General features: G+C 54.1%; 6 protein-coding genes and 1 pseudogene across 21 annotated transcripts; 2 read left to right on the top strand and 5 right to left on the bottom strand.

The window, feature by feature from the left end:
* Positions 1–3,020: 3,020 nt before the first annotated feature.
* Positions 3,021–5,718, bottom strand: S100A2 (S100 calcium binding protein A2). The gene is made up of 3 exons (XM_044266358.1): positions 5,591–5,718; positions 4,487–4,654; positions 3,021–3,487 (listed from the first exon to the last, which is right to left on the bottom strand). The coding sequence occupies exons 1-3, from the start codon at positions 5,684–5,686 to the stop codon at positions 3,335–3,337; spliced, it is 417 nt and encodes a 138-aa protein (XP_044122293.1). The 5' UTR covers positions 5,687–5,718; the 3' UTR covers positions 3,021–3,334.
* Positions 5,719–20,620: 14,902 nt separating this feature from the next.
* Positions 20,621–25,768, bottom strand: S100A16 (S100 calcium binding protein A16). Of its 3 annotated transcripts, XM_044266360.1 has the most exons (4): positions 25,628–25,768; positions 23,644–23,810; positions 21,248–21,431; positions 20,621–20,956 (listed from the first exon to the last, which is right to left on the bottom strand). In XM_044266360.1, the coding sequence occupies exons 3-4, from the start codon at positions 21,398–21,400 to the stop codon at positions 20,771–20,773; spliced, it is 339 nt and encodes a 112-aa protein (XP_044122295.1). In that variant the 5' UTR covers positions 21,401–21,431; positions 23,644–23,810; positions 25,628–25,768; the 3' UTR covers positions 20,621–20,770. The 3 variants fall into 3 exon arrangements, with proteins under 3 accessions (XP_044122295.1, XP_044122294.1, XP_044122296.1); XM_044266359.1 differs by lacking the exon at positions 23,644–23,810 and having other exon boundaries at positions 25,628–25,767; XM_044266361.1 differs by lacking the exons at positions 23,644–23,810; positions 25,628–25,768 and adding an exon at positions 22,152–22,241.
* Positions 25,769–27,344: 1,576 nt separating this feature from the next.
* On the bottom strand, positions 27,345–28,937 carry S100A14 (S100 calcium binding protein A14). 2 transcript variants are annotated; one of them, XM_044266167.1, is made up of 4 exons: positions 28,872–28,937; positions 28,356–28,464; positions 27,773–27,919; positions 27,345–27,551 (listed from the first exon to the last, which is right to left on the bottom strand). In XM_044266167.1, the coding sequence occupies exons 2-4, from the start codon at positions 28,383–28,385 to the stop codon at positions 27,414–27,416; spliced, it is 315 nt and encodes a 104-aa protein (XP_044122102.1). In that variant the 5' UTR covers positions 28,386–28,464; positions 28,872–28,937; the 3' UTR covers positions 27,345–27,413. The 2 variants fall into 2 exon arrangements, with proteins under 2 accessions (XP_044122102.1, XP_044122101.1); XM_044266166.1 differs by lacking the exon at positions 28,872–28,937 and having other exon boundaries at positions 28,356–28,495.
* A 2,213-nt stretch (positions 28,938–31,150) lies between these two features.
* On the bottom strand, positions 31,151–40,334 carry S100A13 (S100 calcium binding protein A13). Of its 6 annotated transcripts, none has more exons than XM_044266364.1 (3): positions 40,310–40,334; positions 37,433–37,592; positions 31,151–31,527 (listed from the first exon to the last, which is right to left on the bottom strand). In XM_044266364.1, exons 2-3 carry the CDS (start codon positions 37,583–37,585, stop codon positions 31,384–31,386), a joined length of 297 nt encoding a protein of 98 aa, XP_044122299.1. In that variant the 5' UTR covers positions 37,586–37,592; positions 40,310–40,334; the 3' UTR covers positions 31,151–31,383. The 6 variants fall into 6 exon arrangements, with proteins under 6 accessions (XP_044122299.1, XP_044122302.1, XP_044122300.1 ...); XM_044266367.1 differs by lacking the exon at positions 40,310–40,334 and adding an exon at positions 38,708–38,725; XM_044266365.1 differs by lacking the exon at positions 40,310–40,334 and adding an exon at positions 38,699–38,716.
* S100A1 (S100 calcium binding protein A1) lies at positions 38,877–42,725 on the top strand. The gene is made up of 3 exons (XM_044266369.1): positions 38,877–39,009; positions 40,983–41,130; positions 42,422–42,725. Exons 2-3 carry the CDS (start codon positions 40,990–40,992, stop codon positions 42,563–42,565), a joined length of 285 nt encoding a protein of 94 aa, XP_044122304.1. The 5' UTR covers positions 38,877–39,009; positions 40,983–40,989; the 3' UTR covers positions 42,566–42,725.
* Positions 42,726–43,810: 1,085 nt separating this feature from the next.
* Positions 43,811–52,230, top strand: LOC122918209 (chromatin target of PRMT1). Of its 8 annotated transcripts, none has more exons than XM_044266370.1 (6): positions 43,811–44,068; positions 44,414–44,495; positions 45,744–45,897; positions 48,498–48,684; positions 49,477–49,614; positions 51,463–52,230. In XM_044266370.1, exons 2-6 carry the CDS (start codon positions 44,431–44,433, stop codon positions 51,666–51,668), a joined length of 750 nt encoding a protein of 249 aa, XP_044122305.1. In that variant the 5' UTR covers positions 43,811–44,068; positions 44,414–44,430; the 3' UTR covers positions 51,669–52,230. The 8 variants fall into 8 exon arrangements, with proteins under 8 accessions (XP_044122305.1, XP_044122306.1, XP_044122312.1 ...); XM_044266371.1 differs by having other exon boundaries at positions 48,501–48,684; XM_044266377.1 differs by having other exon boundaries at positions 49,419–49,614; positions 51,463–51,549.
* Positions 52,231–55,885: 3,655 nt separating this feature from the next.
* Positions 55,886–56,378, bottom strand: LOC122918014 (annotated as a pseudogene).
* Positions 56,379–60,948: the final 4,570 nt, after the last annotated feature.

Below are 60,948 nucleotides of genomic sequence, written 5' to 3' on the forward strand. Positions count from 1 at the left end.
TATTTATTTATTTGTTTGTTTGTCAGAGAGAGAGGGAGAGAGAGTGAGCACAGGCAGACAGAGAGGCAGGCAGAGAGGCAGGCAGAGGCAGAGGGAGAAGCAGGCTCCCTGCCGAGCAAGGAGCCCGATGTGGGACTCGATCCCAAGACGCTGGGATCATGACCTGAGCCGAAGGCAGCTGCCTAACCAACTGAGCCACCCAGGCGTCCCTAGATTTCTTTTTGAAGATTTTATTTATTTATTAGAGAGAGACAGAGAGAGAGACTGAGAAGGAGAGAGAGCCCTCAATATTTTGAAAGGAATTACATAATCCGGATAGAGACAGTTCAAAGAAGCTTTGGGTTGTCATTTCCTTTGGGCAGGGGGCAGCTACAAACACAAACATTTCTTATGGAAAATAAAAGAGTTAAAGAGAATGAAACCAACTGCCCAGAGTCTGGACCCAAGAAGAACCACACACCCGGAGCAGAACTGGGCCCTCGTCAGGAATCTGGCGGCATATGTCTGACTCCGTTTCAGAGTTGCTGCGGATCAAGGACACGTCTGTGACCAGGAATGTTGGTCCCCTGTTGTCTCACCTCCATGCACCAAATGTGGTGTTCGTGGGTCTTCAGAGCAAGGGAGTTGTTCTTGAGGGGCTGTAGTCACGGTCACCCAGGTTGGGGGTGGCAGACATAACAAGACAAGACCCTGGATCTCACGCTGAGGCCTTGACGGGGTGAGACATGGCGGGTCTCGGGAAGGAGGTAACTACGTTCTGCACGTGGTTGCTGGAAGTCGGACGATGGTACACAGCCTCTAAGATGGCCTCTGTCGATTTTGTGCTATTGCCCTCACGTGCAAAGTTGGAGCCTAACTCCCTTCCCCTTTGAAGGACCCCAGGTCAGAACTATAGTACAGCCTGTAAGTTTAACACGTTCTTCTTATAACCAGCTTTTGCTAACTAAGGAACTGTGGCCAGCTGGCCATAGATAAGGGAGTCAACAAGCAGCACAACAGGATAACAAAGGAAAAATGTAAAAAAGCAGAATTCTGTGTTTAACCCAGCTGTTTCTGGCTTCTGTATAAAAATGCTTTGCTAAAGAAATGAAAAATTGCTTAAACCCCCGCTATGTAATCAAATAATGCTCCACCTGGAAGGCTGCTTGGAGGACCTCCACCCCCTCTCCAGGCCCAGGGTTAGGATGAAGGACAACAGCCCGCGTCCTGCTATCCAAGCCTTGCAGCTGGCCAGCATCAGGGCCTTGAGAAAAGTAACAGATAAGGGTCGTTTTCTCATACCGAGGGCCGGAGAAGTGCAATTCCACACGTACACTCTACTGTACACCACCTGAACGGTGACTGGCCAAAATGTATGGTTTGTCTTAAAGGATTCGCTGCCTGCATGCAGACCTTGCTGTAATGCTTTAAAATTACTGGCCAGAAAAGCGCGGGCTCTGATGTAACGGACTGTAAGACTCTATATTAAGTCACTCCCGAAACAGATCGGGGCTCTCAGACACTGACCCATCCCTCGCGGATTTCGTGGTCAAGTGTCCCTGGGAGTCCGAGCATGCCCGAATAAAATCCTCTTGCTTATTGCATCCAGTGGTCTGTGAGTGCGTCCTTGGGTGCGGGTCCTCTAGGGTCTTTCACCTTAAATCTGGGCCAGCCATGGGGCGCCTGGGTGGCTCAGTGGGTTAAAGCCTCTGCCTTCGGCTCAGGTCATGATCCCAGGGTCCTGGGATCGAGCCCCGCATCGGGCTCTCTGCTCAGCAGGTAGCCTGCTTCCTCTCTCTCTGCCTGCCTCTCTGCCTACTTGTGATCTCTGTTTGTCAAATAAATAAATAAAATCTTTAAAAAAAAAAAAAAAAATCTGGGCCGGCCTAACGACCTGATCGATAGAATGCAGCCTAAGTGACATTCTTGGATTTCTGAAATGAATCTTAAGATGCCCCACAGCCCCCCCTGGAATACCTTGGGCTGCTCCCTTGGGGGCCATTCCCTGTCAGAGCCTAGCTGCCAGGCTCTGAGAAGCCCAAGCGACACCGAGGGGTCGTGGAAGGCGCTCCAAACGGCTGCCGCAGAGCTCCCGGCTCCCAGCTAACCACCGGCGCCGGCTGCCGGGCCCATTGAATAAGGTGCCTTGGAAGCTGAGTGCACTTGAGCTTTCAGATGACGTCGGCTCCAACATCTGTCTGCAGCTGCTTGAAAAGTCCTAAATGAGAACCCCATTGACCGAATGCCGTCTCCTTATAGGCCCTTGACAGATAATAAATCTGTTTTAATTTACCAAGTACAGGGTGATTTGTAATGCAACGATAGGTCACCAGAACAGCGTCTCTACGTCACTGAACCAAACCTCAATTGTGTAGCTCACACTTCTTTTATAAGGCATTTAAATCCTAATTTATTTATGCCATTCTTAGTCGGGTTACCTGCGCCTTACAACTGAGTACGTTCCTAACTGGTAGAGAATTTGGTAACTAGAAGTGGGATCCATTAAAAAGCGAGGAAGAGAGAATCTAACATGGGTAATTAATTGAGGAGAAGAAAGACTAAAATACAAGGATCTCACCTTTGGCGGCTGGAAAGTCAGTGACCTTCTTAGGAAGTGGCAAAGCGTTTGGTCAGGCTGTCCCCTGCTGGACCACACAGTGCAGAACAGATGGCAACCGCTACAGGTGTAGGGAAAATGGTGGAAAAAAATCAGGATGCTGACATGAACTAGCGCCTGGTAGCTTCAGCAGAGACCCACAAGAGAAGAATGAGCTCAAACTGGAACCCATCTGAAAGCAGGTATCGAAAGAAATCCAACTTTGCTAAAACAGGGCCACTGCCTGTGGCCTGCAACCTGATAAGAAGTCTTCAGTGAGGAGGTCTGCTGGGTTGTTTAGATGCCTTCTGCCTCTTGAACAGATCTCAGCAGCACGGATGGCTCACAGTATGGAACGGCAAGGTCTGTCCTTTGTTCTGAGCATACCCTTCCTTCTTTGTTAGCATTTTCTATTTTTATGAAATGACAGCGATGGTGGATGGTATTTGCCTTTTTTAATAACTTTATTTGGAAAAAAAAAATTAGCAAACTATCTCAGATTTTTACCGGTATTTGAAATGCCAAACTCTGGGACTTGAGGTGCAGCTCTGGCCTTGCGGAGATTTCCAGAAGAGTCAGAGCCCAGAGGGGTGGGATCTAAGGATGCTCTTATTGTCCAGCAACCCAACTCAGCCAGCCAGGGGATGGGGCATCACTGAGCAATTAAAATATGATCAACAGAAACGTTTATTGGGTACAAAAGGTGTAGCTCGAGTCCTCGTGGGTCCAGGAGGGCCGTGGCCAAGCAGGAGCCCCGCTTCACAGCCGGTCTGGGGCATCCTGGAAGAACTCGTTGCACATGATAGTGACCAGGGCCAGAAAAACAGCGTATTCCTGGAAGTCCACCTGCTGGTCACTGTTTTCGTCCAGGTCACCCATCAGCTTCTTCAGGCCCTCCTCATCCACCTTCTCCTGAAAGTGACACAGAACGGCTCAGAGGCTGCTCCCCACCCCACACCCCTGCGGGTCAGAGCCCAGCCCTCCCTTGGCACTGGGCTGTGGGTGAGCGGTAGGCAGGGCGCCCCCTGGGAGCTACAAAGAGGCCCCGTGAGAGAGGACAGGTGGCGTTCACTGGGAAGGTCTCCAGCTGTCCCTGCTGGAAGCACCCAGGTCCTCCCTAAGCCAGCAAGGTGGGTGTCACTCTCCCACTTCGCTGATGAAGAAACCAAAAATGTTTGAATTCAGAAAAGGCAAATATTTTATTTATTTATTAAAAGATTTTATTTATTTATTTGACAGACAGAGATCACAAGTAGGCAGAGAGGCAGGCAGAGAGAGAGGAGGAAGCAGGCTCCCCACTGAGCAGAGAGCCCGATGCCCCGCAGGACCCTGGGATCAGATCATGACCTGAGCCGAAGGCAGAGGCTTTAAGCCACTGAGCCACCCAGGCGCCCCAGGGCAAACATTTTAATACCAGCTAAAATGAAACAAATTAGAAAAGCTTAACAACAACAACAACAAAAAGCATTAAAGAAATAAAGGGCATGCCCCACAAGTTTAAAGCCTGAGACCTGACTTTTTTAATTCTTCAGAAGTCAATACAGGGCAGGGGAGGGGCAAACTGAAAACTTACAGCATTTCTCTGCCACTGCCCCAGGGCACACACGTGTCTCCCAATGCAACTTCTTAGTTTGGCGTATAACAAGGAAAGTAAGAGCCAGAGAGCTGTGAGCTCTTGGACCAGTCACCTCCCCTCTCTGGGCTTTGGCTTGACCCAGGCAGGGTATTGGACAGATGGACAGCTGTCCATCCTCTGGAGAGCCACAGGGACAGCAGAGACAGGACACGCCCACAGGCCTGGGCCCCAGCCACCCACCCAGCCCCGCCCATGAGGTCACACCCTGTGTCTGCTTCACCAGGCACCCACACACACACACATCAGGACCCCCCAACCCAGCCAGCCCCACTCACCCCAACAAAGCTGGGCAGCTCCTTGTGCAGAAGTGCCTTCATCTCCCCCTTACTCAGCTTGAACTTGTCACCCTCTTGGCCAGAGTACTTGTGGAAGGTGGCGACCATCACAGCCAGCGCCTGCTCCAGGGGACTGGACATCTTGGATCTGGGGCCACAGGGGTGGATCTGGGTGGGAGGTGATGGGGACATTCAGCCCAGCCCACAGGACACTCTGCCCTTGTGCCCCAAAGTGCCTCTCCAAACCCCTCTCTGCCTCTCCCCTGAGACCATTCCCCCCTAAGGAGTCATCTCCCCCAGACAAGGGACCCCTAAGGCCAGAGGAAGTGTCTAAGTATGTTTCTTCCACTGGACCAAGGACCCTCAGAGGAGAGAGACGGACATTCCCACACACTGGAGACCTCTGAGCCGAGGGCGCTCTCTCCATCAGACAGTGCAGAGGTGAAGGCCCCTGAGCAACCCTCCCTACCAGGAAGGATCCTATGGGGATTGGTACTAAAGGAATGACATGTCCTGGGCCCTGGGAACGGCAGGACAGAACTCAGGCCATCCTTCCCATGGCTCTGCCTCTGAGAATGCTCTGAGCAGCCCCCAGGGGGCTTAGGGGGAGTGCTGGGGTGAGGCCCTGTACCCGGTGTGGGCGGTAAGTAACGTCCTGGGCCCACCCCGCTAGCTCTGCCTTCTCACTCGGGAAGAGAAAGTAAGGGGCAGAGGGCCGGGCACCATGCAGCTCCTCAGGGCGGGGACCCAGGCAGGCCCACACACTTGAGATCCCTGGCTCTTGTCCCTTAAGTCCTGATGGATTCCAGGACTTTGGAAAAACAACACCCAAGACTCTCGTTAAAGCACCACCTCCACACCTCCTCTTCCTGGGCCTAGGCCCCCAGAAGGGTCTCTAGACTGTGATGCCCAGACCGTGAGACCCAAGAGAAGGCCTCAGAGCAACCTGTAAACTGAGACCTCACAGAAGAGCCTCGAACAGCCCTCAGTTGGGCACATCACACAAGGTTCCCCAAAGGGAGAGACCCAGAATGAAAAACCTGCAGACAAAGACTGAGACCACGGGCACCCCCAACCAGCCCTTGGCAAGACAGAAGCACTCACCAGACCAGATGACAGAGAGGCTCTGGAAGGAAAGCAAAGGGCCAGGCGCCCACACTGGGGTTTATATGCCTCCCGCACAGGCCCCCAACCTGGCATCTGAAGGAAGTCAAACCTGCCCTAACCTGACCAGCCAAAGCCTGGCCTCCCGCCACCCCCAGCCGCTCCCTGCCGGCCCCGCCCTCCCAGAGACCTCCGGCTCCACCCGCTCCACCGATAGAGGAAGGCCGAGCTGGGAGGGGGTTGGGGGGGGGGGTCCCGGTGTCACAGGGAAGGGGTGGCCTGGGCCCAGGGTGAGTCGCCCCTGTTTGTGGGCCTCAAGTCTCAGGCTGGGCCTTGCTCGTATGACACATACTTGCGAGCCACAGCTCACTTGTGAGTCAGAGGCTCCAAGCCTCCAGGGACTTCCCAGGCCTGTGCGTGTCTGTGTGTGTGTCTGTGTGTGTGTGTGCGCGCACACCCGCGTGCAAGCTGTCTTCGAGGGCTCACTATGAGGAGCTTTGGCCGTGGGTGGGAAGGCGTCGGGAAGGAGCCAGGGAAGGGGGAGAGACGGCCGAGCTGTGCTCACCGCGCGGTCGGGGTGAGCCCGTCAGGGTGCGCTGTATGGACGCCCCTGGAGGGTCCAAACGGAGACGGGAAGGCTTGGGGGGCTGGCCAGTGCGCAGCGGCTGGACAGCTCCCGGAGCAGGAGGCCCGCGCGGGGCAGGCCGCGGTCACCGCCCTCCTCACCCCACCCCTGCAGGCCCCGCCCCGCACCAGGAGAAAGGCCTGCACTGCGGCCGGTCAGGACCTAGCCCAGGGGCGGGGTTTTTAGAGAAGACCCGGCTTCGGGCCGCCCCCTGCCAGGCGCCCCTGCCCGGCGCCCCGACACCGCCCTTTGTCTACCCCCACCAGTCTGGGCACCGCCCTTCCGGCCGACAGGCTCCCTTCCCCCTCCAGATGTCCCGCAGCTTCTTTCCCTCCCCCCAAGGCCCCAGGGCTAGGTGACTCACACCACCCCCACCCCCCCACCCCCGTCCCAGGCCCAGATGCCCAGGCAGTGACTCAGCTGGGCTCGCCTCCTCCCGAAGGCCCCAGCGGTGCTTGCACACACCAGCCCACCCTGGGAGGGAAGGGTGCTAGCATGGAGACCCTTCCTGGGCCCCCTCTGGGAGCTTGGCATCGGACACACAGAGGAGCTGGGCTGAGAACCGACAGGATCAGATGGATGCCAGGCTGCTCTCTCCTGGGGCCGCCTCGGGGCTCGGGCAGCCTGAACGTGCAGATGGGGTCGGCCCTTGGAGCCCCGGGGTCCCCAACTTTCTCAGGCACACCCCCCCACCCCGCCATGCTACTGCTTCTCCCTATCAAGCCCTATTTCTTGTAGAGCTTGAAACAAAAGTCCTTCACCCCGAGGGTAAAGCCCGGTGGGCGCCATTCGTGACCTTTTGCACTTCTTCCATTTCACCTCAGGACTTTGGTGAATGCCTGTGAGGCGCAGGCATCACAGTGGCCCCCATGGCTCCTCCCCAGGCCTGGAGGTGAGGTGCTTGGACTCTGGCGCCCACCAGCTTCCCAACCCCTCCACACACACCCTAGTCTGGGTCCCTGGGCCTTGAACACACCACACCTGCAGCTGGTGCTCTGAGACCCACTGCTTGGGCTGACCCCTGCTCCCCACCTCGCTGCCTGTTGAAATCCCAGCTGTCCTTCAAAGGCCCCGTAAATGCCACCTACTGGGTGGAGACTTCCCCAGGCCCAGCCAGACTCCATCTCTATCTGCTCCATCCCAAACAAGGACTCCTTTTGTCCTTGTGCACTAGCGCGTCTGCCCTGGGCAGAATCCTTCCAGTGCGAGTCTTCTCTTGCCCTCACCCCCACACGGTGAGCTCAGTGGGCAGGGACTGGGTCTTACTGGTCTCTGCACGAACAAAGTTCTCATGCATAGCCTGTGCCAACCACTGTTTATGATTACTGAGCACAGCGCGGGTGCTGGGGAAAGTATTCGAGACCCAAGGGACCTCCTCACCTCCCAAATCACAGCACGGGTTCGGTTACCAAATCGTAACTTCTCCAGATCCCAGGAGTGGCCCTTAGACTCTGGGCTGGAAAACAGCTTCCGGAAGCTGCAAACCCCTGAGGAAACACAGCTCCAGCCTGGGGCCTGAGGAGGGAGGGAGCTGAGCAAGGGCCCCAGCAGCAGGGATGGAGACAGTGGAAACTGGGAGAGAAGGAAGGACAGCCACAGAAACGGAAGGAAGTGAGAGAGTGGGGAGAGCCGCTGATTACCAGGGCAGCACTTGGAGTATCACCGTGCAATGATCCAGGGCCTTCCCAGGGCCGGCCACGGGGCTGAGATTGGGGCGCACCTGCTGTGTGCAGGAACGGAGGCCCAAATGGAGCCCATCAAGCGGCCCGATTCCTGGGATGGGTGCAAATCGCATTAATCTGCCACTAACTCACAGTGTGGGTTGAGTAACGCCTTTCCAGTCTGCAGAACAGAACGAGAGGGCTGGACAGAATGACCCCAGAATCCAATTCCGGTCCACATTCTCCAGGGAGCACAGCTGGGCCATGGGCACATCCCTAGCGGTGACTCTGCCAGTGCCCAGCTTGGATAGCTGGGTCAGGGCTCTCTGTCCACGCTCCTGCCTGGGCCAGAGGCCTGCCTCATGTCCCCGCCTGGCTCCTGCCCCCTGGTGGTTGAGACCTGCAGTTGCCGGTGGATCTCACCACCCCACCCCACCCCTGCCCCTCCTCCCTACCACCTGGTGGGCAGCCCTCCACCCGCTCTGCCCCTGACTCAGGAAGGAAGAGGCAGTGCTGACTCACCTCCAAGGGGCCTTCCCACACCCACAGCCTCACACCTGCCTGACACGTCAGCTGTTTCTGGACAGTCCCTGTTAAAAGCCTTAAGCACCGGGCGGGAGGAGCAAGGTGGCATAAGTGAGGGGCTGAACACTGCAAGCTCTGCCCACACACCCCCTTCTCTCCCCAGGACAGCACAGCAGAAAGAGAAACAGCCCCAGTGTTGGGGCCCCAGGCTGAAGCCCTGACGTTCCCTCGGGTTCACCAGGTGACCCTGGCCAGGTGCACCGCACCCCTGACCTTCCACCTTTCCACCACAAGGATCCCTTTTATTAGTCCTCTACCCCCAAAAAATGTATTTTTAAATATTTTCTTTTTTTTTTTTTTTTTTTTTACGATTTTATTTATTTATTAAGAGAGAGTGAGTGAGAGTGAGAGATGGCCCCTCCTGACGGTGCCCGGGAGAAGAATGAGACACACAGAGAGTGGGGGCAGGGGGCGACAGTCGTTCTCCTGTGGGCTGTCAGGAGGGTTAGGGTTGTCAGGAGGCGGCAGAGAGAGACCACAACTTGGAGGGGGAGTGGGCAGAGGGAGAGGGAAAAGCAGGAAGCCTGACTTGGGGCTGGATCCCAGGACTCCAGGATCATGAGCTGAGCAGAAGGCAGACACAACCCACTGAGCCACCCAGGAGCCCCGATTTTCTCTTAACAAACTGCATTAAAAAACGTCCCTAAGTATCCCTGATAGCATGATCAGCACAAGGAAACTTGGTAACCCCGTGCATTGATCGAGGGCGTTCCCAGGGCCGGCCAAGGGGCTGACATTGGGGCGCACCTGGTGTGTGCTCCATGATCTCTGTATACTATTGCATTTAATTTACACGACTATCCCAGGAAGTGGGTACGATCTCACCCACTTTACAGAAGAGGAAACTGAGGCTCAGGCAAGTTTGCCCAGGTTTACACAGTTAACGAGGCATAAGGAACATAGGCTGTCACAACAGAAAGCCTCCTCTGCAAGCCCGGATCCCTGGGAAGCCCTGGGAGCTCTAACCTTCCCACTCCAACAGGGCACACTGCCATTCTCCCCCCACACCCACACCTGGCCCCCTGGCCCCACTGCTCAACCTCCCCGGAGCCCGGGGAAGCATCTTCCAGCCCCGCCCCTCTCCTCTTGCCTCCGTGGAAAGCAGACGTGAGAGGGCCCTTGCTCAGGTCTTCCACCTCCCTCGGTAACCCTCTGTACCACAGATGCCACCACCGTCCTCCTGATGACCCAGACCGGAAACCTGGCTGTCCTCCTGCTTCCCTCCACTGCCCTCCACAGCCTGCTCAGCGCTGCTTGTCGCTGTCACACTGCTTGAGTGTGGTTGTAGACACAACCAGACCCTTCTCCTGCCCCGGCCTTGCCCCCCGCACCCACCCCTTCTCAGCTCTGCCACCAGAGTGATCTTCCTAAATCCACACGTGAGCGTGTCAGCGCTCAGGTGAAAGCCTCGTGATGTGTCATCACTCTGCGGAGGGGGCTGCCGAGCGTCACAAGCCCTCCCAGGCTCCAAGGTCACTGACGCCCAGACCACCCAAGCCCTCATTCTCTCCGAGAGCCCTTCCTCCCTTTGCCCCTGTCCGTCTCCCAGCCACCCTTTCAACTCAGCTCTGAGATCATCTCTGTGCCGCACCCCGAATCCTGGCCCTGGCCTCCCCATGTCCTAGGGCACACGCGTACACGTGCACATGTGCACACAATCACACACACGCACACTAGCGCATATGAACTCGCTCTCACACGCGCTCACACTCACACACGCGCAAGCACTCCCATGCACACGCACACATGAGCACTCACACATACACGCGCGCATTCTCATGCACACGCACGTGCGCGCTCACACTCACACGCGCGCTCCCATGCACACACGCTCACACTCACACATACATGCGCACACTCCCGTGCACACGCATACACACATGCACGCTCACACATATGCGCTTGCTCTCGCGTGCGCACACATACGCACCCACGCACCTGCGCACACTCACATGGGTAGCTGTTCCTCCCATGGACCCCACTAGCCCCCTGCCCTGTAACAGGGACTTCGATAACACTTTCTTTAAGTGTCTCCCCCTCTAGACTGGGCTGCTGATAAACAGGGCTTGACACAGAGCAGGTGCTTGGCACATGGCCAGTGCTGCCCCTCTTTGCCTCCATCCTCCCAGCTCCCATCAACAGCGCATTTCCAGACCAGGCTCTGCCCCCACCCCAGACCCTTCTAGAAGCCGACTTGCTGCCTTTGCAACCACCCCGCTCTCTCCCCTGTCACCAGATGCTTCCTTCTTGCCCAGGCCAGTGCTTTGTGGAGGAGGCAATTTAACACCCACTCCCCAGAGGGGCTTCTAGGGGGGCAGAGCCTTCCCACTCCTCTCTCTGTCCACAAGGAAAGGGTGAGAGTCTGCGCATTGGTTTTTTGTCAGCCAGCTGGCTGCATCCTCCTCACCTCCCCGTGAGCCCACACCCCAGAGGCAGTTGGAAAAGGCAGGGAGATCAGTCTGGGAAGCCACAGGAGAGGAACACACCATTAACTAGACTCATGTCTCAGGGGATATGGTCAGGGACAAACCACTCCTTGTGCCCCCGATCTCCAGTCACCCTGCCAACACCTGTGTCCTTGCGAGGAAAGCAGACTGTCCCCTGGCACTGCTGGACCTCAGTTAGGGGACTTGCTTCCCCACTCACAAGCCCCGACGGAGCCCTATAGGTCTGAGACCTGCTGTCTGACTCAGAAGCCACCCACCCCCGCCTGCAGGTTCCTCGCTCAGCCTGGAGCCCAGCCTCCATTCCAGCAAGCACCCAGGCCTGGGCAGCAGGTTTCTACGTTTGTCAGAAGGAAGGTTCCAAGGATGGAAGATGTCATTTGGTAAAACCAGTGCCAAGCAGGAAGAATAACCACTTTCCCAGAAACACCCAACACAAGAGAGGATTCTCATGTGTTCTGATAAACCCAGGGAGCGTCCCAAATCTCAGAGACGGACTAAGGGCTGCTTCAAAAAAAGGAAGTTGACTCAGGAAGGTGAGCAGTGGTCTTAAAAATTATAGGGTGTTAAAAAAAAAAATTATAGGGTGTTGCTCATGAGGAAGTGGTTTAAAGAGTGATGTTTGAAGAGATCAATGTGTAATACTAGGAAGTGGTGAGACATCAGAGAAGACGGATTCTGGATTTTAACGTTGGCCTCACCATGTTCTCCTTCTACCAGCCAGCATCTCCCAGGGGCAGGAAGCCCATGCGAGCTTGCCGGAGCAGCAAAGCGGATGTGCTAGGTCGCAGAACTGCTGATCCCATGGAGGTGATTCAAGGCCCGGTTCCCGGGTGCCCCAACACCACACCGTTCGAACTCTTCAGTGTGGCCCTCAAGGACCCGACTCTCCACTTCAGTCTTCATGCATACCCTCAGCAAATATGTATTCGGTAGCGACACCGCACCAGGCCCTGGGAACACACTAGTGACCAAGACACACAGAGCCCTCGCGCAGGCAGAGCACATAATCAAATGGGGAAGATGGGCCCTGCATGTAACGTACGGATCATGGTAAGGGCGATGAACAAAAACGGCCAGGCATGATGACAGACTCATGCCATGGGCAGGTGGGTGGGGAGGGACTCACGGAGGAGGAGGCCCGAAGGATGAGGAGTCGCCCACACAGGGAGGGGAGGGTGTGTTCCAGGCTTGGCCCTGGGATGGGAGGGAGTTCGGAGTATGAAGGGAGAAAAGAGCGATGTGGGCAGACCATGGATGGTGAGGGCAGAAGGGCACGAGACGGAATTAGAAAGGTCAGGAGGGGTCGAATCACACAGGGCCTTGTAAGGCCATGGTCAAGAGTGTCGATTGTATTCTAAGTACAGCAGGAAGCCATTGGAAGGGGGTGGAAGGCTCCTGCTGGGTCAGTCAGAAGAGTGTGCAACTCTTAATCTCGGGGTCATGAGTTCAAGCCCACGCTGGGCATGGAGCCTACTTAATAATTACGATCATTATTTCTCAGGGGCGCCTCACTGGTGCAGTCGGTTGAGCGTCCAACTCTTGATTTTGACGCAGGTCAAGCCCCATGTCGGGCTCCACACTCAGGGGGTGTCCGCTTGTCCGTCTCCCTCCCCTTCTGCTACTCCATCCCCCATGCCCACGCTCTCTCTAATAAGTAAATTAAAAAGTAAATAAAATCTTTTAAAATAATAACTTTTTTTAAAAAGATGATTCTTTAAAAAGATGATTTTTTAAAATTTTTAAAAAATTTTCGGGGCGCCTGGGTGGCTCAGTGGGTTAAGCCTCTGCCTTTGGCTCAGGTCATGGTCTCAGAGTCCTGGGATGGAGCTCCGAATTGGGCTCTCTGCTCGGCGGGGGGCCTGCTTCCCCCTCTCTCTCTGCCTGCCTCTCTGCCTACTTGTGATCTCTCTCTGTCAAATAAATAAATAAAATCTTTAAAAAACAATAAAAAGGTGATTCTGGGGACTTCTCCATGGAAGATGACAAAGTAAAGATATTTTTGTATCTCTACTTCAGAGCCTCACTAAGAATAAGCAAACACAACAACATGTAAAGACAAGAAAAGACCATGTTCAATGAAACTTGTCTGACTCCAAGCCACAAATCATGAAGGACACCCGTCAAATGTAGTTGTGGTGGATCTAAGCAAGGGCATTACGTGAAAGCAGAAACATGCTGCCCTAACCTTTGGGTGGGACATACCCTTCAAGGGTACCCAGTGTCCCTTTGACTGAAGCAGGAATACCGCAGTTGAGAACAGGCTGAGGAGAGGTTTCCCCTGGAGACCTAGTTTGACACCTCAGGACAGCAGGGAAGGAAGCTTAAGAAGAAACCACAGGATGACGCTCTTATTGCTTTGTGTCGTGGCCTCCCAGTCAAGGATGAACCCAGCTGGAACAGGACAAGACACAGAGAATGGGGGCGCCTGGGTGGCTCAGTGGGTTAAGCTGCTGCCTTCGGCTCAGGTCATGATCCCAGCGTCCTGGGATCGAGTCCCGCATCGGGCTCTCTGCTTGGCAGGGAGCCTGCTTCCTCCTCTCTCTCTCTGCCTGCCTCTCTGCCTACTTGTGGTCTCTCTCTGCCAAATAAATAAATAAAATCTAAAAAAAAAAAAAAAAAAAAAAAAGACACAAAGAATGTCAGAGTGTGTGCTGTCAGGTTTTACTGTGACACGACCCCATCTCCCAAGTGCCAAGCCCTGAGAGGAGCTGTGCCCTTCCACACACCCGCGGTACCATCTGAAGCCACTACACTCTCGCCCCATTCTACAGCTCCACCCCTCAGGTGATAACTAGCTCATGCAAAGTAAATAATAATCAGAAAGGATCATCTCAGGACACCTGGGTGGCTCAGAGGGTTAAGCCTCTGCCTTCGGCTCAGGTCATGATCTCAGGGTCCTGGGTTCGAACCCCGCATCGGGCTCTCTGCTCCGTGGGGAGCCTGCTTCCCCCTCTCTCTCTCTCTGCCTGCCTATCTACTTGTGATCTCTGTCTGTCAAATTAAATAAATAAAATCTTTAAAAAAAATAATAAAAAAAAAAAAACGTTCCTCCTCCCTGATCTCCTCGCATCCGCTCTGCCCTTCTGCTCTCAGTCTTTTCATATTGCAACTGAGATTATTCATATTACATTTGGAGATTATTTGGAGTCTTTTCATATTGCCACTGAGATTATTCCAAATGCAGCTCTGCTCCGGCCTCAGGCTCAAGTGCACAGACCTGTGCGCTCCCATTGCTGGAGAAAAACATCCAAGAGTACCTGGGTGGCTCGGTAGGTTACGTGTCTGCCTCTTGACTTCGGCTGGGCTGGGTTGGTGACCTCAGGGTCGTGAGATCAAGCCCTACATCCATCTCTCTGCACCACATGGAGTCTACTTGGAATTCTCTCCCTCTCCTGTTCCTCTCACCTCTAAACACAACAACAACAACAAACAGTGGTTACCGACCCCGCAGTCCTGTCCCCATCTCCAGCCTGGCCTCTTATCTCTGTCCATTTTGCTCTTGAGCTCCAGCCCCACCGAGTTTCCCTTAGAAACTCTGGCTCACCATGCTCTCTCCTGCCTCAGGGCCTTTGCACCTGAAGGTCCCTGTGTCTGGGAAGCCCTTCTCCCCTCAGCTCTGCCCTTGGCCTGTGCTGCCCCTCTTGCACATCTCAGCTCCAGCATGGTTCCCACCAAGGTGCTCCCCAATCCCAGAAGAGGTCACACTTCTTTGTCAAAAATTACCACAGAAGTGGGCCCCTGAGTGGCTCAGCCAGTTAAGCATGGGCCTTCTGCTCAGGTCATGACCTTGGGGTCCTGGGATCGAGCCACGCATCTGGCTCCCTGGTCAATGGGAAACCTGCTTCTCCCTCTCCCTCTGCCTGCGGCTCCCCTGCTTGTGCTCGCTCTGTAAAATAAATCAATAAAATATTTAAAGCAAAAAAGCCACCACAAATGTGACCCTTCAGAAGTTACCCCCATTTGTTGGTGTGATCACATGGTTATGAGCCTTCCTCCCGTCTAAACTGGAGGTCCTGTGATGTCAGGAAGCACAGCTCTTCCCGCTGTTGCTGGGCGCCTGCCTTGCGGGTGGTACAGAAGCACTAGATTCTGAATGAATGAATGAATGAATGAATGGGTCTTCCACAGAAGCAACCACAGCCAACACCCAGGGTCCATAAGGGGGCAGTCTTAGCCCATCGTAGTTCCTGGGGCAAACCCGCTGCCTGGGCAGCCGGCCCAGAGTTAGTGGAAGACGTCTGGGCTGAGGGGACACTGGTGACCAGCCGTGTGTCCTTCGCTAAGTCCTGTCACCTCCACGAGCCTCCGGGTCTTCATCTGCAGAACGTGGATGGGGACTTCTCCATCACAGGCTGTCAGGAGGACCAAGTGAGCCTTGGATTAGATTGTGGTTTCTTTTCTTTTCTTTTTTTGTTTTTTTAAGATTTTATTTATTTATTTGACAGACAGAGATCACAAGTAGGCAGAGAGACAGGCAGAGAGAGGGGAGGAAGCAGGCTCCCTGCAGAGCAGAGAGCCCGATGCGGGGCTCAATCCCAGAACCCTGGGATCATGACCTGAGCCGAAGGCAGAGGCTTTAACCCACTGAGCCACCCAGGCGCCCCTAGATTGTGGTTTCTTAAACATTTTTTCTTTTTAAGATTTTATTTATTTATTTCTCAGAAAGAGAGAAAAAGAGAGCACAAGCAGGGGGAGCAGCAGGCAGAGGGAGAACCAGGCTCCCTGCTGAGCAGGGAGTCCAACAGGGCACTAGATCCCAAGACCCTGAGATCATGACCCAAGCTAAAGGCAGAGGCTTCACTGACTGAGCCACCCAGGTGAACCAACGTTGTAACATTTTTAAATGAAACCATTAAGACTGTTTTTTCTTTTTAAGGTTTATTTATTTGAGAGAGAGAAGTGGGGAGAGAGAGAGAGAGACAGCACTTTGGGGATGGGGGAGTGAGAGATCAGCAAGCAGGGGGAGGGACAGAGGGAGAGGGAAATGCTGAATATGGAGCCTGACTTGGAAGGTCGATCCCACAACCCCAACATCATGACCCAGGCCCGATGCTCAACAGACTGAGCCTCCCAGGCTCCCCCATTAAGACCGTTTTAAGCATGTGTTCAGTGAAACCTAAACCTCACAATGGTTTGATACCATCCATTTCCCTCCACACACAGAAGATCCGTAAGGACACAGACACTGCGACAACACCATACCCCTAGGGACCCACCAGACACACACACAGACTACTCCACACAACAGCCACTGAGTACACATTCTTCTCAAGTACACATAGAACATTCTTCAGGACAAATCACATTTAGGGCACAAAACAAGTCAACAAAATTAAGAAGATTGGAATCCAACCAAATGTTTTTCTAATCACCGTGGAGTGAGACTAGAAATCAATAGCAATAGGAAATCTAGAAAATTCAAATATATGTAGAAATTGAACCACCGGGAGACCAAAGAAGAAATCACAAGGGAAGTTAGAAAATATCTCAAGACAAATAAAATAAAAACACAGGGATGTCTGGCAGGCTCAGTCAGTAGAACATGCAACTCTTGATCTTGGAATGGTGAGTTCAAGCCCCATGTTGGGCATATGGATTACTTTAAAAAAAAATTTTTTTTTTAAGATTTTATTTATTTATTTGACAGATAGAGGTCACAAGTAGGTAGAGAGGCAGGCTGAGACAGAGAGGGGAAGCAGACTCCCTGCTGAGCAGAGTGCCAGATGCGGGGGCTCGATCCCAGCACCCCGGGATCATGACCTGAGCCGAAGGCAGAGGCTTTAACCCACTGAGCCACCCAGGCGCCCCAAAAACAAAATTTTTAATAAAAATAAAAAATGAAGGGCCACCTGGGTGGCTCAGTTGGTGAAGTGTTTGACTCTTGGTCTTGGCTTGGGTCTTGATCTCAGGGTCATGAGTCCAAGTCAGGCACTGAGCTCCACACTGGGCATGGAGCCTACTTTAGTAATAATAACAATAATAAAGTAAAAATGAAAGCACCGCATGCCAAAACATGGGATGCAGCAAAATCAGTGCCAAAAGGAAAGATTATAGCAGAAAACATCTACAGTAAAAAAGATGGAAGAGATGGGGCTCCTGGGTGGCTCAGTGGGTTAAAGCCTCTGCCCTCAGCTCAGGTCATGATCTCAGGGTCCTGGGATCGAGCCCCATATCGGGCTCTCTGCTCCGAGGGGAGCCTGCTTCCTCCTCTCTCTCTCTCTGCCTGCTTCTCTGCTTATTTGTGATCTCTGTCCATTAAATAAATTAATTAAATCTTAAAAAAAAAAAAAACAGAAGAGGATTTGTAGGGAAGTGAAAATATTCTGCCTCATATTATACTGATAGATACATGTCCTTCCACATTTGTCCAAACCCAGCGATGGTACACCACCAGCAGTGAACCTGATGCAAACTCGGACTTTCATGGCTGTGACAGATCAGTGGAGGTTTATCAGCTGGAACAAAGGCACAGCTCTGGTCCAGGATGTCACGAATGCAGAAAACTGTGCACACGTGGGTTTAATTTTGCTGAATATAGAAGTGCTCTAAAAAAAAAAAATCAAATTTTAATAAAAAGAAAACATGAAAGAAAAATAAACAAGGGGCGCCCAGGGGGCTCAGTCTGTTTGGCGTCTGCCTTCGGCTTGGGTCATGATTTCAGGGTCCTGGGATCAAGCCCCCCATTGAGCTCCCTTGCTCAGTGGGGAGCCTGCTTCTCCCTCTCCCTCTGCCTATGGTTCCCCCTGCTTGTGTGCTCTCTGTGTCAAATAAATAAATAAAATATTTTTATTAAAGCAATAGACATAACACACCACGTTAACAGAATAAAAGAGAAAAAACACACGCTCATCACGACTGATGTAGAAAAAACATTTGACAAAATTCAATACCCTGTCATGATACACTCAACAAACTAGGAAAAGAAGGACCATACCTCAACATCGTAAAGCCACATATGAAAACCCACCAGTACCATCATACTCAACAGTGAAAAAGAGAGCTTCTTCTCTAAGATGAGGAACAGAGCAAGCACACCTCCTCTTACCACTCCCTTCAACAAAGGTGGCTGAAAGTCCTAGCCACCACAAATAGGCAATGAAAAGAAATAAAAGACATCCAAATGGGAAAGAAAGAAGTAAAGTTATTTCTGCTTTCAGGCGACAAGGCAAGGAACTAATACATTCAGCAAAGTTGCAGGCACAGAATCAACTCAAAAATCAGTTGTGTTGGGCTCCTGGGTGGCTTAGTTGTTGAGCGTCTGCCTTCGGCTCAGGTCATGATCCCAGGGTCCTGGGATCGAGCCCCACATCGGGCTCTCTGCTCAGCGGGGAGCCTGCTTCTCCCTCTCCCAGTTCCCTGGCTCATTTTCCCTCTCTCTCTGTCAAATACGTAATAAAATCTGAAAAAAAAAAAAAAGTTTTAAAATTTAAGCAATAACATTTAAAAAATAAAATATTTTTAAAAATAATACATAAAGAACTGCTACAATTCAATATTAACAGCTACAACAAGACACAAATCACACAGTTTATAAATGAGCAAGTAACAGTGCCTGAATGGCTCAGCTGGTTAAGGGTCTGTCTGACTCTTCACCTTGGCCCGGGGCATGATCTCAGATTGTGAGTTCAAGCCCCATGTTGGGCTCCACACCCAGCATGACACCTACTCAAAAAAAAAAAAATAAATAAAAAGAATACATGGACACCGAGTAGACCTTTATCCAAAGCAGATATGCAAACAGTCCACAGGGAAACGCAAGTCAAAACCACTGGACATCACCTCACACCCGTTAGGACAGCCACCGTCGGAAAATCAGAACACGGCAAGTGCTGGCGAGAATGTGCGAAGTCAGGGCCCTCGAGCGCTGTGGGCGGGGAGGCAGACTGGTGCCGTTCCTCAACTATGTAAAATAGACCTACCAGCAATCCCGCTTCTGGGTGTTTCTCAGAAGCGTCGAAAATAGAATCTTGAAGGGCTGTTCGTGCCCCAAGAAGTAGAAGAAGTTACATGTCCGCCGTCGGGTGATGATGAAGGAAATGTGGATACACAGAACGGACCCGAATCAGCCTTAAAGAGAAGGGACTGGTGTACGCTACAACTCGGATGAACCCAGAGGTCCCTCTGCTACGTGAGATAAGCCAACCCTCAGGCAAATGCGGCGTGATTCCACTTATCTGAGGTGTCTCGAGTCATCACACTCATAGGAACACCCAGTGGAGAGCTGGTTGCCAGGGGCCGAGGGATCTGCTGTTCGGTGGGTACAGGGTCTCCGTCATGTAAGATGAAAACGTTTTCGAGATCTGGGGTACGGCAAAGTGCCTGTACTTAACACTGTACACCGAGAAGTTGTTGAGGGAAGGGCACCTGGCAGCTCAGTCGGTTGGGTGACTGCCTTTGGCTCAGGTCACGATCCCGGGTGCTGGGATGGAGACCTGCGTCGGGCTCCCCACTCAGCGGGGAGCCTGCTTCTCCCCCTTCCTCTCCCTCTACCCCAACCCTGCTCATTCTCTCTCTCTCAAATAAATAAAATCTTGAAAGAAAAAAATAACTGAGGGTAAAATTATGTTATATGTTTTTTATCACAATTAGATAGAGAGAGAGACCCCCCCCCACCCAAGACATGTGAAAAAGTTCTTCCCCACCGAGGGCAGCACCCTCAGGACAGGCAACAGTAGCTGGGGAAGGGTCCCTGGGGAGGGGGTTGAGGAAGGAGACCACTCGCCATCGTGACTACAGGCCTGTCCTGAGCAGAAGATCTTAGAGCTGGAGGATGGTACACCTACACCATCCCAGGTTGAAAACCCCTGACCGAGCCTGCCCCCTGAGTCTCCTGCCTCCCTGCTGCCTTCCAGAAGGGCTGCGTTCCCTCTCCACAGCAGAGGCTCCCTCAAGGCAGGAGCAGAGAAAAGCCAACAGTGTCCCCCCCTGGCTGGTCGGCTCCCGCAGCCCTCTTCTTCACCCCCTTTCCCATCCCACAAACCACGCTGGGTGCCTGAAGACTCTGAGGGCCAGGGAGCCAGGTGGAGGGTTGGGGCTGCTCTCATGGGACCGGAAAGAGGCCTAATGGGACACACTGTGTGCCCGGAAGTAGAACAGGAGTCTTCGTGGGGGCTCCAAGGGCCCAGGGATGGTGACCCATGGCTCTCGGTCCCTTATGGAGCCAGCAGGGGTTGCTGCTGGCCCCCCGGCTAACAGCGCACCACAGGGCCCCAGTCATACAGGCCCTCAGGTGAGATTCCCCCTTGCCTCAGGCCCCAGGGCAAAGACCACCAAGGAATGAGGTTCCAGGGAGTGGAAAGGCTTTAATGAGCATCACAAGGGGACTGGGGGAGGGGTACAGACTCCAAACCTAGCCTCCCCGCCGCCTTCGTTTCAGCTGGGGGAGGGAGCAGCCCTGCTCAGCCCCCAAGGCAGCCAGAGGGGAGTCCCGGGGAATCTTCTCCACCCACCAAAAGTGTTGAAAGGGGAGAGGTCTGCAGCTGCTGCTGCCAGGAGCAGGAAGACCTCCAGCAGCAAGCTGACCTCCAGAGATCAGGAGAGACCTAAAATCAGGCAGAACAGCAGCCATGGGGGGGGGGGTGTTCGGGGCTAAGCAGGCAAGGAAACTCGTGGGATCCCCAAACACTGAAAATTCAGAGGGGGCCTCAGAGCCTGCTGGCTCCAGGAACGAAGACCCGAGGGAGTCCCTCCCAGACCTAGACACCACGAAGACCCCGAGGGAGTCCCCCCCAGACTGAGACGCCAGCAGAAGGTCTGGGGGGAGAAGCAAGGATAGGAGCCTGGGTGGGTGGAAGAGGCTGCGAGGACCTGGGAAGGGCACCAGGGACCGTGCCCCGGACGGAGGGGTGGTGGGAGACATCCTCTAGCTGCTGTTCTGCTGGTCCTGCTGGCGGATGAGGCTCTGCCGGTCCTGCTGGCGGATGAGGCCGGCAATGGGGCCGGTGATGCCGCCTATCAAGGTCCAGTACTCGTCGAAGCTGATGCGTCCATCGTGGTTGGCGTCCAGGCTCTGGATGAGCTTGTCAGCGGCCTTTCGGTTTCCCGTGTCCTGGAGAGTTAGGGGGGTCAGCAGGGCTGGGCAGCGGCCCCACAGAGCCCCAGGCAGGACTCCTGGGGCTCGGGCCTGAGCACCAGCTGCCCTGGGAGGAGGCAAACGGAGCCCACCCCAACCCCGGGTCAGGCCTGCGTACCCTGAGAGGACAGGGCTCTGGAAGTGCGGGGGAGACCCCGGTTTGGGGGGGTCACTCTGAAAAGACGGAAGCCACAGGGAGGAAGGGAACCACATGAGGATGAGGGCTTGGGGGGCCGGGGGGGGGGGCAGGTTGGGTGGGGGCCTCACCGTCAGCATGTGGTTGAGCTCTTTCTGAAGCATCTTCCGGAAGCTGCCCTTGCTGATCTTGTTCTTGACCAGGCTGTGTTTCGACACGTATTTGTAGAAGTTTTCCACCAGGACCACAACCGCCTTCTCCAGCTCCGTGTAACCGTCCGCCATCTCGCAGCCTCACGGCTCGGTGGGGGGGGGCCTGGGCGCCATGAACAGGGCAGGTGAGGAGACCCCATAGTCCAGACCCCCTCCGAGCCCTGCCCTCATCCTCCCCCTGGGTCCCCAGGCTGGCAGGTCCTGGGCAGGAGGGATGAGGCGGGGAAAGGGGGGGGCACTAGGGTGGGCCTGGACCTTGTGGTTGCTGTAATCCAGCCGCTCCCCAGCCCAACCGCCCCAGCAGGTTCCCCTGGCAGGCTCCCCAGCCCTGCCCCAGCCCCAGGCCCTGGGCCTGTCAGAGCTCCCTGCATAGAGGGTTAGGGTAAGTGCCCATCCCCGTGCCCTCCGCACAGCTGCCCCGCCCAGGACCCCTGCCCTGTGAGCAGGCACAGCTAGAAACTGCTAGGATGAGCCAGAGGGGCTGGGAGACCAGAAGCCAATGTGTCCCCAGGGGCAGGACTGGCAGAGACCCAGGCCCAGGCCACAGAGCAAGGGGCCGGGACTTACGCCCTGTCCAGTGTCCTCAGCCAGGCGGCAGGACAGGCACCGGGGGAGCCCAGGGAAGGTAGCCCCTCTCCGGGAAAGGACGATGTTCCCCGCCCCCCACTAAGTCAGACCTTCTGCAGACCCCCAGCCACGCCCTGCTGGGCCGCCCTCCCTCGCCGCCCTCCCTCGCACCCACCCCAAACTACTAGGAGCCAGGCCAGTCCGCCCCAGCTGGAGACAGAGCTGTGGCCTTCACCCCAGGACAAAAGGCACTTACTGTCCAAGCGGATACGGCCTCTGCATAACAGGATATGAGGGGAACAGGCGGCTCTATTCTGTGAGTCGCTGCCGCCCCGGCCCAGAGCTCCCCAAAGTAAGCCCCAGCCCAGAGCTTCCCTTCCCACCCCCAAGCCCAGGAATGAGCCACAGCCACCCTGCCCACGGGGTTCTGGCAAGGGAAAGTAGACACAGCCACTATCCCGTCCTGAGCCTCGCAGGGCCCCACTTGGGAGAGCGGTCTGCTTGGCCCAGCCTCACCCTGGCACTGGCCCCGGCCCAGCCCTGTGCACCCTGCCCCGCCCCCGCTCCCAGACTCTCAGGGCCCGCACTGGCCGGGGCCACGGGCTCTTCTGGGGTCCAGTCTCCCCAGATACCAGGCATCCCTGAGGCAAGGACAGAGTTTCATAGGCACAGCCGTTTCTTTTCTGAACCAAAGGGCGTGACTCATAGACTTTAGGACCATTTTTAAAAAACCCTAGGTACATAAGCACGCTGCTCTTAATCTCTGTGTCTCCCTCACCGGCACCGTCTGGCCCAACGGCTTGCTTGAGGTGCATGTTCTAGAAATACTGCACCTCCTTCCAGCCCTGCTCCAGGTATCCACAGCCCCTGACCACCCTTCTAAAACATTGCCCTCACGTAGCTCTTTATGAAGGGAGGATGTGACGAGGGACGAGGCCCTAACGGAGGAAGGAAGCGGGGGCAGAGACAGAGGAGCATCTCTGACCAGGACCCCTGCCTTCTGTCCCTGCCTCGTCCAGCTGCCCACTCTGGTCTGAAGAGGAGGACGGAGCTGGAGCTACAGGAAACCACACCCTCGCCCCACGCTCTTTGCTTATTAAGTGTGACTGGGGACGTCTGGGGGGCTCCGTCCGCTAAGCATCTGCCTTCGGCTCAGGTCATGATCTCAGGGTCCTGGGAGCGAGTCCCCCATCGGGCTCTCTGCTCAGCGGGGAGCCTGCTTCTCCCTCTCCCTCTGCACACCCCGCCCCGCTTGTGTGCCCCTGCCCTCTCTAATAAATAAATAAAGTATTTTTTTAAAAAAACAAAAAAAGGTGTGTGACTGTGAGGTCTAATGTAAAACTTTCAGGCTAACACCCTGACACTCACAAATGAGGAGGGAGAGAAGTTTTGATCCACACAGTGCTGCCCACTGCCCTTGAGTTGGGAGTGGCCAGGCCCACGGCCAGCATTCCTGGGGTCCCACAAGCTGTACCCACCACACCAAGGACTGTGCCAAGCCTACTCCCAGCCAAGCTTTGGGAGTAGAAAGACAGCTCAGAAAACCCCAAACCCTAACCATTCCAGACTTTGCTCCCTAAGTGAGGAGCCCTGTGGGAACTAGTCAGGGAGAGGGGAGAGATGGAAATCAGGTGTAGGGGCGCTACGCCTCTGCCCTCTCCCCCTGGCCCACCCACCCTCCTCCCCACTTTCTTAGGGTCTTATTTCTCTGACTCCTCCTGCCCTCGATACCACGTCCCAGCCCCTACCTGACGTCCGGCAGCCCCGCAGGCCAGACAGAGCTGAGCACTCGGGACAGTCAGCCGCTGGCCTCAAGAGTCCTGGGTTTCGGTCCCCAGTGGGCCACCCCCCATCTTCTAGTCAAATGGGAAGGCTGGAGATAACCGTCTGGGTAAGTGCTTCTCCGAAGCTTTTTCTGAAGGAAGGAGATCAGAGTGGGATAGTGGGGGTGTGTGGGGGGGGCCCTTACTCTCTCCCTCTCTCCCTCCCTCCTTCCCCTGGGGGCCAGGAGACAAGCTCTGCCACCCACCCACGCACAGGTACCTGCTCCTCCCACCTGCCCTCTTTAGCCACCAGCCACGGCGGAATGAGGCTGGATGGTTAGGCTGTCCCATCAGGCCGTCCTAGGAAGCCTTGGCAGGAGGTAGGTCCTGGCCTAAGAGCAGGGCGGGGTGGGGGGGGTGGACATGTACATTAGAGCCTTCCCCGAAATCAGGAACGAGAGGACCACTTGTCCTCCAAAGGGCCCTCACACCCAGAGCCCCCAGCCCTCTGCCCACGTTCTCCTCGGCCCGTCCTTGTTTGATTCATCCTTAAGCAACCGAAAGGCCCCACCCTCAGGCCTGCTCACCTCCGCCTAGCCTCCTGACTTCTCCCAAAGCCTGTGGGTGCTCTGACCCTTGACCCTGGGTCTGGGCCACAGCAGTCCTGCCTCCTACCCCCAAGTTCTAGGTCTCAGCCCTCCAAGTGCCTCCTAGCCACCCCCAGGCCCCTGCCGTCCGCCACACACCATCCAGCCTCTTTTCCCACCACACAAGCTCTTCTTAAGTCTCGAAGGGTCTCTAGGTACTGGGAGATGTCCCTGAAGTTCCATGCCTCCTGGCCACTGTCCCTCTCTAGAGCTTGGCCCACTCTCAAGCCTGAATTTGGCCTTTCCCGTGTCCCTTCCATCCTCAAAGTTGTTCACTCATTTCTCAATTATTTCCTTCTTCATTCATTCGTCTGCCCCAAGGGCCTTCAGCACATAGGGAAGGTGTGATCCGAAAGGGCTGGTGACTTGTCCCTCTATTTACAAGGCTGTTTCCAATTCAACATCTCCGCTCCGTGCTCCTCTTCGCACTCCTTTCCAGCTTCCGGAGGCCAATGTCTGGCAGAAGTGCCCCTGCCTCCCCGTCTCCACCCTCATGGGACCCTGCACCTGAGTCACACGGCCACACACAGAGGCCCCATCACCAGCCATCCAGGTCTCGGAAGAAGCCTGTTCCTCTGGAGCATTTTCCAGACGACTGGGGCTGGACTACGGCATGGACACTCACGCCCTCCACCCCTGGTCTCTCCAAGGACAGAGGACAGAGGAAGGCTGAGCCACTGCCCCCCCCACTCCCCCACCCCACCTCATCTCCGAGCACCCCTGCCCTCACCCCCAGCTGCCCAGCGGGGCCCAACCCTTCAGACGGCCAGTCGGCCAGACCTGCCTGGGTCCTGAGATGGAAACAAGCCACCTCAGTGCCTGCCTCCTCTCCCAGGCTCGCTGGCTCTCGCTGGGGCCTTCCTGGGGCCTTCCTGGTGCCTCCGGGACCCCATCACCTCTCCCAGGACACAGCTCCCAGGGCCTGGTGAGGCCTGTGTCCAGGTCGGACCACCTCCCAACCCCCACCAATCCGCATTTGTCCTTTTTCGGTCGAGGGAGGGTCGGAGCCGCTGTGACAAAGCTCGGGAGCACTCTGCCTTGAGGCCCGGGCCCTGGAGAAGAGCCCCGTCAGCCTCCGGGTTGTGGAGGGGGTATCCCCACCCCATCCACTCCTCTGAAGGCCTCTCCGGCCCCCAGCCCCACCAGAAGTCTCCATTACCACACCAGCCGGTGGGAAAATTAACCATTAACCGAATCATCCAGCCAGTGCCCGGCAGGGCCCCCTCCCCAGGCTCCCTTCACTGCCCCTTCCCCTGGCCCCAAACGTTTGCCCGGCCTCTCCAGCAGCCCCAGGCCTCCCAGGACGGGCTGGGGGTGCTCACCTGCCTCCTCGGACTGCCTCCTCTCCCGCAGGGCTCTGGGGCCTGGGCTCTGGCACTGCCAAGCGGCTCTCCCCCCGCTCAGCCGGCCAGGACTCCTCCCCGCCACGCTCCCAGAAACTGCCCCACTCCCTCCAGCCCGGCTGAGCTGGCTCGGTGGGGAGGTAGTCACTGAGCTCCCTCTTGACTTAGCCCTGGGGTTGGGCCCTTGTTAAAGGGATACACACCTTTTTTAGCACCCCCCCACCCCACCCCGAAGGGAGCGGTGGAAGCCGGCACCCCGCACAAGCGCACCCTCCCCACCCTGCAGCGCTGGAGCGGAAAGAATCTAGTCGGTGGAGGAAGGAAGGGAAGGGCCGTCACCTGCCCAGATCACAGGGGTCACTGGGAGCCCAGTGTCAGGGTCCCCCAACAGACAAGTTCAGGCTGCTTTCCAGGCCAGTCTGGCCAGCCCCAGAAACTTCCTTGCTGTTAGGGTTTCAGGAGCAATGCCTGATTTCTGTGGCCCCAGTCAGAAGCGGCCCTGGAGCCCCTGGTCTTCCGACTCCAGTTGCGACCTCCAGGAGCTGACACTCATTCCCAGGACCTGCCATGGGCAGCAGGAGACTCTCGTGGGAACACCCTGCCACCCCTTCCCCAGAACACACAAGGGAATTGGCCAGGAGAGACCTCAGCTCTGGGCACCTGCTCTGCGTCAGGCTCTCCGCTCAAGACTTTATGTGACGTGTCCATTATCCTCCCAACAGATTTGTGAGCCACAAGCAGACCCCATTTTATAGATGAGGAAACTGTGCTCTAGGAGCATGCCCCGAGCTCCAAAGATAATAGACGGCAGAGCTGGGGGAGTTCGGGCTGCTTGGCCTGTTTCTCAGCCCCGCCTTTCTCTTGCTGCCAGTCAGCCAGGCTCCAGCACACCTGGGTTCCTAACCGCTTCCCTGGTGAGCACTTGTGGCCCCCTCTCCTGTCAGGGGACCAGCCCCCTGGCGAAGAGAAGCCTATCCTTCAGAGACAACCTAGTCCCCAACTTTGGGGCCTGGTAACCATCCTGAAGCCGAATCCATGGGAAAAGCAAGTCCCCCTCACTCCCACTGCAACCACCACAGCCCCACGCGTCCCATTGCCACCCAGGACTCTGCCACCCCAAACCGCCTACGGTCCCAGGTGGAGGGTGGGTGTCCAGTCAAGACAACATCTTTCACTTTTTTTCCATTTTTTATTAATCAAATGATACAAAACCACCATCATTCTTTAAATGCCCAAGCACCCAGCTGGTCCTCTCCCTCCCCTGCTCTCTTCCCCGACGACCCTCGCCCAAGGACAGAGGCCTCACCCAAGGAAAGAGGCCAGGGAGGAGGCTGGGCCAGAGCTGGAGGCGGGAAGGTGGAGCCCTGGACACAACTACCATTTGGGGTGGGGATTAGGAGGACTAGGTTCCCAGAGACCCTTTTTAGCACCAAATATCCTGCCCCACTCCCAGGCCCCTTCTTCAAATCATTTCCAGTAGCCCACCTCCCCTCTGCCCTTCCCCCCAACCACAGTGCCTGGCCCTTACTCGATCCTTCTCCCTCCAGCTCCCACCACTGCCGTCCCTGCCCCACCCCCACCCCCCAGCCTCCCTCTGGCGGGGACTCCCAGGCTGGCAATGTTGGAGAGCCCTGGGAAGGGTCACCAAGGACTCGAGCCCTGCAGGGGTGAAGCAGGTGCAGACCGGGGAATCACATACTGGTGGTAGAGAGAACTTTTATTTCTAGGCCCCAACATCCCCCCCAAGAATTCCAGGGAAAGGTTCTCAGCTGCCCCGGACAGGGCTTTCCAGCTTCACACTCCTGGCGGCTTCTCCAATCAGCTCCCAGAAACTCCCAAACTCGAGTTTAGAGTCGTCACAGCTGCCCAAGTGGGCGATTTTCTCTTCCAGCCCACCGTTGCTCTAAGGGAGGGAAGAGACCACAGCTCAGCAAGGAAGAACCTCCCTCTCCTGGCCTCACCCTGCCCTGGGGCGGGAAGCCAAACCGGGGCCTACCTGGTACAGGCAAGGGGAGGGGCTAGGGGTGGGAGTGCCTGGGGCCCCGTGGCAGTGTGGGTGGGGTCGTGAGGACCTTCCCAGGGAAGGGGCAAGTCGGGGTGCCTGGGCCGGAGCCCAGGCAGTACCGGCATGAGGTGAGGCAGCTGCTGGGTGACCAGGTCCTGAAGTTCAGAGGGGGTCAGCGTCTCCTTCCCACCCTCCACAGAGTACTGGTGGAAGTTCTTGATAAGGGTCTCGATGGCCCTCTCCACGTCGCTGAATTCCTGCTCATCCTGAAGGCGGGGGACATCACCACATCAGGGAAGCTCCACTCACCCCAACAACACCCTACCTCCCCAAGCCCCCCCTAGGCCAGCGGGGCAGAAGGCAGCTGGAAGGCACAGGAGCTGCCCCCCACTCCAGAGCCCAGCATCTAGCCCCCACCCCCTCTGGCCTCCGCCCTGAGCCCAGCAGGGCTCCCTCCCTGTCACCGGAGGCCCCCACGCAGGATGGGTCCTAGCGAGAGGCACAGACACCTCTTCCCAGGAGGGTTCCTTGTGTGGACGCAGCATCGCACGTGCTGGACACCACTTAAGAGTCTGGCTCTTCTGGGCCAGGTCTAGGATAAAAGGCGGGCCCAAGGCAAGGGGCAGAAGTCAGTGGGGACGCAGACTCTCAGGGCTGAAGATGCAGCACGGGAACAGAAAAGCCAGGCACGCACGGGCCCACCTCAGCACTGGCTGACCGACACTGTCCCATGGTGCCCGGTGTGCTTGTCCTGGCAAGAGCTGTGTCGTCCTATGGCTGGCGCCGGGGAAGCCGATGGCTCATGATCTGCCTGGAGAGGAGGGAGACAGAGGGGAGGGGAGGACAGGGCTCAGTATTTCTTCCTCAAGTATCGCCTCCGGCCTCACTCAGGAGGTCGGAGCCAACTCCACTCAAGGCCCCGTCCCTGCGCAGGATCCTGGCAGGAGCTAAGGTCACAGTTCCCAGGACCACCCATTTAGAGGGAATGCTCTGGGCCTCCCCCTAGACCAAGCCTCCCACTTCTTCTCACCCCTCACCTCTGCTTTGCGCGCACACAGACAGACAGACAGACACACACACACACACACACACACACACCCGGCCTGTAGGACCTGACTCCCAGCCCTTGTCCTGGCAGGCTAGGGTAGGAGAGCCGAGCACTGCCCTTTGGACAGGGTTAGGGCAGCCCGTCTACGCGAAAAGCCCTGGCATCCTTACCTGGCGAGAGAGCCGTTGGGACAGACGCTAGGCGTCCGGGCACCTGAGCTCAGCTCTTATACCTGGGGGCAGGGCGGGACGCGGGGGCGGGGCCTCGTCCCCGAACCGCCCCCGCTGTTCCCGCGGGCTGGGCGGGGAACCAGTGTGGCCCCACCCCCCACTGGCCAGAGCCCCGCCCACCCTGCGGCCCAGGGAACTCCGGGGGGCTGGGCCTGGACGGCCCCTGGCCCCAGACCCGCAGGCAGAGAAAAGGCCAGAGAAAGGAAAGGGAAGAGTGGGGGCTTGGCAGCACTGCGGGCTCAAGCCCGGGAGGAAAGTCCCGAGGAATTGTAGGACAGGGAAGTGGAGGGGTTTGGGGTCAATAACCAGGAAAGAAGGAGACTCAGAGGCTGACAGAGGCAGGGCTGGTGGTCCAGGGGAATGAGGGACATGGGAGTTGAGAGTCTCCAGGGGCCACTCTGGGTGGTGGCCACCAGGGCCGGTCTGGGTGGTGCCCCTCATACCTGCAGCCCCCACAGCTGGGGGGGGTTGCAGCCACAGAAGGGCGGCCTGGGAGAGGGGCAGGGATGGAGTGTTGTCCTGATCCTGATCCAGCTCCCCTTAGCCAGGCCACCTGTATGAGACCCAGATGGGCTACCTGGCCCCTTAGCAACCTCTCCAGACAGGTCGGGCTGCCTACTGCTCCCTCCCTCAGAACCCCAGGCCTTCCCAAACTGTCCCCCAATCCAGTGCCCAGGATGACACCCAGGAAGCCTGGAATGACACCACCCACCCACCCACCCCACCCCCCACCTGATGGGGAGGGGGAAAGGAGAAGGGGCAGGTGAGTCAGTGTGGTCAAGGCAAGGATGGGGCAGATCGCAAAGCCAGAACTCTTAAGGCAGGAGCCTGTCTCCCAAGCCCCTCCCAGCCCCTTTCTCCTTCTAGGGCTCCCCCATACTTCTAGAAGTATCTCCATGAGAAGACCCCCCCAGGAGTGTCCTGTCATCCTGTGTTTCTCTGATGGTCTCAATCTGGGACCCTCTGAGGGGTCAATTTGAGGGTTTCTCCCAAGAATGCTTCAAACTTGGATCCTGGGAGAAGCGTCAGTCTGGGGGACCCTCCTGAGGTCTCTCGGTGTGAGGAAGCTCCCTGTGAGTTCCCCTCAGGAATATCTTCAGCCAAATGACCCGTCAAAAAGTCCCAGCCTGGGGTCCTTCCAGGGCCTCTCAGTCTGAGGGCACTTAGATGGAAGGTCTCAATCTAGGGCCCTTTCTAATGTGTTTGGTGTGTGGAAGAGAGGTTGTCTCAGCCTAAATGTTCCTCTGGAGTCACGGACACGAGACACCGGCAGTGACAGCTGCCGGAAGGCTTTACCCACTGGGCTGCCCTGCTTCGGCTCGCTCCGCTGGCGGGCAACGCAAACCGTCCGCCCCTTAAGCCAAGGCGGATGGGGAGAGGGGCGCCATAGCCCAGGCCAGTCTTCATACCAGAACCTTCTTCCGCCTCTCCTCTGCTATGCAGGGAGGGAGGAGGGAGGGCCTAGTGTTCCCAGTTTCCCACCCAGAGAGGATCCGTTCATCACAGAGGCTATGGAACATCAACCCAGTTCCACCTATTCTTGTCTTTGTGCGCTCAGCCTCTCCGAAACGTGTCTCCTCGTCTCTAACACAGGACTTACAAATAGCGCCTCCCTGGAGCGAAGTGGGGCCTAGACAGGAACAAGCCCGAGGATGGCACCTGTGGTGGTGAGCCCCGGGGGGTGTGTGGAAGTGAGGGACCACTGAGGTCTGCTCCTGAGATCATGACCACACTGTATGTTAACTAACTAGAATTGAAATAAAAATGTGAAAAAAAATAGTAGTACCTTCAAGGGCTGTGAGAATTAACGGACCTAACACAGGGAAGTGTTCAGTTCTGTGCCTGGAGGACCGCAAGCCCGGCACAGCTCCAGGTTCTCATTAACACCCAGGATCAAAGCCAGGAATAAGAACAGTGGGACTGAGACCATGCCCCAGGAGGCACCCAGAAGGGCAGGACTCACCACACCCACCCCAGAGATTGTCCCCTTGTTCCACAGGCTCATTCATCCACCGTTTCCTTACTGAGCACCTACCCCATGCAAGACCTGGTGTGAGCCGCTGCAGAATTCAGACACAACTAACATTCTTGGTCCTTCAAGAGCGCATAACTTTTCTTTAAGATTTTATTTATTTATTTGAGAGAGAGCACAAGCAGGGGAGCAGTGGAGGGAGAGAGAAGCAGACTCCCTGCTGAGCAGGGAGCCTCATGGGGGGCTCGATCCCAGGACCCTGAGATCATGACCTGAGCCGAAGGCAGCGGCTTCACCAACTGAGCCACCCAGGAGCCCCAAAAGGTCATAACTTTTGGACCCACTCTTGGGTCAGGGCAGAGCCTTCCCACTGTCTACTCCCAAGAGCAGGAAGAGGAGAGGGTGTTTCCAGGAAGAGGCTTTTTGGGGGGAGGGGTTCTGCCCTGCCGGCCCTGCCAAGCACTATCCTGCTCAGGAGCTTTACTTCTTGTGCGTCTCCAGGGCCCTCTCCCTCCGGATCTCCTTGGCCAGCTCCCCTATCAGTCTCCAGTACTCGTGGAACTTGAGCTCAGAGTCCTGATTCACATCCAAGCTCTTCATCTTCTCATCTAAGGAGCCCACGTCCTGAGGAGACACAAAGGAAGGGCTGGGGTTAGAAGTGAGGGTTCTCGGGGCGCCTGGGTGGCTCAGCGGGTTAAAGCCTCTGCCTTCGGCTCAGGTCATGATCCCGGAGTTCTGGGATCGAGCCCCGATAGTCCCACCACGGCTGATTGTGAAGCACACACGGGCGTCCCCGAATGCAGAGCTGGGAAGAGATGCCCACAGGTGAGGCGGACCCAGCACACCATCGCACCTGCCATTTGCTCAACGGCACCCGGCGAGCCCTGGGGCAGGGACCCACTGTGGCCATCCTCAGAGCCTTCTCAGAACTTCCTCCTTCCCAGAAAGCTAGAGAAGTTCACAGCCCTAAGCTGCGCATCTGCATAAGCCCAACGTCAACTCTTTTTGTTTCCGGTTTGGTTATTAACCTGTTTGATCAGAGGAATGGCAAAGACGTGGGTATCTAGTTTTGTCCTTGACGAAGTCTGTCAGGACAGGCCTGTGAAATCAAAGGATACTGTATACTGGACCCCGGATCAAAGGATCTGTTACTAGATAAACAATCACAACCAAGACACAGTCTGTGGAACAACAGATCCACGTCACACTGGAGAAGGTGCCGCAGGCAGAGCCCAAAGCTCAGTATTTCTCGATCAGCATTTGCTCGAAGGCAGAGAAGACCACCAGATCCACAGAAGGCACAAAACTAAAGCTAATTCAGAGAAAAGCTAAGCAAGACCTTTGTAAAAGCCACAATCACGCTTTTTTTCTTTAAAGATTTTATTTATTTATTTGGCAGAGAGAGAGAGATCACAAGTAGGCAGAGAGGCAGGCACAGAGACTGGGGGAAGGGGGCTCCCCACTGAGCAGAGAGCCCGATCCCAGGACCATGACCTGAGAAAGCAGGGGTTTCACCGACTGAGCCCCCCAGGCACCCCCCCAATCATGCTTAACTGCAAAACACTATAAGAATTGTCCACGGAAGGCAAAGATGCCCAGTTTAACATTATATTGGGAGGAGGGGAAACGTACAATTAATCAAGAGAAAGAAAGAAAAGGCATAAGTATGAGGAAAGAAGAGCCAAACCCACCTCTTACTATATCAGCAAGTATGTAATTGCAGAGCTAGGAAAAACCAAGAGCATAATGACTACCATCGTGGCAACTGTGAGCACTGAGCAGTGCTGACTATTCCAAAGCCTGTTCTACACACAGGACAGGCCTTACTCCATTTAACTCCACACTGTGCTGGAATGACAGGGATCTTGTCCACTTTGGTCGCCACTAGAAGCCCAGGGCCGGGGAGAATGTCTGGCACATAGCAGATGCCAGTTCGCCACTGTAACCCAAAGCCTAGCACAGTGTCAGCACAGGGCACAGTAGGTGCTCAATAAATACTTACTAAATGCAAAGCCAGGCCAACAAGGGAGATGTTATTATGTGTCTATTTCACAGATAAATTCAGGCTCAGAAAGAGTAAATGACCAGGGATAATAAGCTAGAATCTGCATTTGTACCTAGATTTTCTGACTCAAAGCTTATGCTCTTATCCACTCCTCTGTATTTCTTCCCCCCCAAAAACTATTAGAAATGATAAAGTGGGGGCGCCTGAGTAGCTCAGTGGGTTAAAGCCTCTGCCTTCGGCTCAGGTCATGATCCCAGGATTCTAGGATCGAGCCCTGCGTCGGGCTCTCTGCTTTGCAGGGAGCCTGCTTCCTCCCTTCTCTCTCTCTGCCTGCCTCTCTGCCTACTTGTGATCTCTCTCTCTTTGTCAAATAAGTAAAATCTTAAAAAAAAAAAAAAAAAGAAAAAAGAAATGATAAAGCGTCTGATTACAATATTAACACACAAACCCAATGCTTTTTAGGGGTATGAATATTAACCAGTCAGAAAGTGTAAGAAAGATCCCGTTTAAAACAGGGGTGCCAAAAAAATTAAAAATTTTAAAATAAAACAGGGGCACCTGGGTGGCTCGGTCATTAAGCGTCTGCCTTCGGCTCAGGTCACGATCCTGGGATCCCATGTCAGGTCCTGGGATAGAGACCCACATTGGGCTCCCTGCTCAGCGGGAATCCTGCTTCTCCCTCTCCTACACCCCTGCTTGTGTTCCCTCTCTCGCTGTGTCTGTCTCTGTCAAATAAATTAGCAAAATCTTAAAAAAAGAAAAAGAAAAAAATTAAATAAAATATATAGTAACAAATGGGGGCGCTTGGGTGGCTCAGCAGGTGAAGCGTCCACCTTTGGCTCAGGTCGTGATCTCAGGGTCCTGGGATCAAGCCCCACATCAGGCTCTCTTCGCAGCAGGAGGCCTGCTTCTCCCTCTCTCACTCCTCCTGTTTGTGTCCCCTCTCTCGCTCTCTGTCTCTCTCTGTCAAATTAATAAATAAAATCTTAAAAAGGAAAAGAAAAAAAAGAAACCTATTAAGCTTTTGTGAAGAAAAATGAACTGAAGACCATAAGAGAAAACATGATTAGAAAAATGTACCCCGGGGCGCCTGGGTGGCTCAGTGGGTTAGGCCGATGCCTTCGGCTCAGGTCATGATCTCAGGGTCCTGGGATCGAGCATCGGGCTCTCTGCTCGGCAGGGAGCCTGCTTCCCTCTCTCTCTCTCTCTGCCTGCCTCTCCATCTACTTGTGATCTCTCTCTGTCAAATAAACAAATAAAAAAAATCTTTAAAAAAAAAAAAAAGAAAAAAGAAAAATGTACCTCTTTTTTTGAAAGACTCGGTAGTGTAAAGATGTCAGTTTTCCCTGAAATATAATTTTATATGATCCTATTAAATACCTACAGGATTTTCTTGAGACTTATTTTATTTTGGGGCGCCTAGGTGGCTCAGTGGGTTAAGCCTCTGCCCTTGGCTCAGGTCATGATCTCAGGGTTCTGGGGTCGAGCCCCGCACCTTCTCATCAAGCCCCACATCGCATCTCCCTGCTTCCCCCTCTCTCTCTCTGTCTGCCTCTCTGCCTACCTGTGATCTCTGTCTGTCAAATAAATAAATAAAATCGTAAAAAAAATATACACTATTTTATTAACAAAAAAATTTTTTTATTTTGCTTTTTTTAAAGTAATGTCTACATCCAACATGGGGCTCAAACTCACAACCCTGAGTTCAAGAGTCACACACTCTTCTGACTGAGCCACCCAGGTGGCCCATGGTTCCATTTTTAAAAAGGTATTTGTAGAACAGTAGGTAAGATGCATTTATTTGTTTACTCACTCAGCAATTCTTATTCTTTTATATTTAAACCTTTTATATTTTTCAAATTCACACGCTTTTTTTTTTTTCAATTTCACTCACTGTGTATCTGCTCTAAGCGCTGGAGATAAAATAGTAAGCGAGTCCTTTCCTTCATTCTTGGTAACATGCAAGTGTGTGCCGGAGTCCAGTTGTGATGGATGTGTTGCAAAAGAAAATAAAGGAGGTAAAGGGATAGAGGACAAGGGCGGTGATCTTTGCATTCTAAGGTGAAGGAAGGGAAAGCTGAGGACTTGTCATTTGAGCAGAAATCAGAGAGGAAGACGACTAGCCAGCGCCTCAGGAGGGAGCATTTTGGACCAGGAGGGCAAATCCGTGTAAGTAACTTTGCTGCATTTGAGTTTTGCTATAAAGGGGAGCGGAGATAGAAGACAGCTGGAGGGAGTTACAGACCCAAGAGAGAGGGCTGGGTTCTTCTCTTTTTTTTAAGATGGGGGCAGTACAGTGTACTGGGAAACCGATCAGAACAATCCCGTGGAGAAGGAAAACTGATGATGCAAGACAGAGGAGGAACTCGAAGAGTCCAGGTTTCAGTGGGTGAGAAAATCGGAGTCGGGCAGCAGAGGAAGGACTGTCTGCCTGCGGGGAGACTGATGCCTCAGGGGACAGGCAGGCAGAGGAGTTTCCTGGTGGCTCTTATTTTCTCTGAGAAAATTTCTCAGAGAGAGGGACAATGTGGACAGAGGGTTAGGGTTGGAGAGGAAAAGTTGTGAAATCATCATCTGACAGAGCTGGCGAATGGTGACAGCTGTGCCAAGGGCCCCCTTGCAGTCTGTCACAGAATTAAAGAGAGACAAGTCAACACTGTGTATCGACTATACGCAATCGAATAAATAATAATAACAAAAATAATAAAGTGGGACAAGTCAACATGGCAGCACCTTTTCCTGCAGCCAGACTCCGCTACACAAAGTGCGGGGCAGAACGGTCCGCAGAGAGACTGAGGAGGTTGTTTTTTCTTTGAGAATGGACATTTTTGCCTTATTTTGGATCTGAGAAAGAATGGTAGCTCTAACCCTCAAGCTAATGGAGGTGAAAGGTTGGACTTAACCTGGGCTGGGATTCTGTCAACCGGCACAGGGAGAAAGGATCAAGGGGGCCGAGGGACTGACCGTAGAACGCAGCTGAGCAGGAAGAGAACGCAGGGCATGAGGGGGTGACAGGGGAAAGGAGACCTGACAGGGTCAGGAGCCTGACGGTCCCCGCGGAGCCGAGGAAACTGAGTGGAGGAACAGAACTGGAATGGCAGGAGGTGGTACTCAGGGAGAAGGAGGCTTGAAACAGATTCTGGAGGCGGTACATTATTTTAGTAATGACCGGATCTGTAGCAAGAACAGAGGAGTGGGTGCTCAGAACCTGGACAGAATCCTTGGAAGCTAGGGGTTGAGAAAGTTGAAAGGCTCCGGTGTGCAATGAATTCTGTGTGCCGACTGAGGACCCCAACAAAAGCCATGATGAAAAACAGTAAAGCAGGAGCTGAACCCACAAGGAAGGCAAGAAGGGGGCAGGTTCCAAGGAGCTGTGTGTCGCAGGAAGAAGAAGAAACAAAGATCTGGAAGCAGTGACAAAAAGCTAAGAGGTCACTTTCTGCATTTCCAGGCCCGGAGGGACTCGGATTTGAAGATAAAATCAGTCACTATGTGGCAAAGCTACAGGGACTGTTGACCCTAGACTCTCAAGTCTCCGGAGAGAAAAGAAAGGGAAAAGTCTGATAAGTCTAGGGATATAGCAGATTTTGCAGATGACAGACTGTTTCCAAGACATGTTTGTGGTTTTTTGTTTTTTTTTTTTAAGAAATCCATATCCAGGGACACCTGGGTTGGGGGGCGGCGCTCAGTCTATTAAGTGTCTGCAGCTAGGGTCATGACCCCAGGGTTCTGGGATTGAGCCCTGCATCAGGTTCCCTGCTCAGCAGAGAGCCTGCTTCTCCCTCTGCCTCTGCCTGCTGCTCCCCCTGCTTGTGCTCTTGCTCTCTCTGTGTCAAATAAATAAATAAAATCTTTTTAAAAAATCCGTATCCACACACTTTCACATGCCTGCAAATTCTCAGAAAGGGTATAAAAGAGCCTGTTGACAGCCTACTGTAATCAGGCAACTCGGAGATGAACTCCATGCTCCTACTCAGCCCTACTCAGCCCAGCGGGTAAGAGAAAAGGAGGGACCTGATCGGGCACGTTACTGAGGGGATTCCCAGAGGGGGTGAGAAGTAGTCAAAGATTCCTTCTTACAGCCCCCCCACCCCCACCCCGAGGATCTATCACTCCATGAACTGGGCTATGTTTCCATCTGTGACAAACCCCTTCCTACAGCTGGGTCTCACTTTCTATACATGTGAAGTGAGGAATTTGGACAGTGTTTTCTCTTGGCCTCCTTCTAGCACTGATGGTCTACAGCCCTTCTGGAACCCACCTCTGGCTCCCCTCCCGTTCTGGGGAGATGAGACCAGAGAGGCACACACGGGCTTCCAGCAGCACTGAGGGGAGCACAAAGCCCAGTAAGGCATTGCACACTCACCAGCGCAGTGTCCCCAAGCTACACGTGTACACAGCCACCCACACCCTTCTCCGCCACACACCTGAAGTCACATTATGTGCCCAGAAACATCACCTCCCAGCCACGGTGTCCCGCAGCCACTGTCTTCCAAAATCTGAGGCCCAGAGACCCCTACGTACCTTGAGCAAGTGAGGCAACTGCTGAGTGGCCAGTTCCCTAAACTCATCGATGCTGAGACTGCCCTTCCGGCCCTCCTGCCGCGCGAAGGTGAAGAAGGTGATGACCACCGTCTCAATGGCCGCCTCCAGCTCCGTCAGTGGCTCTGCCGCCATCAGGACTCTGTAGGGCAGGGGAGGAGAGAAAGGGAGAGATAGAACAGACCGGACGGCCCCTGCTCTGGCATTGCCCCCTCCCGCCCCCGCCCAGCGCAGTGGGGAAGGAGTCGGGGGACAGGGATGGGGCCTGAGGCAGGGGACCAGCGTGGGTGGGGGCGGGGGTGTCTGCTTCCAGAAAGCTCATCCTCTCTGGGTCTGAGCCTGGTGGTCCCCTCCAAGCGCCGGTGTCTCAGGAACCCCTTGATGGTGGCGATCTTATGGGCCGGAGACCTCTCTGAGAGGAGGCGCTTTGGAGCGGCCCCTCTGCGGCCTCCAGTCCCCAGGGCCCCCACGGGGTCACGAGGCGGCCGGGCTCCACCGCCTGTCTGTGCCGGGCCCACGCGCTCCGGGGCCGCTGTTCCCCGCGGGGCAGCGCGGGGTCAGGCCGGCGGCCGGCTGCGGTCACGGTCAGGCCGCGGAGACCCCGCCCCGCGGGGGCAGCGGGCACAGCGCCCAGCCGCCTCCTCCCGCCCCCGGCCGCCGCTGCCCTCCGCGGGGACGCCGCCTCCCGAGCCCCCGGACGACCGGCTGCGCTGACGCCCGCGAGGGCCCCGGGGCGGGAAGGCGCCGGGGCCCAGGCTGGGGGCGCCGGACTCACCGCGGCAGGGGAGGCGGGCGGCGGGCGCAGGGGCCGCGCGGAGGCGTCCGGCGGGCGCCTGGATGCGGAGCGCGGAGACCGCCCAGGCCCGCCTCCCGCCGCCTCCCGCCGCCTCCCGCCCCCCAGCATCTGGGCGGGGTGCCGGGTCCCCCCGGGCCGGCCCCCGCGCGCCTCTCTGCGGGGGAGGGGGAGGGGGAGGGGGGCGGGAAGGCGCGGGCGTCCTAGAGGCCCGAGAGGGGGCCCCTGCGGCCCAAGACCCCCAAGGGGCTCCCACACACCGAGGGGAACCCCGCTGAGGAGAAGAGCCCCTGGACCGAAGTCTCTCCGCGGGGGCCGGACTAAAACCCCCCGAGAGACTCCCAGGATCTAAGGGTTCCCTGAGCGGTCCCCTCACTGAGACCCCGGCGGGACCCTCCCGTTCCTGCCGGTGGGGCGGGGGGCGGGGGGGGGGCCGTGCCGTGTCCTCCCAGGACCTTTCTCACCCCCCTCCTTCCTCCTGGGCCCTGCCTGCTGGGGCCCAGCAGGCAGGGGGAGGCAACTGAGGCTGCACAAGAGCACACAGGCCAGCCTGTTCTAGCCCAGGAGACAGAGGGCGCCTCTGTCCACTCCTGGCCCCGTGCCCCCGGGGTGTCTGTCTGTGAAGGGGTGGAGCCGGTGGGGGGGGCAGCGGGGCAGGGCAGCGGGGCAGGACCGCAGACAGGTCTCCCCACACAGCTCCCTTAGCCACACTTGCAGACTCGTCTGTCTGTCCACAACCCGCTCCCACCTCAGGTCCAGGCTGACAGTGAGTATCCTGCGTCATCTGGGCTAGGTCTCTGCTGTGGCCAGCTTGGGGGAAAGGGGACTTCAGAGGGCCTCCGAAAGCCTGGGGACAATCGCACTGTGCTGGCCTGAGGGGCTGGGAGGAGTCGAGTGACAGCAGCTGAGGATTTGGGGGAGACAAGGTGTGGACAGTAGTGCAGGGAAACCAACGAAGGTCGGACCTCTGGGAGGCAGGTCCCTGCTATTCCTCCGAGAATGAAGAAGCCAGTGGGGAGCCCAGCCACCAAGCTCCCAGGACATGAGGCCCTCCCACCACAGAGCCCTCAGAATGGCCTCCCAAGGCTCCCTCAATCTCCCAGGTGCTGGGGAAGGGAGCCAGCTCCCACCTTGCTTCCAGTTGGGTAAGAATAAGAAAGCAAAGGGAACTATGGCTTCTGTCCCCACCCCCACCGCCCAGCCTTGCCAAGTGCTCAGGTCCCCAGGAAGTCTGGGGGTGGCAGAGCATGGACCCTGTGAGATGAAGAGAAGGGGGCATTAGGGTACTACACCCACTCCCAACACTCCTTCCACATGGCCCTCCCTTTCTCCTCCTCCTTTCTTGGCCCAGACTTCCAGACTCCTAGCTCCTTCAAGTCTTTCCCTTTGTTTTCCTGTCCGCTCCTCCCTGCCAGAGTCCTCTCCTAGCCCCTATAGAAAATCCCAGGCTGCTCAAGGGCTCCAGGCAACCCCTAAGTGCTCCTCCTGGATGGGGCCAGTAACTGAGCCACCAACAGCCCTCCCCCACAAGCACCCTTATCCCCTCCATCAGTACCGGCTTGGGTTGCATCTCCCCCATGTCTCTGTGACAACTCCTTCTCTTGTCCAGAGTTCAGGTGACACTCACAAGGTTCCCATTGTAAAGGGGGAATGTCATCCGAACCGGGCCCATTGTTCAGCCCCCCAGGCCTGGGGAAGGACAAGGACACCTGATCTGAGACACCGGAGCTGCCCCCTGAGGCTGTGGAGGGGATGACCATCCTGAGGCCAAAAGAAAGAGGCCCGCTGGCTTGGCTTGGCAGTCCCCTCGCCTCAGTACCCGCTCCCCCCTCCCCCCCATTTTCCTCTTCTTCTCTCCAGCCCCTTCAGAGGACATACTCGGCCTTTTCTCTCCCCCAGCATATATCAGACCGGTTCTCCCACTGCCATTGTCCTCACATCATCCAGGCTGGGCCTAGACAGGGGAGTGGGCCGCGGGAGGGACAAGGCCCCAGAGGTCTCCTCTCCCCCTCGCTGGGAGCCCTGGCTCTGAGGAAGGGCTTGGTCATTCCTCTCTCCCTTCTTACCATCACCGGACGGAAGGCCTGAGAAGTAAGACGTACCCCCCAGGGAAGCTGAAGTGACCTGTTCAGAGAGAGCAGAGTGAAGGACCCAAGGAGGTCCGGTCTGCTCTGCTGACAGGAAGCCCAGAGGCAGGCCTCTCCCCCTCCCCATGAAGTCTGGGGCCGGCCCTCTGGCTGCCACTCTCTCCATTGGACTCCTTGCTGGAGGGAGACCACAGAATCAAGGCCTTAGAGGAGAACGCAGCCCACCGCCCCCAGCCACAGAAGTCAGCTGTGCTAGGAGGGCAAGGCAGGGTAAAAATAGCGCACGGCAGTGTCCTGTGACCGTCCCTGCCTGCCCCACCCTCCTTAGTGTCCACCCAGGCCGCAGGGAGCCACTGCAGAGTCCACTGCCGGCCCCTGGAGCCAGCCTGCTCCAGCTGCTCTACCTCCAGGGCCCCAGTCCCTGACTCCCCCTGCTGGGATGTGGAATGAGGCACACAGAGAACAAGCTGAGATTTAGGCCTCCTTGGGTTCCCACATCACAAGGTCCCAGGGAGCGGGAACTGCAGTGTGGCTCTGATCCCAGGGCGATTTCAGGGGAGGGACCAGGACCAGCTCTGAGGGCTCCGCTCACCCCAACCCCAGATGCCCTGAGCTGGGTCCCCAACTTGCTTCCCTGCTGGGGGCGGGGTAGGTGAGAGATGGGCTCTGAGCTGGAGACAGCGATGGAGACGCTCATCAATGTGTTCCACGCGCACTCGGGCAAGGAGGGAGACAAGTACAAGCTGAGCAAGAAGGAGCTGAAGGAGCTGCTACAGACCGAGCTCTCGGGCTTCCTGGATGTGAGCGCGCTGTGGGGGGCAGGGTGGGCGGGGGGGGGGGGGCAGGGTGGAAGGGCAAGGGCTGGAGGAACACCCGGGGCCCACCGGCCCACCCCAGCCCAGCTCCATCCCGTCTTCCTCTTCTCCCAGACTTCTCTCCTGGGTTTTTCGGACTCCCCCACTTCTCCTGGTTCAAGACAAAATACCCTAATTTGTTAATCACGTATGAAGTGCTAGGACCCATGCAGATGCATCATTAAAGAGGCCTCACGGTCTAGAAGGGGAAGACTGACCCATGAAAGAGGCCCCAGTCTCTGACCAGAAGCTCCCCGTGAAGCCTGGGGCCAGCCACTTAGGAACTACTCAGAGCCGTAACAATTGCCAGAAAGAAGTTTGGGACAATACTAACCCGGCTGAAGGGGGCTTTTCCAAGAAGCGGGAACTTGAGCCATGGGTTTCCATGGGAATATTATTAGGATAAATGTAGACATTTTAGGAGGTGTCTGCAGGAACAAACGCCTGGCAGAAAAGACGGGGAGCACGCTCCGTAGTTTTGACCAGAGCGAAGGATGTAGCAAAGCAGGTTGCAAATGCTGACAAGGGCACTGTGGTGAAGAAGCCAGGAGAAAGCATGCCAGCTTGGAGGTTCTATCCGGCCTGGGCTCCAGTTCTGACCCTCCCACCTTCCAGCTGTATGACTTGGGCGCATTATTCAACCACCAGCTGTTAATTTGGGAATAATGAACCCTACCTCATACTATTTGTGTCAGAATTAACAATTTTATAAGACAACCCCTGTAAAAAAAAAAAAAGTAAAAAAAAAAAAAAAAGACAACCCCTGTAAAGCTTCTCTGGGCCCTCAAAATATGGTAACAGATGCTGGTAGTGCTCTGCTTTGTTAAGGGGTTTATTCTACAGGTAACAGGAGGCTGCAAATGTTTTTTTTTTTTTTTTTAAGATTTTATTTATTTATTTGACAGAGAGAAAACACAAGTAGATGGAGAGGCAGGCAAGGCAGGCAGAGAGAGAGAGAGAGAGAGAGAGGGAAGCAGGCCCCCCACTGAGCAGAGAGCCCGATGCGGGACTCGATCCCAGGACCCTGAGATCAGGACCTGAGCCGAAGGCAGCGGCTTAACCCACTGAGCCACCCAGGCGCCTGCAAATGTTAGTTTTAAGGAAGGACTCACAACAGTCCCATAATTACATGTAGTTCTGCCTCTTGCTCTTCTCTGCCTCCTTTTTCCCAATCAGCCACCGCCCCCCCCCCCCCATTCAGGACTATGCGTCTCCCTTTTCATCTCCTCCCTCCCAGGCCCAGAAAGATGCAGATGCCGTGGACAAGGTGATGAAAGAGCTAGACGAGAATGGAGACGGGGAGGTGGACTTCCAGGAGTACGTGGTGCTGGTGGCTGCCCTCACAGTGGCCTGTAACAACTTTTTCTGGGAGAACAGCTGAGCAGGCAACCCCAGTGAGCAGCACCCTTCCCCTTCCCTGATTCCTCAGCTCCCCACTTTTTCCTCCCTGCGCTCCTACCCTTGTCCACCCTCCATCAAGGGTGCAAGAGTAGAGGGCCAAGCCTACCGCTCAACTTTCATTAAAGGCTCTTCTCTAGCCAGCTGCTGTGTGTCTCCTTTGGGGTCTGGGAGTGAGTGAGAAAGTCAAGGTTCCTCAATCCTAATTCACCTTATTTGGGTAGCGATCTTATTCGGAGAGGTCAACGGGACATTACATCTTTCTAGTTGAATCCTCAAAGGCCCAGGAAGGTAGGTGTTCAAAGTTCCAGCTGCAAAGAAAGAATTTCCCTTCGGTCTGCCAAGAATATTTACTGAGGACTTACCATGTGCTAGAGACATTGTGTAGGAACTGGGGGTGCAGCGGGGCACAGAACAAACACAACTCTTACTCTCACGTGGGTCAAGTCCAGTAAGAATGCCAGACCATTAAACACACACAGAGAAAAGCTAGGAAGAAAACGAAAGGATCGTGATGTACCTATATGCAGAAGGGCTGAAGATGTGTTCACTCACTCATCCCTCAAACATCGGGGTGTGTTTATTGTGTACCCGGGCCTAAGAATAATCCTGTGTAGGTCTGCGTCAAAACGCACATGGCCGGCAGATGGGGAGTGCATGGAAGGGAGAGCAGGGACACAAAGACACCGCCCTCCGCAGAGATTTAACAATATTCAGGACGAGAAAAACACGCACAGGCATTGCTACTAGTGACTGGCATAGGGTCCGGCGCCCTGGCCTTGCCCGGGGCGCCTATGGGCGTCTACAGCTCTGCACAGCCGGGAGGGCGCCCGCGTCCAGAACCCGGGGCCAGGGGCTCGGGAAGAGGCATCGAAGCAAATCCCGCGTACGGAGCGGCAGGTGGTCGTCCTCAGCCGCGGCGCGGCGCCGCGAGCAAAAACAAACCTCTTTCTGCCCCAAGATCAAAACGGTTCTCAGCTGCCCAGGTTATAACCACGCAGCAGGCCCCGAGCACCCGCTCCAGCAGGGAGCTCGCGCACTGCCCACGCCCCTCCGCCCCCGCCTCTGCTAAGGCCCCGCCTTCTCCCCAGGCTCCGCCCCAACCCCTCGCGCCGGCGTAGGACTCCTCTTCTGCCCCTACCGCGCCGTGCGCGGATCTGACGTCTGACGTAATTGCGTCGACGCCATTTTAGCCGGTCCCACTCGGCTCTGGGCGTGGCGGCCATTTTGTTTTGGGCAGCGAGCGGGAGGAGTCGGAGGCGGCGGCAGTGGTGGCAGCGACACAGGGCAGGAAAGGGCAGGCCGGGCGAGCAGGCAGACCGGCCGACCAGACAGCCGGCCGGCAGCAGCGAGCTAACCTAGCAGCCTAGCGCGTACACCTCTGACCAACCGCCCACCAAGTCAAGTCAGGTTCCGCCGGGCCCCGGCCCGCGCGCCGCAGCCGTGGTGGCAGCCCCGGGAGGCGCACTGGCGTCCGTTTCCTTCGGTGCGTTTCGGTGGCTCGGCGGGCCCGGGGACGGAGCCGGCGGCGCGGAGCGGGGTGGGGGGGGGTGGCCTCCCTCCGCCCGGGGCCGGCCCGCGGCCCGCGCCGGTCGGGCCTCCCCGCGGGGACGCGCTCACGGTTGGGGGGGGGGGGCGGGCGCTGAGAGGAAGCCGCGTCGGGCTTCGTCCGGCCCGGTGTGCGGCCGCCGTGTGGGGCCCGCGGCGTCCGAGCCGCCTGCGAGCGTGCGCCCCGAGCCGCCGGCCCGGGGGGCCCTCCGGCGGCCGCCGCTGGCTGGGCCGGGTCGTGGACGCTGCTCTGACGGCGGCTTCTGCCTGTTGTCCCCTGCAGATCCGCGGGATTTGAAGATGGCTGCTCAGGCGGCGCCGAAAGTTGTGCTAAAGAGCACCACCAAGATGTCTCTCAATGAGCGGTGAGGCAGCCAACAGCAGCTCAGCTCGTTCCTAAGAAAACCTTCCTTACCTTGGCCCCGGGGTCCGGTGCCCAGACACCAGTTTAAGCTAAATACCAACAGGAGGCTCCAGACCTCTGTTCTTAGCGCCTCTTACGTGGCGCACAGAGCGAATCGGGCGCTTGTTCCGAAAGCCCGTGCCAGTAGGTGTTTGTGCTAAGCGGAAGTCCTTGCCTGGTGGGGTGTGTTTGAGAGACTCCTCGCCCCTCTCGTTCACGTGTGTGTACATGGATGCAGGGGTGCCGCGGCTGGGCGGCCTGTGCCCGGCTGCGGTCGGCTTGCTGCCCCGTCCGAGGCCAGCGGCGGCGTCTGGCCTGTAAGAGGCAGGCAGCAAGCCGCGGCTTGTCCGAAGGCCCTTGAGAGCCGTTCTTGGGCCTTGTAAGAGGCACTCGCTTTGCTCCATTCCTCTTCCCTTCAGCTCTGCTTTCAGTGTGTGCTCTGTTGAGTTCTTCCCCAGTGAAGTGTCGATCCTTCTTGTGCCATTGAGCTGACGACGGAATCGCAGGAGGGGCTTCACGGGCTGTTAAGCGACTAGAATAGTCTGATTTTTCCAAAGCAGTCGCTTGGCGTTAGGAAAAGTGACCATTTGAAAGTAAAAAGGTGCTTGAAAGCGGTTTCCGTCTCCGAGCGCTCTTAGACCACGGGTTTATGTCGTTGGTGTTCGACCACCGAACGTGGGATTGATGTTGCTGCCCCTCCTGAAGCGCGCGTGCTGCTTCCCTCGGGCTTGTCGCTAAGCCCGCGCCCGCCTAAGAAAATGAGATGCTCCCCCGTAGTTCCTGTGGGTGGACTCGGCCTGGGCCGGAGGCGCCCGGTCCTTTTCTGTTTGCCCTTACAGTGCACCCTCCGGTTCCCCCAAGGATTTGGCTTTCTTTGTCTGTCTTTGAAACTACCTTTTGTGTTTTGTTGTCATCATATCTGCTTATTGCGTGTTTTTCGTACCTTCCACCTCTCTCAAAAGCCGTTACTTGAGCCCTCCTTACCACTTTTGATTGAATGTGCTGCACTTAGCTGCATTTCTGAGTTTCTGATTCTTGCAAGTTTGTGGAAGCAGAGGAGTCTTAAACCCACTTCAGCCTTGATCTAAGTGTACCACTTTACTTAAAGTCCGTGGGATCTGGAGCTCCTGGTCTAGCAAGCCATGAAAATGCCAGTAAATGTTTTGTAATAAAGCTTTTATTTAAACATCCATTCTGTTCGACCTTGAAGCTTTACTAATATGCTGAAGAACAAACAGCCGATGCCAGTGAATATTCGGGCTTCGATGCAGCAACAACAGCAGCTAGCCAGTGCCAGAAACAGAAGACTGGCCCAGCAGATGGAGAATAGACCCTCTGTCCAGGCAGCATTAAAACTTAAGCAGGTGAGAGGACGGGTCCTGATGCTCCAGAAGCAGCTGGTGCTCTCTGTCAGGCAGTCCGCTGAGGCTGTCAGGACGTGGAGGATGATTGCAAGTGGCTCAGGGCAAAAGCAGAAACTTCTCTGGAGGAAAGAGAAGTTCAGAGAATTCCCAGTTTGTCAGGTACCAATAAGTAACTTTTTGTTGTCTTTCTCTTTTAGGTAGTTTGCCATCAAGTGTGATCTGTTCTATGTTATCAATGAGTATTCATCTCTCTTTTTTTTTTTTTTTTTCTTTTCTGATCCTTTGCCCTTAATGTAGATTCACTGGATTTTACCCCAGAGAAATTTTGGGTTCTCTCTTAGATGACCTTCAGATAAATCCTTTACTTACTCCATGTTAAATGACTTACAAATGAGGGAAATAATTTTGTTCTTTCTCCCCTAGCACAGGAAGTCTGAATAGCCTAAGCCAAAAGATTTCTAGTGCTAAAATACAGAAATAGGAAAAAAAAAATAAATAAATAAAAATAAAATAAAATACAGAAATAGGAGGGTGATCTTCATCTCCACAGCACCTGAGTTTTGTCAGTAAAATAGAGGGAGAGCATGGAATATTGAATGTAAGAATTGGTGGGTTTTCTTTCAAGCTTCCAGTAAGAGATAACCCTTATTCAGATCTGAAATAAAACCTGCTCTTTATTATTCATAGACTTTATATGCAAGTCCGGACAATGGCTGTGGAAGGATATGTCCAAGCTGTGGCTGGGCGTCTGGAGGGCGATGCCATGCAACTGTAAGGACTTGAACTGAGCGCTGCATGGCTGTGCATAAATTCAGCAGTTAAATATAACACCCTCCCACCCCACCCTGAACTCTTGGGCTCGCTGACCAAAAATAAACAAGGCCTTCTGCTTCAGCTACCTTAAGCCTTGGAGTTCTGTATTTGTCCCTGATTCAGGAAAGCAGTAAAAAGGGCCCCACGGTTTTCCAAGAGGAGCTATTATAAATTGCTAAAGATAAGTCTCTGACACATCATTCCAAAGGATCTTTCTAGAAGAAGCTTTAAATATAAGCTGGGCAAAAAGTAGCCTCTGGAGCAGAGCTATCTGATAGAACTTTCCACAGTAAAGGAAATACTGTATATCTGCTCTCCAGATACGGTAGCCACTAGCCAGGTGTGACTGTTGAGCCCTCAGAATGTGGCTAGTATGATTGAGGAACTTTTTAAATTTTATTACCTTGTAATTTAAAGAGCCACATGTGGCTACCTTAGCAGAATGAAAACTAGGTGGTACAACATCTTGAAGCTTACCATCTCTGTTAGAGACTACGATTGATGGCCGGAAAGCGATAGGAAGGGAGAACTCCTAAGCACCGTGCATTATCTGCTGAGGCACGGATTTGGGGAGAAGATACATACTCGGGATCATTGAACAGAAGGGATTTGTGGAATGATGTCCTGACCTCCTAATTGTGTGCTGTCAGGGGAGTGATGCAACAGACTTACGGTTGGTTACGCTTGGGTGCGTAATGTTCAGAGCCTGTCCCTCTGATGCGAAGTCGTTTATTAGCGTGTGCTAGAAAGCTAATCATAACAATTCACAGCTTATGGTTGGGGGGGGGGAGTCATTGGTAAGTCATTCACGGGTCAAGCCTGAGGATATTTATTTTTTATTATTAGAATTTATTTTCACTCACCCTGACTGATGGCTTTATAGGAAAACGGGTTTGCTGGGGCCTCGATTGTGGTCAAGGCTGCACAGTCCCCTTTTCTTTTGAAGGGAAGGAGATGTGGTCTCTTTGAGGGACAGATTATTGAAAATCTCCATTAGTGGTGTGTCCTTATTCTCAAATATGGCTCTGAGCTTTGTGAGTATAGGTTACCTGTCTTAACTCTAATGCAAGGTAGCTTTCTCTCTGGAGAAGATACAAGTATTTTGAATTAAAGTTTACAGTACTGGCTTACTGGAGCTGTTTGCAAGGGAAGACATGGAATCAATAGTGATTTAAGAAATGTAAGGAAAAGGAGGTTTGACTTTCTTGTGTTTACATCTTAAGGTAAAAAGTGGACCGTCTGGAGATAGATACTCAGAGGAAAAATGGAACACACTGGCCTCTGACTGAAAAATCTTATTTTTAACTGACAAGAATTCACATGAACTTATAATTTAAAGTATTTCCCAGAGTGTGATGAACTTCTCTGGTGTTTGAGTAAGCCTTTGAAGACAGTGGTAGTCCTTGGGCAAGTATGAATCAAGTCGTATCGTTGTCAACCTGTGGTACAAAAACAGCAGAATCCAGGATTGGAAATGTGGAGTCCTTACTCAAACTTAAGTTCCAAGGAGTGGTGTATGGCTTCTGCCAAACTAGTGAGGTAATTTGTGTTGGTGCCAATGTCACGGGACCATAATTGAGCTTTCGTAAAGGCTCTGGATCAGAATTCTTCCCTTACATGATGTCCTGAGGCAAAGGCTAGTTTCTCGTTTAGGGTCTTTGTGACATCTGCGGCAGGTTAATCTCCCTCCACACAGCCATCCTACTTGCTTTTTCTCTGCACTTTGGGTTGCTGAATCCTGCTGGAATGCTTTTTTGATCTCAATCCCCCAACACCTTTTCTTCCAGAAGAGCTTAAAGCAGCGCCTGGGTAAGAGTAACATCCAGGCACGGTTAGGCCGACCCATAGGGACCCTGGCCAGGGGAGCAATCGGAGGACGAGGCCTACCCATAATCCAGAGAGGCTTACCCCGAGGAGGACTCCGTGGGGGACGTGCCACCAGAACCCTGCTTAGGGGCGGGATGTCGCTCCGAGGTCAGTGCTGTGTACCTGATAATTACTGGGCCTACCCCTCCCTTTTCTCTTGGGCTGCTATGGACACATTTGTTTTAACATCTTGAAGCCTGAATTTGTATTAATATAATTAATAACTTTTGAAATCACATATTTTTAATAGTGCTGCATGTCTTTTCTCGATACCATTCCCTTTCTGATAATGTGCAATGGTGAGAGGCTATGACCTGCGTAACGACAGGTAATTCATGTCATCTCCATTCCGTCTAAACACCCTGCTGCTGCTTGAATCAAAGCACATGCAAGTTTTAGAAATAAGTCAGATCTAAGAAATACTGACTCCCTTGGCCTGTATCTTAACTAACCATCTCTGTGCTAGTGAAACACACTGTTAAATTTGGAAAAGAGAGGGCAGTTGGACCCATAGCTATGTGTTACATTTTGGGCACTGTGCAAGTGTTCCCTGTGTTGTTCTTGTCCCTTGTAAGAATGTATGGAGAGCAGGAATCCTATCATTCATTTTTAAATCTACCGTAATGCTAGGCACTTACCTGATTATTCACTAGATATTTATTGTGTGTACTTACTAATTAACTCCCAGCTTCTTTCAAAAATGGGTTTGTGGTCAGACTTGTTGAATTGATAGAATAAAGAGCAGTTTAATCTGTTCCCACTCTGTGTACAGCTTGCCCCACCCAACCTAAAAATTAACTGAATTAACTCTCATTTAACCTTCACCGCCTTCCTTTGGTTAGGGTCTGCTTTGTCTCTCTTGGATTTACCTGCATATACATTGTATGCCTCCTCTCCAAGGTCAAAACCTGCTCCGAGGTGGACGAGCCGTAGCTCCCCGAATGGGCTTAAGAAGAGGTGGTGTTCGAGGTCGTGGAGGTCCTGGGAGAGGGGGCCTAGGGCGTGGAGCTATGGGTCGTGGCGGAATCGGTGGTAGAGGTTAGTCAGCTACCAACTTCAGAGAATAGCTCCCCCTTACTTCTCTCCCTTCAAAACTCAGAGCCGCCTTTTCTGCACAGCTTCAAGTCATAGGCAGGCTTGTTTGTTTGTCTTGTTTCGTTTTTTGAAACTGGCCTATTTTCTAAATCCACATGCTGGTAGTGCGGAAAGTCTGTCATGGGTTGTCCAAGAGCCAGTCAAGTACACGTCAGAGCCAGGTTCTTTTCCAGGTTCTTGTAATTTAAATCGTATTGTTCAGTGACAGGATGGTCAGTTTGAGGTTTTACCTTTGTGTGTCCCTGCCCCACCACCACACACCCCGTCCTTATCTCAAAACCCCATTTTGAGTCTAAAATTAAAGAAGAGGGAGATGTATAGAAATGAAGCTGAATTAAAGAAGAGGGAGATGTATAGAAATGAAGCTGAGTTAAAAAGGTTGATGAGATTGGAGCTGGATATTGACTTTGAAGCCAAGTTCAAGTCAAGGTAAAGTTTGCACCTATGGGAAATCAGAGATGACTTTTTTTTTTTTTTTTTTTTAAGGATTTTATTTATTTGACAGAGACAGCAAGAGAGGGAACACAAGTAGGGGGAGCCGGAGAGAGACACACGCAGGCTCCCCACTGAGCGGAGAGCCCGATGTGGGGCTCTGTCCCAGCACCCTGAGCCATCCAGGCACTTTTTTTTTTTTTAAATCAAGGTAGAAAGCAAGAAGATACCATGTCAGTTAACTGACTGACTCTTGTTGATAATGTTACCTTTGAGGGTTAGTGATACTTGTCTTGTGACCTCATGACCCAGATGGAAAAGAATTTCATGGTGTTGCTATCATTAATCCAAATCTTGTGGGGGGTTTTCTGATTTTAGAGCTTACTGGAAAACTCTCAGCAACACCTATGCAGGCGGGGGAAGAAAATCTGTTCCTGTAGCCCATGGGTATATCTGCTTTGGTCCTTTTATATTGTGTGGTGGATCTTCCATAATTTATGACCTTGAAGTTGCCAAAGGATAATAACTGTTAAGAAAGGAAATTTAATAGCCAAGGACTTGTTTTCTTCTCTCCCATTGCTCATTGTTGGCTTAATGAGTAAAGAACAAGCTAGTTTGGGTTTCAGGATGAAATAGCACATTTCCAAATTATGTTGACCTCATTTCTGAGAACACATCACAGGGCTGGGGGAGTCTAAAGTAGCTTTTCAGAAAGCTGCCTGTGTTTTCTTAAGTGCATTAAAACTACCTCTCAGATAACCATAATTATAAGGCGGCTGGAATCTGAGATAGAATTGGCTGGAACTCTAAAATACATTGCCCGTCTTCTCACTTTGTTCCTATATCAGAATAACTCCTCAGTCTCCCGACATGGGATCAGCTCATTAGGTTTAATAAGTTTGAGGAGAGATGAGCTAATTTTCCAGAAAGATCTTCAATAAGGCTAACTTTAAAAACTATCTAGCCCTACACACCCCTGTTTCTCTGTGCCCTTGTTACTTCCTGTCTTACTTAATGGGGTGACCTATAATGTATTTTAATTATGAACTTACATGGGTCTCAAACTTGAGATATTTATTTATTTATTTATTTTAGGAGAGGTTGAGGTTCTTTAGTCAGTTATTTTCTGTCAACAGAATAGTCTTTAAATAGCATTTAGAGATGAGCATGTAAACAGGGATTCATTATGTGTGCTTTCCATGTGTTGCTTTCTACCCAGTGTGTTTCCTGTTTTTCCAGATTGCTCTCTGCCCTGCCCTTTCAGTCTTTCTCAGCTAGACCCCGCTGCTCTGAGGGGCATTTGCCATAACACCCATTAAACCTACTTGTAACTGTTTCCTTTTTTTCCCCTTGGGCCAGGTCGGGGGATGATAGGTCGGGGAAGAGGGGGCTTTGGAGGTCGAGGCCGAGGCCGTGGACGAGGGAGAGGTGCCCTCACTCGCCCTGTACTGACCAAGGAGCAGCTGGACAACCAGTTGGATGCGTACATGTCGAAAACAAAAGGACACCTGGATGCCGAGTTGGATGCCTACATGGCACAAACAGATCCAGAAACTAATGATTGAAACCTGCCCGCCCTCCTGTGAGAGACTCTTGTTCAAAAGTCACCACATCTGTAAATACCCTTGAGATAACAGATGGAGAAGAAGCCTGAACGATGCTGGAAGGACCTATCACGATAGGCCATGGACTTAACTTGCCACCAGTTTGTGCATTTAGTGTGTTCCTTTTTTGATACTGTGTTGTATGAAACCCCTTTTTCCTCTGACGCGGGTTTTGTTTTGTTGTGTTTGGGGTTTTTACCCCCATCGCTCTGACTTCTCTTTGAACATGAATGTGGCGGACTCGTGGCTAGAACACCCTCTTCTCGTCTCTGTGTCCGTGTGAAAAAAGTCCCAGAAAGAGCCCATCAGTGTTCCTTCCTGATGGCCTAGGTTCTGTTCTACGTGACCTTTAATAGCCTCTTAGAAGTGTTTACAAAACGTGCAGCTCAGAAATGAATTCTGCCGCACTAATTCATCAGTGTAGTAAATTAGGGACACTGACATAGCCACAGGTCCACATAACAGGTTACACATGGTAACACCTGATTTGATTAAAGTCACTTCTCTGTACATTGACACCACATGACAAGTGTGCTGGGCTGGGTGTGTGCACTTCCTACTCTGAAAGGAGGCCTGTGAACTTTGCTCTTGGCTTTGTTTGGTGTCGTAAGCCACTGTTAGGATGGCTTACACCTGCAGTAGAGAGGAAATGGCCATTTGGTTTGGCAGATGCCTCGGAGAAAGGGGTAGAATGGTGACCGATCCCTTCTCGGAGTCCAGAGACTGCGTGCTAGAACGCTCTTGTCCTTGCGTTTATCCCAAACCAGTCCTCGGCTTCTCCGTTCATTGGCTTTGTTTGGCCCTGTCTTTATTTCCCTTTGAAGTTACAAGTTCAACCATGTTCTGTCACCTGTTCAGTTTTCAGTGGAATCTTGGATTTCTGGTTCATCATAACAAAGAAATTGTTCTCAAATCTAGTCAGGACTTTTTTGTTGTTGGGCTCCTTGAAATGCTCTGGTCCCTATGACAATATCATGACCTACCTCTTGTGGAATTCAGAGTCCTTAAATTCATAGGTATATTAAAATCGGGGGCGGTGGTGCAGGTAGAGTTAGGACTTGGAGCCAGGAAGCAAAGAATTTGCCCTCTGAGTAACTCTGGCAGGAAGGTGATTAACCCCATATGAGAATGTTCTGGCCTGTTGGGTCCATAGGAAGCTCCAGAGTCATGATCTTGGGCACTATTCTGGACCCTGGCACCAGTGTCTCTTTTCCCCTGTTCTGTGGGAAAGAACCTAACCACCAGCCAAACCAGTTGCCAGTGAGATCCCTGGTTCCCTAAACTGTTGGGAGGTGTGTGTGGCGCGCTGAGAAGGAAATTTTGGTCAAAACAGCCTGGACCTGAGTCCTATGTGTATGCCTTGGGCTTCTTAGCCTCTGGGTTGTGAGTAAGTGGTTTAGTCCTGTGGAAGAGAGAGATCGAGAAGACCAGGGAGTGGTAGAGAACGATACTGGGAAAAATCGACTTGATCTGGTTTCCAAGTGTGTTCCACTCTTTTCTGTTTATTAAAAATGGACTGTGAGGCTTGAGGTCTTCAGGTCAGGTGGGTGTTAATATGTGATTGGAAGGGGTGGAAAGTGTTTTTATTTGGGCAAGGCAAGTTGTGAGGATCGTCCCTTAGGTAGACCCAGACTCTGGTCCACCCCCACGGCTTGTGAAGGAGTTGGCTGCTTCGCAGTGGACTGGCTACCACTGCAAACAATCTCCACTGGTTGTATCAGGCACTTCCCAGGACACCTTTGGGAAGGAAGGGGAACGGCAGGTTGAGTAGGTCCCTTACCCTCTTGACACAACTTGGGGTGACCCATCTCTTGGGTTATTGCACAGTCCTTGTAGGTAGGCGCCTGCCTGCAAATAGGACAGTTTATTTTAGAGGGAGCGCAAGGCAGGGGGAGGAGAATCCAAGCAGACCCCTTTGATCACAGAGTACCAGACTCCACTCCAGGACCTGAGCTGAAACAGACGCTTAAACTGAGCCACCCAAGTGCCCTGATCTGGTGGCTTTGAACCACTTCCCGCCCCCCACCAACACCCCCACCTGCCTTCAGTGCACTGAGATCCTCTTAAGAAAAAGATTCATAGGGACGCCTGGGTGGCTCAGTGGGTTAAGCCTCTGCCTTCGGCTCCAGTCACGATCCCAGGGCCCTGGGATGGAGTCCACATCGGGCTCCTTGCTTGGCAGGGAGCCTGCTTCTCCCTCTGCCTCTGCCTGTGCTCACTCGCGTGCTCTCCCTCTGTCTCTGACAAAATCTTTAAAAAACAAAAAATTCATAGAAGGCTTTGAGGCATATGTGAGGAAAAGGGAACATGGTGAAGGGGAGGGGTCGCAGTGCCCCCCACACCTGTCTGCCATGTTCCCCCTTCTCTTACTTGCAGATAGCCCCACATCTGACTGTGTCAAGAGTGAAAGCAAAATAAGGGAGTTGGGAAATGGGAGAGCAAGATGCTGGAATGGGGGCACTGGGCCTCCCTGCACTGCCTTCCAGTTCATTGATGGAATTCACTTGGGAGGTTCATTTCCGGGCAGTCCTGAATGTTTCCATCCCCTGAACCCGAGAAGGGTGGGGGGCGCTCTGCTGAGTGTGGTTTAGTTGCTCCCTCGTAGGTGCCCCTTCCCAGGGTGCTTCCAGCCCCAGCATCCTGCTGACTCCAGGCTCCTCTTGCCCACAGGTGGCCGTTGGGAGGACTTGCCCCATGTCCCCTACACCCATCTCTTGCCGTGGAGTGAGCTAAGACCAAGTTGGGGCTGCCGTTTCCAGCATCTGCGTGAACCGTCGCTGTGAACCGAGGCGGGTGGGGCAGGGCGGGGGAGCTCCACTAGATCATCCTGCCTCCCGAAGAAGGGCATTCCCAGTATTGGGCACAAGGAGCTCCAAACCAGCCTCAGGCCCTCCAGGCCCTCCTGCTGCTCCCGGCCGTTCTCAGCATCTCCTGAGTCCTATGCCCGGCCTATGCCTGCTTCTTCCACCTTCACTCCCAGCTGAGTGCCCAGAGTAGAGAGGGGCATGGAGGTTGACCCCTGTACCCGGGTCAGCCTTTCACTCAACCACCATCTGCCGAGGGCCTGCCGTGCAGACACTGACAAGGTGCGGTTTGTTAGGAGCCCTAGGGCCCCGGCTGGCTCAGTAGTGAGCGCGAGCTCAGTAGTGATCTCAGGGTTGTGAGTTCAAGCCCCACTTTGGGTGTAGAAATTATCTTTTTTAAGATTTTTTATTCATTTGACAGATCATAAGTAAGGAGGGGGGCAGGCAGATAGAGGTTCAGGAAGCCGGCTCCCCACTGAGCAGAGAGCCTGATACGGGCTCGAGACCAGGACCCTGAGATCAGGACCTGAGCGGAAGGCAGAGGCTCAAACCACTGAGCCATCCAGGCAATCCTAGAACGATTTTATTTTATTTTATTTTATTTTATTTTATTTTATTTTATTTTATTATTTTTTTTAAAGATTCTCTTTTATTTCTTTGTCAGAGAGAGAGGGAGAGAGAGCGAGCACAGGCAGAGAGGCAGGCAGAGGCAGAGGGAGAAGCAGGCTCCCTGCCGAGCAAGGAGCCCGATGTGGGACTTGATCCCAGGACGCTGGGATCATGACCTGAGCCGAAGGCAGCTGCTTAACCAATTGAGCCACCCAGGCGTCCCTAGAACGTTTTTAAACAAAAATTTTTAAAAGATTTTATTTGAGGGTGCCTGGGTGGCTCAGTGGGTTAGACCGCTGCCTTCGGCTCAGGTCATGATCTCAGGGTCCTGGGATCGAGTCCCGCATGGGGCTCTCTGCTCAGCGGGGAGCCTGCTTCCCTCTCTCTCTCTCTCTGCCTGCCTCTCCATCTACTTGTGATCTCTCTCTGTCAAATGAATAAATAAAATCTTTAAAAAAATTAAAAATAAAAATTTTTTTAAAAAACGATTTTATTTGAGAGAGAGCATGAGGGAGAAAGAGGGCACACAAGCAGGGTGGGGGTGTGCAGGAGGAGAGGGAAAAGCAGATTCCCTGCTGAACAGTAATCCCAATGCAGGACTAGAGCCCAATGTGAGACTTGATCCCAGGACCCTGGGATCATGACCTGGGTAAAAAAAGAAAAAATTTAAAAGGAGCTCTTGGCACTGCGGAGAAGAGATTGGTGAGCTAGAACTTGAAAGTTAAGGGACAGTTTGGGGTGCCTGGGTGGCTCAGTGGGTTAAGCATCTTTTTTCTTTCTTTCCTTTTTTTTTTTTTTTTTTTTTTTCCGAGTACCAGTTATCTTTTATTGGACGTTAATTCTGAATTAGGATATGAAAGGATTCAAGGGTGCCAAGCAAAGGTCATGGTCAGGAATGCCTCCACACTGGGCCCTCTTCAGTGGTACTTGCGTAGCCTGCTCGTGTTTGAGTTCCTTAAAACAACCAAAGTGGTTGAAGACCACATGAGCTGCCAGCACCACAGAAATCCCAGACGCCCCCTTTCTTCACATTGACATACCTGTTGTAATACCGGTAGTAACCTCTTTGAAATGCGGCAGCGATGCCCTTAGGGGTGAAATCCCGCATAGTGCCAGCTGGCAGCGCTCCTATTTCCACATCCAAGAGCTGCTTCTCCTTCAGGGGTACGACTGACGCCATCTTGGAGTTCTGGGTGTCCCGTCTTTTTTCTTTTTTTAAAGATTTTTCTTTATTTGACGGCACAAGTAGAGGGAAGTCATAGGCAGAGGCAAGGGGAGAAGCAGGCTTCCCGCTGAGCAGGGAGCGAGGGGGTCCATCCCAGGATCCTGAGATGACCTGAGCCCAACACAGGCACCTAACCAACTGAGCCTCCCAGGCGCCCCAAGCTGCTGACTCTCAGCTCAGGCCTTGATCAGGGTCATGAGTTCAAGCCCCACTTTGGGCTCCACACTGGAGCCTACTTAAAAAAAGAAAAGTCAAGGGGAAGTTTGACGGAGAAAGGGGGAGAATCTCCCAAGTGCAAAGAACAATACAAAGGTACAGAGGCCTAACTGTGCTGCATGCTGGGGAGTGTGTGTTCCATGGGCCTCCAAGCCAGCGTGGGAGACACGGCTGACAAGATCAGGTAGCCCAGAGCCTGTCGCCAGAGAGCCTGGGCTTCGTGCTTCAGGCGCTGGGGAGTCACTGCGGATTTTCAAGGGAGCCCGTTGGATGGTCTACACAGCTGCCTGTGGGAGGCCCAGACGGGCTGGCGGGAGTCGGATTGCCGGAGGGGCCGTGAACCTGGGCCAGTGCGGGGTGGCTGCAGAGAAGGCCGCACCCTCAGCGGTTTCCACGCGGCCATCTGGGTGTCTGTCAGGCGTGAGAAGGCAGACGGGGTGGCCTCAATGAGCTGAGCTCCCTGTTCCCGGGACGCCCCCATGACGGCTATCTGGAACAATCCAGTCCAGCCCCCACCATAGCCGCCTCCTCCCCAAGGTGCCAGACCTTTCCTCCCCTGTGACTGAGCCCCCCAGGTATTCCCATCTCCAGCCTCTTAATAGGAATCTGCACCTCCAGGATCCTGATGTTCTACTTCCCGTTTTTACACGGACAGGACAGTAGGAGAGAGGTTCAGGTGCCAGCTGGCTACCCTTCACTTCTGCCTGGGGGGGCTTCCACCTGCTGCACTGTAGGCTGACTAGGGGGGGCCCTGACTGAGCACATGGCCCCGGGGTAAAGGACAGCAGGAGAGGGGTAGGCTTCCAGGTGGAGAGGGAGGCAAGGACAGTTCTGGGGCCGGTGATGGTGGCAGCCATCGTCAGTCACGGTCCTCTTACAGTGCGGGTCAGGCAGGCCGGCAGACCTGGGGTACATAAGGCCCCGGGAAACCTGTTTTAGAAGATTCATTTGGTTCTCTATTGAGCTTCATTTATTAGATTTCTTTATCCTTTAGTGTAAGGTGACTATTGGCTTAAGATTTAAACGTATCTATGGTGTGATCTTGGGGTTTATAGTAAGAAATATTTAAGGTGCCTGTATAGCTTAACTGGTTAGGCACCTGCCTTCGGCTCAGGTTGTGATCCCATTGGGCTCCCTGCTCTGCGGGGAGCCTGCTTCTTTCTCTTCCTTTCCCTTTGCCCCCCCCCCCTCTCTCTCTGAAATAAATAAAATCAAGAAAGGGAAAAGAGGGAAGGAAGGAAGGAAGGAATGGATGGGGGAAAGGAAGATGTATCTGGTCTTCTCCTGGCACAGAACTCCTAAAACCTGGAAAATTCTTGTGATGAGAGCGATAAAGGGCCTATTGTTCTGTTAAATTTGACTTTCCAAAAGCCCCAAGGTAGCCTTAAGTGGGAGGCTGATCTCCAGGGAACCAGCCCTGTGTTGGAACCTCCAGTCCTCTCGTCCCATCCATGCCCCAGCCTCCAGGAGAGAGGGAATGGAGGTCCCATCCCCAGTGGCCAAGGAAGCCATTACGCCTGGGTAATGAAGGACGGGGTTCACGGAGCCTCAGGATTGGTGAGCGCATGGGGAATCGGGGGGACCGGGGCGCCCGGAGGGCCGGATGCTCTCCGCTCCTCCCCACACGTACCCGCCCTCTGCGTGTCTCCCCCTGCTCCTCCTGAGTTCTGTCCTTTCCCAATAAACCAGCATCTAGAAAAGAAAATGCTTCTCTGCCCTCCGAGAGTCGCTGTAGCCAATCCCCTGCACCCACGGAGGGGGTGGTGGGACCCTCCGGTCTGCACCCGGTCAGCCAGAGGCGCTGACCAGCCGGGCTCGCAGCTGGTGTCTGAAGGTGGGGAGGCGGTCCTGTGGGACTGAACGCGTCATCTGTGGCATCTGACGAGGTCTGCGGGGAGGTGGTGTCGGAATGGAGTTGAATTCTCAGTGATGGGAGGTGGAGCTGGAAAGCGAGCTGGAAGTCTTGGGTAAAACTGAGGATGCGGGCGCCTGGGTGGCTCAGTGGGTTAAGCCGCTGCCTTCGGCTCAGGTCATGATCTCAGGGTCCTGGGATCGAGGCCCGCATCGGGCTCTCTGCTCAGCAGGGAGCCTGCTTCCTCCTCTCTCTCTGCCTGCTTGTGATCTCTCTCTGTCAAATAAATAAATAAAATCTTTAAAAAAAAAAAAAAAAAAAAAAAAAAAAAAAAAAAACTGAGGATGGGACAGAAGGCGGCAGACAAAGCTGAAGCTGACCCGGGAACCCCCCCCCCAGGCCACAGGACTTGTGTGACCTTCCTCAGGCACTCCTGGCTGCCCTAAAGGAAAAACAGATAGTTACCTTGTAGAGATCACAATCCTACAAGACCTGAGCCTCCCTCAGAAAGGAAGAAGCTTTCTTACCAGTAGCCTAACTTCCAGAGACTCATAACTCCATTTCCTGAAGCCCTAACATCACCCTCCCCTCCATAAAATTGAGGGACACTGAGGCAGAAGGAAATGTAAATCAAATTGAGTATCTTTTAAACCCACAGTCCATTGATAAGGGTGTGTGATAAGAGGAATGTAACATTAGTCCAGGAAGCTCCCAACTATCTTATTGTTAGTGCCTTACAAGAGGGGAAACGACCTTAACTGAAAGGCCAGAAAGGCCTCTGGTATCCTGTGAGTCTTCTTTAATTTATGAAAGTTCTTTCTCAAAACCTCCCTTCTCTTCTTACCTCTCCCCACCCCATAGTATATAATCAGCACCCCCTCACAGCCCCGGGGCAGCGGCCTTTTCTGCCCACGGGTCCTGGGGTCCTGTCCCCGTGCTTTATGTCTCAAGAATTCTTTCTTGGTCATTGGCTCTGGACCTCACCCCACCGAACCTCACCTATATTCCAAAGCCACATCAAAATGAGCTCTTCCAAAATGCCTAAAGCTTTATCCTTTGCACTTTAACCGTTAAATTCTGCTTAAACCTGTTTTATGCCCAAACAGAGGCACTCGGGCCAAGTCCCCAAACCAGGGCTTTATACGTAACGTAATTGCAGTTCCCGCCTCCCCCGGAAACTGATGAGTCAGGAATTGTCTAGTCCGCACCAGCAAGGCAATCTGTCACAAGGGCCCTCTCCATCCCCCCACACCCCCAGGGGAAGGTGAGGTCACCTGCAGGCCAAGACCCTTCTGCCTCCCCCTGCCCCCTCCAGGGAAGGTGACCTTGCCCAGAGCAGTCCTGAAGGTGACCTTGCCCAGAGCAGTCCTTTCTTTTACCAAGAACTTTTTGCCCCACCCTCCTTCCTACAAAACCCTTCCCCTCCGCACGGCTGCTCAGAGCACCCTTCTCCTTGCTCCCTGGTATGGTTCTTGGTTCATGAATTGCTTAATAAAGCCAATCAGATCTCCAGATTTACTCAGTTGAATTTTGTTTTTTAACAGGTTTTACAGAAACTCTGATATCTGGTAACAGCGTGAAGGTCAGTGCTGGCTAAATTACTCATTCTTTAAATGTTTATCAAATTCCAGGCATCCTGGCACCAGGTGTTTGGGGGAAGGAAAGCCCTCCCGCTTGCGCTCTGTAACACAGCAGTGGCACTCCTGTTCTGGACTGTTCTATAGAGGCTGCAGGAGGTCATAAGAACGACCCCATTCGGGACGCCTGGGTGGCTCAGTTGGTTAAGCAGCTGCCTTCGGCTCAGGTCATGATCCCAGCGTCCTGGGATCGAGTCCCACATCGGGCTCCTTGCTCAGCGGGGAGCCTGCTTCTCCCTCTGCCTCTGCCTGCCTCTCTGTCTGCCTGTGCTCACTCGCTCTCCCTCTCTCTCTCTGATAAATAAATAAAATCTTAAAAAAAACAAAAACAAACGGCCCCATTCTCCGGGGCGCCGGGGTGGTTCAGTCAGTTAGCATCTGCCTTGCTCTGTCTTGGGCTCAGGTCAGGATCCTGGGGTCTTGGGACCCAAGAATCTGTCTGGTTCCCTGCTCAGCGGGAAGTCCGCTTCTCGAACCTCTTTCTCCCTCTACCCCTCCCCCCTGCTCATGCTCTCCCTGCCTCTCTCTTCCTCTCTCAAATCTCTCTCAAGTAAATACATTAAAAACAACAACAACCCCAACTCTGCCCTCTATCCTGGGTCCCCTGAGCGGTGCTGAGGTGAACCCACCCCCCTCTTGCTGGTCCTAAGGAGGCGCCACAGGGAGTTCAGGTGGCGCTATATAGTTTTACTCTATAAAAGTTAGTCAGTTCTGGCTCAGGTGGCACAGCCCCCCCGTGCCCTTTGACCTGCAGACTCGGGGTGCCCCCCCCCACCCAATGGGGAGCCTGGGTGAGGCAGGGGGCGGTCAAGGTTCTCAGAGGCCCTGCTGTACCTGGGAAGGGCCTGAGAGTCTGGTGCAGATAAGGGACAGGGATTCACTCATCCCGGCCCCCCAC

The sequence above is a fragment of the Neovison vison genome, chromosome 10 (genome assembly GCF_020171115.1).
Source record: "Neovison vison isolate M4711 chromosome 10, ASM_NN_V1, whole genome shotgun sequence".
NCBI classification, from domain to species: Eukaryota; Metazoa; Chordata; class Mammalia; order Carnivora; family Mustelidae; genus Neogale; species Neogale vison.

Bases quoted from the DNA above. Each gene is read 5' to 3' on its own strand.
- S100A2 (XM_044266358.1), bottom strand. From the start codon at position 5,686: ATGCCAGGTTGGGGGCCTGTGCGGGAGGCATATAAACCCCAGTGTGGG. The intron at 4,655-5,590 runs GTGAGTGCTTCT...CCTCCCACCCAG, and splicing joins CCTCTCTGTCATCTGGTCTG to ATCCACCCCTGTGGCCCCAG. The intron at 3,488-4,486 runs GTGAGTGGGGCT...TGTCACTTTCAG, and splicing joins AGCTGCCCAGCTTTGTTGGG to GAGAAGGTGGATGAGGAGGG.
- S100A16 (XM_044266360.1), bottom strand. From the start codon at position 21,400: ATGGCGGACGGTTACACGGAGCTGGAGAAGGCGGTTGTGGTCCTGGTG. The intron at 20,957-21,247 runs GTGAGGCCCCCA...CTAACTCTCCAG, and splicing joins AGCTCAACCACATGCTGACG to GACACGGGAAACCGAAAGGC.
- S100A14 (XM_044266167.1), bottom strand. From the start codon at position 28,385: ATGGGACAGTGTCGGTCAGCCAGTGCTGAG. The intron at 27,920-28,355 runs GTGGGCCCGTGC...CCCCGCCTTCAG, and splicing joins GTCGGTCAGCCAGTGCTGAG to GATGAGCAGGAATTCAGCGA. The intron at 27,552-27,772 runs GTACTGCCTGGG...TCCCTCCCTTAG, and splicing joins AGCTGCCTCACCTCATGCCG to AGCAACGGTGGGCTGGAAGA.
- S100A13 (XM_044266363.1), bottom strand. The intron at 31,528-37,432 runs GTACGTAGGGGT...GTGTCTCCTCAG, and splicing joins AGTTGCCTCACTTGCTCAAG to GACGTGGGCTCCTTAGATGA.
- S100A1 (XM_044266369.1), top strand. From the start codon at position 40,990: ATGGGCTCTGAGCTGGAGACAGCGATGGAGACGCTCATCAATGTGTTC. The intron at 41,131-42,421 runs GTGAGCGCGCTG...CCTCCCTCCCAG, and splicing joins AGCTCTCGGGCTTCCTGGAT to GCCCAGAAAGATGCAGATGC.
- LOC122918209 (XM_044266370.1), top strand. From the start codon at position 44,431: ATGGCTGCTCAGGCGGCGCCGAAAGTTGTGCTAAAGAGCACCACCAAG. The intron at 44,496-45,743 runs GTGAGGCAGCCA...TCGACCTTGAAG, and splicing joins AAGATGTCTCTCAATGAGCG to CTTTACTAATATGCTGAAGA. The intron at 45,898-48,497 runs GTGAGAGGACGG...CTTTTCTTCCAG, and splicing joins CAGCATTAAAACTTAAGCAG to AAGAGCTTAAAGCAGCGCCT.